This window comes from Lolium perenne, chromosome 1 (genome assembly GCF_019359855.2).
Source record: "Lolium perenne isolate Kyuss_39 chromosome 1, Kyuss_2.0, whole genome shotgun sequence".
Classification (NCBI taxonomy): Eukaryota; Viridiplantae; Streptophyta; class Magnoliopsida; order Poales; family Poaceae; genus Lolium; species Lolium perenne.
The window spans coordinates 7,513,717-7,584,516 of NC_067244.2; the positions used below are offsets into that span (position 1 = coordinate 7,513,717).

General features: G+C 47.4%; 5 protein-coding genes across 5 annotated transcripts; 1 reads left to right on the top strand and 4 right to left on the bottom strand.

The window, feature by feature from the left end:
* Window positions 1–405: 405 nt before the first annotated feature.
* LOC127328527 (uncharacterized) lies at window positions 406–2,295 on the bottom strand. Its single transcript, XM_051355123.1, has 5 exons — window positions 2,130–2,295; window positions 1,696–1,796; window positions 1,570–1,611; window positions 576–746; window positions 406–492 (listed from the first exon to the last, which is right to left on the bottom strand). The coding sequence occupies exons 1-5, from the start codon at window positions 2,293–2,295 to the stop codon at window positions 406–408; spliced, it is 567 nt and encodes a 188-aa protein (XP_051211083.1).
* Window positions 2,296–2,952: 657 nt separating this feature from the next.
* LOC127342261 (cytochrome b5) lies at window positions 2,953–5,227 on the bottom strand. The gene is made up of 3 exons (XM_051368201.2): window positions 4,954–5,227; window positions 3,452–3,518; window positions 2,953–3,358 (listed from the first exon to the last, which is right to left on the bottom strand). Exons 1-3 carry the CDS (start codon window positions 5,032–5,034, stop codon window positions 3,102–3,104), a joined length of 405 nt encoding a protein of 134 aa, XP_051224161.1. The 5' UTR covers window positions 5,035–5,227; the 3' UTR covers window positions 2,953–3,101.
* Window positions 5,228–7,696: 2,469 nt separating this feature from the next.
* On the bottom strand, window positions 7,697–9,184 carry LOC127342269 (cysteine protease XCP1). The gene is made up of 2 exons (XM_051368209.2): window positions 8,301–9,184; window positions 7,697–8,100 (listed from the first exon to the last, which is right to left on the bottom strand). Exons 1-2 carry the CDS (start codon window positions 9,141–9,143, stop codon window positions 7,879–7,881), a joined length of 1,065 nt encoding a protein of 354 aa, XP_051224169.1. The 5' UTR covers window positions 9,144–9,184; the 3' UTR covers window positions 7,697–7,878.
* Window positions 9,185–10,093: 909 nt separating this feature from the next.
* On the bottom strand, window positions 10,094–11,964 carry LOC127342278 (general transcription and DNA repair factor IIH subunit TFB5-like). The gene is made up of 3 exons (XM_051368213.2): window positions 11,764–11,964; window positions 10,696–10,761; window positions 10,094–10,598 (listed from the first exon to the last, which is right to left on the bottom strand). Exons 2-3 carry the CDS (start codon window positions 10,728–10,730, stop codon window positions 10,421–10,423), a joined length of 213 nt encoding a protein of 70 aa, XP_051224173.1. The 5' UTR covers window positions 10,731–10,761; window positions 11,764–11,964; the 3' UTR covers window positions 10,094–10,420.
* Window positions 11,965–13,924: 1,960 nt separating this feature from the next.
* Window positions 13,925–41,119, top strand: LOC127342283 (uncharacterized). Its single transcript, XM_051368221.2, has 3 exons — window positions 13,925–14,240; window positions 38,067–40,158; window positions 40,325–41,119. Exons 1-3 carry the CDS (start codon window positions 14,029–14,031, stop codon window positions 40,931–40,933), a joined length of 2,913 nt encoding a protein of 970 aa, XP_051224181.1. The 5' UTR covers window positions 13,925–14,028; the 3' UTR covers window positions 40,934–41,119.
* The last annotated feature ends 29,681 nt before the right edge of the window (window positions 41,120–70,800 follow it).

Consider the following 70,800-nt stretch of genomic DNA (forward strand, 5'->3'; position numbering starts at 1 on the left):
GAAGAAATGCTGCCCAAGTCATGGGATTTAGCCCATACCAAAAAAATTCTGCCGCCATGAGGGTTATTGCATACGGTATACCAGCAGATTATCCCCGTTATTTGTTTAATTCTTCCATTAGAACATTTATTGTAATAATTATGACGATTATTGTGTGATGTAAAACATTTATTTTATGTCAATGTTGTGTTGGTTTTAATATCCAAATTGTCAAAACACCCTGTTTTGAGGGGCCGAAAACTCGGACGAGCTAGCAGAGCCCGTATCCCCACCCCGTAAAACAGAATATTCTGTTTTACGGGGTGGGGATACGGGCTCTGCTAGCTCGTCCGAGTTTTTGGCCGGCGAAAACCGGATACAGGGCCCTTTACTCGAGTTATATGGGGCGAAAAAATACGGGGCCTGTTAGACATGCTCTAAGCTATGCATGAGATTCTCCAAGCCCCACATCACCTCCTTCACAGTTTCATTGAACAGGCAAGGCACATCCCGCTGAAACAAGTGGCGCGGCAATAAAATAGATATTCAAAGTTCTCCATAATCATAAGCAAACAAAGTGGGGGCTTTACACTAACCAGGCTTGTTTCGATGAATCTTTTATATTCAGGTTTTCCAACAGCCAATGCCTGACCAGGGCGGTGATGGCGCGCTATCATCTCAGCAAGCTCCTTACTGACACCACCAGTACCAGGATTAAACGCACTGGACTTGTCCTTGAACGTTTGAAACTCTTTCAGGAACACATGCTGATAAAGAAATGAACAACGACAAGCATGTTAAGGGGCAAGGAAGAAAAGTAATCAAATATCTCACCATGTCTCCCAATTATGATGGCAGGCAATTCAGTATGTACATCGCAATCAATGTTACAAAAAGGCACTAAGTGGTAAGCAATCCGCTCTGTCAAGCATCCAAGGGTACTAAATAGAGGAAATTTCAGTAATAGATAAGAGAAAATGATAACCATGTAACATCTCCATCTCCATTTTTCTCCACATCCCTACATATACCAAGCCTAACTGACACGTTGCTACTCTGCCAAGTTACTGGTTAGCCTGGTTCACAGTGACTGCGTCTCTTTTCAAAATGTCCTGCCTAACACAGCTTTTTGAAACACTAGCAAGAAACTCTAATAACAATAGTAAACGATATAGCCTTGTTTATGTCCTCGAGTTCTTGTAATGCAGTTCAGAATAAGTTACAGCTCAATCATCCATCGCAAAGCAGGTAAAGAGAGATTGTAAATATCATATGTTTCAGCCTGCACCCATCCATTCTTTAAAATTTTCTTCACCAGTGTTGGATCAAAATAGTTTTTGAAGGTGCGCGCATACACGGAATAACATCGCGCTACATGATCTCTGCACATCATGCATTAAGGATAAAACTGTGTACTGAGTCCGTTAATTGACAAAAGCAGTGAAGAATGAGCTTATGCTCATATTATTATTATTCCCTGAAAAGAACTGAGATGAGCATGAAGATCATGAATAAGACAAGAACAGTAGTTTAAATTTGCAACAAACAACCTAACAATAAGAAGGAAAGAATAAAGAGGAGGGGGCTAACCTTTGTTGACCTATAATCCTTGACAAAGATTGTCCAGAGTTTCTGGAGATGCAAAAATCAGCAATGCCGGCCACAAATTAAGCGATGAACAAACAAGCACATGACTAACGGAGCAGGAAGATGTACCTTCATAACGTCCGGTTGGTTGAGGTCGTACTTCAAAGAGAAAATTGCGAAGCCAGAGGGCGTCTCAAACAGTACCAAGATCTCGTTGGCCAAGGTAGGATCTGCAAACATGTAAGCAAATTTAACACTAGAAGAAATAACGTACCTAGCCCTAGCCTAGATCGTTCTCTAATTCAGATAGCAAGCATGACGCCAGCTATGGAATATCCGACACAGGATGAAGGCCCATTCTGTAGGCTAGGCACGTTATTTCTTCTATCCAAATCGAAAATCGCGTCGCCAGATCCATCTATCCACAATGTCATGGCATGGATGTGCCTGCCTCTACAACCGCTCTAGAATCTTGCCGAAAAAGGTTTGATATCTCATCGTTTATCCCGCTGATGTTGGAGGGATTGATAGAGAAGGATAATGGCGGGAGGCGAGTGGCTCACCTATGTGGCGTATTGGTCCTGCCGGAGTAGGAGGATTCTCCGAGGAATCGGTCCTGCGTCGCCGCTTCCTCGAGGTCACCGTGGATGATCCTGGGCTCGAAGCATGACGACCGACGGCTGACTCAGCACCGGCAATCGCCGCCGCCGCCTTCGCCTTACGCCCCATCAAGGTGGAGGATGAGTTTTCGACGGGAGTTGCGGCCGTGGTGTGGTGGGATTTCCCTATATTTTCTGTCAGGGTAAACACAACCTATCGGGTCCGATTGCATTCCAAACGTCGGAACTCTCCGACGCCGTCGATCGCGCGCGTTCTGAATGGAACGTTTGGCTTTGCACGGTTGCACCCAGCATAATTTTCTCATTAAATTTCGCGAGGTCGGCTCCATTAATCGAGCGACGCGCCTGAAACGCCTCCCCAAATCCAGCGATACGCCTCGTTCTACTTTCTCATTCTTCTCAAAGTCTGACAACCTGCAATCTATGACACACACTATTCAAAAAACTGAAGCACTCTTTGTTGCCTGGCAAGTTAAGGAGAAGTTTGCTCAAATATTTTCTGTTGGTGGCCATCGCCATGCCAAGTACTGCTTTATTGGTGACATTACTGACCATGGCATAACTTTGTTCATGAAAATGAAAGACCACTTCATTCGGTTCCAATGATAATACAATAATCTATGCAAAAAAGCACAGAATGAGACTGCAAAACTATTCATCAAAATTAATTTCATTGGTGAGCTTGAATTTTTAGTACCAAATTTGAAGTTGCTTAGCAGAGCCGCCAACAACAAATATATAGAACTACTTGTTTGAGTCCAATCAATTTAACTTTCACCACAAAACTCTCGTCAAGGTTCAACCCAACTCATGACAGCCACAGTTTACATCGCAACAAATTCATCACGCAGTATACTACTAACTTATTCCAACACCTTCAGTTTAGCTTTCCCGATAACAACAGCACCTGGCCAATTAAGAAGACTCAGACTTGGTGTACATCCTGACGGCTACAGCCAGGCCGAGGATGGCCAGGGGGACGAGGAACTGGAGGATTTTGATGATGAACTCGGGGGTCTTGTCCTGGTTGTAGTGTGGCTGCTTCGGCGCAGTGTACTTCGTCGTGGCGGGGATCGTGGCCGCATCGATGTCACCGATGTAGTACTCGTCCAGCATGGCACGAGCGGTCGTGCTGTGTCCGACATCCTCAAAGTCATCAGTTGCATCCTTTGCTGTAAAAACAAGGGTCGTGCCAGTTTACATTATTAGACCAAATCAAGATTTCAAAGCATCAGTAAAATCATGGTGAGGCAAGCATGACATACCAGTTGAGGACAACAGGACATCATCACCTCCTGGGTGGTCCTCCAAAAACTTCGTCACATCATATACCTGACAATAGAACAAGATATTGGTCAATACCAGGTATTAAATTTCTGAGCATTCTAGCATTAGTGGAAGAGCATTGCCACATTGCTCCTGCAATGTACATCATGTTCAGAAGAAAGCAGCCTTCAAAGTGAATAAAAGTGAAATGATCTCTACCTTTGTGAATTGATGTCATCTGAACCAAACAATCAGGTCTTTAAAAGAAAAACATAAATATTTTACAAGGTTTATATCAAATACGAAAATATGTGGAATTTACCTTACACTACACCGCTTCCTATGGTTTGAATAAAAAAATGATTCTTTTTTGCTACAACAAATGTTATGGAACTTGCTTTTCACAGATGCACATGGACAAAGGGTAATTAAAAAATCTTTTGTATCCTCTTCTGAAAAGGCACACTGTTTGTAGAGAGGATACAAAAGATCCTCATGGATAAAGGGCACTTGATAAACATTGATAGTATCTGAAGCCAAGACACCTAGATGGTTCTTGTCGCAAGGCAGAGAGCTTTTGGATGCATAGAACAACAACCACAAAGACTGTTGATTCAACATAGATTAATATGATATTTAGCGAACGATTACAATGCTGACCCAACAGCGGACGTATAAACCAACATGTGACTTCAAAACCTATGTGACTGTACCGTCCTGTTGGTACGCCGTCAAGCAGATGGACACTAATGTACTAGGCCAGGCAACAGGTTCGAGTCATTCAAATCAGCCTGGCCTGGGCTTTAGTTTTTCTAACCACTTGCTGATTAATATGGTTCCCCCTGTTTTTTTCAACAACGATTACTACTTGTTGAATAGAACATCAATTTATGCCCAGAAGAATTGCATGTTGGAAGCTGGAACCAAGGTCGACAAATGCAGTTACTCTTGAGAAAAGATAATGTCTTCAGTTGGAGTAGTCAGGCAAGGTTGGATATGATGCAGTACTAGTAACCACTTGTGAGTAGCCTCTTTTTTCGTCTACAAAGGGGCATTCTATCACTTGAGAACCAAACAGGCAAATTCTTTCAGTAAAAGGCAGTAAACTAGCGAATCTGAAGACAGCCGGAACCAAAAAGACGAACTTTTTTTGTGTGTGCGTCTCCGAGGTATGGCAGGATCAAGTAGTAACAAGTCTGCAAAGGTAATGGGCACGCGATTCATCCCATCACAGCAGCTACCTACAAGCCACAACTAAACTAGCCAGAGAGCGCAATCCGCCGGACCAAGTAGTGCGAAACCTGATCTGGCTTTGTACCCCCAGGAATCACTCGACGAAGCCGCGTGTTCAGCGGACTAGCAAGCATCGGGGGGCGATCCGTGAGCGGGCGGCGGAACAGGCGGGATTGAGCCCGTGGCCCGGCCAGATCTGCCGGCACGAGATCGGAGAGAGAGAAAGAGGGGGCGTGCGGGGAGAGGGGACGCGTGCGTGCGTGCGTACCTTGCCGGCGATGACGAGCCAGCAGTCGTCCTTGGTGTTGTGCTTGGAGACCTCCGCCAGGGTGAGCGCCTCCTTGGCCATCTTCTTGCTCGGGTTCGAGATCCCAAGCTGATGCTGCTGCTGCTACCTGAGGCTGAGGTGCGCGATGTGAATCTGGCAGGCAGGGTTGTGGGGATCCGGGGATCCGATCCGATCGCGTTTAAATCGCGGGGACGGAGGCGCTCGGCGACGGAAGTCTCTTGGCAGGCACCAACCACAGATTGAGTCCAACCAAGGACAGACTTTCTTCTTCTTCTCCGGGTTCCGTTCCGTCTCCACCACCTACCCCACCCACCAGGACTCCTCCTGGGAGGTGTGGGACCGGCCTGTCATACAAAGAGTAAGTCAACGATGTTATGTGTTAAAAAAAAGAGAAACTTTTGCTACACGATATTTTTTTTAAAAAAATTTCATGCGTTTGCAAGTTAATTGTGTCTTTGGCAGATAACAATACTACAATTTTGTGCCACATTTGCTAAAATACATCTCATGGCTAGAGACGGAAAGATTGGCATTTTTGTATGGGATGACAATGTGCCAACTTTTTCAGTTTTGGCCATGTTGTGTGTTCACGGTACCTACCAAAGACATGTCAAGCAGTGTGTTTTGACAAACCCCAGAAAAGAAAATACAATGTCCTCCATCAAAATTTCGCTAAAAAGATAGAGAATAGAGAGACGGGGGGCAAACTTCAGAACGTACAACGGAGCGGACTTGGAACAGAATTAATTGGATGCGTACGCGCATAAATAGGTCCATAAAACCAAAAATAATCGATAAAACGAGTTCAACAAAACACTTATATTCAATAGATTGAATATAGTATGCTCTAATACCTTCGACGTTTCAGATGAAAATCGGATAAAATCCATCAGATGATACTAAATAATTTTCGGGTACGGATATCCGGGTGCTATTTGGCATGCCGTGTTCGGTGTCAAGTTTGGAATCGGATATCATTATCCGTCGAATTTGTTCAAGACGGTTATGGATTCTCTAAAATAGATACAGAAACTAATTCGGTGCAAAAATTATCCTATATATCCGTTAACCACTACCCACACCACACAAGACGTCTAGCCAAAACCGGAGCCTCTACATCTACTATGATGAAATCACCGTGGGCGCACACACACCCGCGCAGCTGAGAGAACGCAACAAATGGGTGCCCTGACTTTGAAGGGGCCAAACAATGTATCAGTACAAAGTGGAAACTCTGAAATTTCATTGCCCGTAGGATTGGTCGTCATCATCTGATAAAGTGCCTCATTTAAGCTTCATTGATGTGTGGAAAGGTATGGGAGGTTTGGCCCTTAACTATTTGGAATGCAAAGTACACCTACCCGAGCGCCGACATGTTAGACTACAAGAGCATGAATATGGTCCGGTGCATGAATGTACTTTGGAGGAGTAGCAAGTTGTACATGATGGATGGTCCATGAGGAGAAAATGGTTAAATGTGTCAAAGTACATCGCAGACTCGTCCCGGGCATGCTGACTCTGCAGCTGTTAATGAGGTCACAAAAAAATTCTTGTTAATTAAGAGCAGTGCCAATGGTAAGAAAATTGCATTGTGCAATTTCATGTTGACATATCTCCATGAATTTGTTTCAGTTTTGATTGTGCTAGTGATGAAGGATGGGGATGGATCGAGCAGTACAGGTACAGTAGGTTGGCGGTGGTAGGTCGTTCTTTTAATGAGGCTTGCTCCAGTACAACCCCCTCCCTCAAACTCAACTAAGCCCAACCGGTACTTTTTAGGCCCATGTCCAAACCCGAATCCAAAACTACGTATGTCTACGTGTAGGCATACTGTCACCGCAAGACAGTCCGACGCGGGAAGCAAGACAGTCCGGCGCGGGGTCCGCAAGACAGTCCGGCGCAGGGTCCGCAAGACAGTCCGGCGCCACAAGATAGTCCGGTGAGGGCATCGCAAGGCAGTCCGACGGGGAACAACAAGACAGTTCAGCGCCACAAGATAGTCGGCGAGGGCACCACAAGGTAGTCCGGCGCCGCAAGACGATCCGGTGTAGGTGGCGCAAGACGGCCGATAGGTCTCGTTCCTAACACGACGGACATCCCGCCCAAATTGCCTCGAGTACATGCGGGGCGGACTGTCCGGATCTCGCCGTTGCGCCGCCGTCTAGCCTACACGCCGCCCCACCCGTGTCAGCACGCACCTATGAGGCATTGCCGAGGCTCGTGTCCTCTAGATCGTGGCCGGCCAGCCCCGCCATGACGTTCCTCCTGCCCGGCGGCCACAACCGCCACCATGTGGAAGAGTTGCCACCAATGATCGGCTACGTATGTAATCATATATATACGTATGCAACATATTCGTATAATTTAGTTGGACCATACGGGTTTTATACAGGGCTACATATACCTGTTTAATATTAATAACGAAGGGGTATCAAGCGATCTCAGCCGTTCTTGTGTTTAAATTTGCTACGAGTCTAGGGGAGGGGGTTGTACTGGAGGAAACGCCTCTTTTAATACTACAACAAAATCTTCTAAACCAACTACTTCCCGTAAAGTTAGTTCAACACTTTTTTCATGCAGCATTGTGTCTGGTCTTTGCCGAAACGAGATGTTGAATTATGACTTGGGTTCCAGTTTTCACACTAACACTTGTCTCTGAAGTTTCAGACATACGACACACAACATAATCACGCAGACAAGAAGCCCAGCAATCTGAACAATCTGAACAGGAACTTGAAAGGAAATTTTTATTATTTCATCCACCCAGCCGTCATTTCAACCGAAAGAAAACCGTTGAGGGAAACACAAAGTAAAAGGAAGGGAAATGCAGAGTAGGAACAACTCTGAAGGCCGGCTGAGACTTTCAGTCCTCTGGATGCAGCATATTTGAGCTTGTGTAGTCGATCAGTTGTCCTTGGTCGGGTAGGAGGCCATCTTGTTGATGCCGCAGAGGCCCTCGCCCTTGCCGGTGCCCCTCTTCATCCTGATGTACCCCTTCTCGCCCCACTTGTCGCCCCACGAGTTCTTCACCACGATGTAGTCGTGGCCCTTCCCCTTGTCCGACCCGTACCCGACCGCCGCCACACCATGGTCCAGCTGCGCGCCGCAAGGACCGTCGTAAACTCCCTATGTCAGCAAAGAAAATGTTTCAGATTAGAAGTCAGCTCAGACAGACTTCAGACTAAATGTTAGTCCAAATACTATCACAAACAATAAAAGGGTGAAAATTCAAAATGTAATCTGACATGCGTATGACACCTGGGGCCAGATGACAGAAGTGACTAGTGACAGATGAGTTGGATGGTGTTTTTCAAATAGATGCTTACCCCACTGTAGAACTGGAAGTGCCTGCCGGAGGCCTCGATGGCGACGGAGATGGGCTGGTGGGCGAGTGCCTTGATGAGGGACTGCTCGTCGTTGGCGGGCACATCCTCGTAGCCGCTGATCGCCACCGCCTCAGACTCGCTCTTCTTGCCGTCGCCGCAGCTGCCTTCCTCCATGAGGTAAGGGTAGGCCTCCTCGGTGTGGAGCCCGCCGCTGGAGGCGATGTAGGAGAATGCGTAGTCCATCATGCCACCGTTGCAGCCATTGTTGCCGTCGACGCTGCAGTCGATGAGCTCCTGCTCCGACAGCGCCGTCAGGTTGCCGGTCACAATGGCGTTGATCCCTTCCACCGCCGCCACGGTCGAGAAGGCCCAGCAGCTGCCGCACTGCCCCTGGTTCTTCACGTCCGTCACCGCGCCCTTCTTCCTCCAGTCCACCGACTTGGGAAGGTCGCCGGCGTTGATGTCCTCGTACCTGAAGCTTCGGGTGCTGCTGCTCCGGCGAGCCGGAGGAGGGCTGAGGCCGAGGTAGGAGGCCTTGAACTCCTCGTGGGTGAGGTCAGCGAACTCGTTGAGGCCCAGCCAGTAGCTGGTCACCTCCCGGTTGATCTCGTCGATGTGCTTCAGGTTGTCCTTGAACACCTCGAACCGGTGCAGCTTCTCCTCGAAGCTGGCGTACGCCTTCTGGTGCTTGGCTAGCCACCTCTCGAACAGCTCGACGATCCTGTCGTGGGAGGACAGGTCCTCCTCCGAGTACCCGACGATGGAGAACTCGCTGTTGCGGGCCATGCAGGCACCGACAACGCAGAGGAGAAGAGCAAGGGAGAGCTTCATTGGGTGAGCCATGGCTGATTGATACCAGGAATGGAAGTGTTGGTTGCAAGATGGAGGAGAGGATGCAGTGTATTTGTAGCCTCAGTCTCGGCATGGGATTGAATTGCTTCGAAGCAAAGACAATGGAGAAAAGATAGAGGCAGTGTCTGCCATTGCCATTGAGTGTTTTGATAAATCATGCCAAGGCTTCAAGCTTTGATCTCTGACGGCTAGACTTTGCTTCCAAGCATGTTGTATGCTGGGTGCAGCGTGAGCATCTCTTTCTGTTTGTGGTGCCTGCAAAAAGTTCAAAGATCTTAGTGCCTGTGAACCTCACTGAAAGCAAAAATCTAGGTTGCATATATCTGAAGTCTCAACTGGAGAAGGAAACTGTACATGCTACCTGATGGATGAACTATCAGTGTCAAGAGATTTTCATGTGTCATTGCCATGTTAAGGCTTGTTGCCTCAGCTAGCTGCACATAGCAAGGTACAATGTCTCCTGTATCAGGAAAATACAGTAGTTTCTGCGTTTGTTGACCAGATAGTTTCAGAACAGTAGCTGTGTGCCTTTTCTTTCAAAAGAACGTTGTACTTTTAACAAAAGTTGTAAGGAATGTTATCTCCTGGTGACCACACTTGCTACTTGGAGTAAAAGAGGGGCATCAAGTTCATCATGCTGTGTCATGTGCATAGATCATTCAGTGACATATTCATTTCACTTTGCAGACCATATGAAAAAGGTCAAAACAAGATAGATGCAAGGAAAATATCAAAGATAATTTTGTGCTGGCTGCTTTTAGCTCTTTAAGAACATATTTCTTTGGTGAAGGGAGTACATACATTCAGATAAAGACATAAACTGGAACAACAGATAGCAAAAGAGGCTCCAATCTCAGCAACTGGAAACATCATTTTAAGAATTCTAACACAATTATACTCTTCCTAATTCATGTTATTAGTTTTTAATACAGCATTGAAAATTTTGGTACATACAGTTTCAACAAAGCTTCTCCTTGGTGTACTCAGTTTAGAGCACTTACAACATCTTGAGGAAAGGAATACATAAAAAGTGGCACTGAATTCTCCGCACATCATCAATAATCAGCACCATCAAATATATTATCTCGTAAAGGCTCACTAAGACAAAATATACGCAAGACACTGATACTACAGAATTATCATTCCAGAACATCACGAGAGAACCATGATGTTCAGCTTGTAATCATTCCACAAAGCTATATAACCTATGAGTGTAGGTATATCTTGATGGAGTTTGAACATCACAGTGGGGTTATATGATGGGCCCTTCAAGTTGGCTTCTCGTAGCTATTCTGGTCTCTGAACTCCGCTATCTTACTTCTGATGTACTCTCCCATATGAGGCTGGATAAACATGTGTGTAGGGTCAAGAATGTGCACAATGAACCTCTCCGATGCGGGCATTGAAGCATTCAAATTAACAATGAACTGTGCCATCGGCACATCGCTGCAAAAAAAGGTGATAAACCAGTGGATCATGTGGAACTGCAAAGAGATGGTAACAGGAACAAAATGGTGGTTTCTTTTGGGATTGATGAGCTTACCAGGAGATGAACAAACCCTTGATTGCGTTAACCATCTTATGTGTGCTCGGGACAGTTGAATATTACCTGTATGGCAAACATCACAACTATGTCATCTGGAGTAATAATGTCACAGGAACATTTACCAACAATCGGAGAGCTATTATGTAAACAAATGTCTGTCTTCTTTTTAGGTCTCTGAACAATAAACTGGACTTCCCTAAAAAGAAGAACAATAAACTGGGCTCATACTTGGAACTTCAGTGACCAAAGTACTCATCCTACAGGTCTATTTGGTAAGGCGATAACCGATAAGACACACAATTATAACGAGCCAGTTTTGCAAATTCACGGGCTTACAAAATAAAGAGTTCCACTGGCAATATCATTCACAGATGAAAAATTCCCAGAGAGAATTTATGAACCAGGAACAGATTGTAAAGAAACTGACATCAAAGGCAGCTTACAAGTGCCAACTACATTACCAAAGGATAGGGTGGTGCTACTAGTTTCTATGATGTAAATGGATATTTATATTTTCAGAGGCAGCGATGTTTACAGAGGGAATTAAAAGATCTATTTTACTCTTATGGTTTGTGGCTATTTAATCTCTCTCTTTTTATCAGTCTGACTTAATTATTTACCCCTGCCGTATTTTGGCCTGTCGCCTTCATCCCCTCAAACCCATCTTTCCCCTAAAGCCTAGCACGTATACACCTCGATTTACACACACAAAAATCAGAGTAATACAGCTAAATGAACTCTGTGAAAATTTTAAAATTCTGTTGCTCCAAAGAATATATTGGTAGAATTAGTCTATCGGAGTAGCTTAGACATGATAAGTAGCAAGATCACAACTTCCTACTTCATCGCGCACAGGAAAGTTTATTCATGTGCGTTGATTTCACTCCACTGATGCTACCGATTTGTGTAGGCGAAACAGGATACGCAGCAAGCATTACGCAAATCAATACCTTAAGATTCCAGCACAACCACGAGCATAAGCGAAATAGAATTGCGTGGACGGCGTGCCTCCGTGACCTACCGAAACTAGAACGAATCGGATAAACATCGGGAAAGGGGAGGCACCTCAAGAGGAGGAGGCGGATGCGGCGGCCTCGACGAAGGGGAGGGGAGCGCCTGCTGCCGGAAGGTGAGCCGCGGTAGCGGCGGCGGCGTGGCGGAGGCAGCGGCCGTCGGTTGAGGGGAGCCGCGTGCGCCGCCGTTGATGCTGATGGGCCAAGGTAGAGTTTTTCGTCCCCGAAGGTAGAAGAGGAAGAGGAGGAGGCAGCCCTAGTTTGGCCCACGAATAAGCCCAATCTGACTCGAGGCAGGACATTACTGTGGGCGTTTATTATAAAAAGTAATAGTGCGTGGTGTTTTGGAATGATAATATGTAAGATGCATATGCTCCCTCTATTTTGAAATGCATCTTACATATATTTTGAATTTCAAAAAAATTGAAACCAAATATTCGCATGTAAATCTTCTCGTGCTACACGCTTACAAAGTTGTTTCATAAAAAATCGACTTATCATGTGACGCGTGTAAAAAAGACAAAAGTTGGTGCTAAAAATAATGCTTTTCACAAGATAAGTTTTCTCTTTTTTATATAAACCACAAAAAATATTAGGTTTTCGTGAAACTTGACGAAGGAACATATATTATGAAGATGTACATGTAAAAAATTTTGTTAAAAATTTTCGACATTTCGAAATATGATTTTTTGGTAGAGGGTGCATACGCACCCAAGAGCCGAATTGAATTTCCGAGGGTAGCGTTTTGGCACCTGGGAGCATATGCTCCCGGTTTTTAAACTTCATTTTAAATGCACTTTCAAAATATTGAAAAATTTGAATATAAAATTTAGTGGATACATCTCGAAATTCTACACGTTCACAAAGTGGTTCCACAGAAAACCGACATTTTGAGTGTAATTTGTAAAAAAGACAAATTTCCTGTAAGAAAAGGTTAAGGTTGTGTACGAGACGTTTTGTTTATCTTTTTCACACAAGTCACAAAAAATGTCGGTTTTTCGCAAGACTTGATGTGCGCCCGTAACATGTTGATACGTGAGAAATTTTTTATTCGAATTTTTTGAACATTTCAAAATATTTTTCCGGTGGCAGAAGCATATGCTCTCATGTGCTGAATTGAATTTCCGCTAGAACTCTAGATACACATTTTAATTGTTGAAGTCACTTATTTCGGAAGGGAGTGCCTATAAGGCCCACTCAACCTGGGCATTCCCGGTTTCTACTGGTTTGGGAGGTTTCCTCAAACCACACCGTTGCCCCTGGTTCTTATCGGTTTGGTCCGGCCTAAACCACTAAAATATCCTGGGGTATCACGGTTTGGTTTGGCTTGGTCCCAGGTTTTATACGGTTCCAAACCGGCTGTACCGTTCGTTGAGGAGGCACGCGAATGCCGCTGAGCCTCCGCCGCTGGGAAGATAGCGTTATCTGAATTGCCCTGGCCGTCGCCACCTCGCCTCCTCCGGCGCCGAGGCGCCGAGGCCGCTCCCCTCCGCTCCGGCGCCGCCTCGCCTCCTCCGGCGCCCGCTGCCCTCCACTCCGTCGCCGCCTCGCCCTCACCGGCGTCGAGGCCGCTCCGCCGGTGGCTCCTGCTTCCGTCGAAGCCCTGGCGCCCTGAGCCTCCGCCGAACGCCGTGCCGTCGCCTCTGTCGGCCATCGCGCCAGATTTGTGAGATGCAGATGCGGCGGCGCGGCGCCTCTGTTCGGTGCGATGCGGAATACGGTGCGATGCGGGTTTGGCTGGGTGGAAACCAGTTGAAACCAGTGAGTAATATTTTTCGTATGGGTTGACTGGGTTGCTGGGCCGAACCGGATACAAACCGGAGAGACGGTGCGGTGCGGTTCGGGCTCACGGTTTGAACGGTTTTAAACCAAACCATGCCCAGATTGAAGGCCCACCCAGCGAGACCAAGACCATGTCCACACATTCATAATTCTTTTCTTTCGGGCAAGCGGATTATTGTCACCGCGCATCGCTAGCGATGAAGTCGACTCGATCGGCAGCGAGCTAGGTTCATGCTTTGGATCATTGTCAGATGTGCAAGAGCTGGACGTATACGAGCCTGGTCATGGTGTAGATGGAATTGTAGTGTTGTCCTCGATGACTTGACCCAGCACGTCAACCATAACGGTCAATGCACGCGGTGGCCGAACTTTCTCTATCGCGTTTTTTTCTCGGCGTCGTCACTGTAACCTTGCCTATCTCGAGTCGTTGCCCCGGAGTCGCCATGGCAATAAACCGGGCCTTCACCTCCCATTCTACTACCTCTGCCGTCGCAGCCACCACTCTCTTCTGGCCCGCCGGTTCTTGATGTGAAGAATGGCTCGCCGTAGATACGACTATCGATGGAAGGAAGTACAGATTATCAATGGCTACGCCGTGCTTCTGGCGTACATGATCTTCTCAATCAGAGGGATAGGCTTACTAGTGGTTACATGGACCACGGTTGTTCTTCTCGGTGGCTTCGTCTCCATGATTGATGAGCATGATTTTTGGCGTCTCACGGTGATTACACTCGTACAGATACTCTGGTTAGTACTATATATCATCTCGTCTCGTTTAATTACATGCATCTTTACTGCTTAATGCTCGGTAATCATCAGAATCAAGTTAGTGTGGTTGGTCGATCTCTATGTCCACCTTCTCTGTGAGTTTGTGTGTGTTTTTTGCTATTGAACTTCTTTAATTCTTCTTTTCATGGCCTGAATCCTGAGCCGGCTATAGCTTCATCCCTACCCACTGTTGCCTAAGAGCATCTCTAACACATATCACAAATAGGTCAGGCCCGTAAATATTTCTGGTTTTGGTCTAAACAACGGCCCGCATACGAGCCCGGCCGTAAAAAACTTTGCGGAGAACCCTAAATCCTACACCTTCACCGCTACATATTTGGTTTCCGAGGGGAAAATGCGTTGCTCCGTATCGCATTTCCCCTCTCCTTCCCGCCCGCCATTGCCATCCGCCGCTCATGATTCCGGCCGCCTCCGGCAAATTGTCGCCGAAATCGAGCGCGCCACCTCTCCACATACCTTTGTGCGCAATCGCCCAATTCAGCGTGTGGAGGGTGTATTATTTTCACCACCCGGGGCAACCACTACTAGAAAAAGGCTTATAGGCCCAGAACTACCACCGGCGCACCAAAAAAGCAGTCCGCCGACGCTATATTACCGTCGCCGCACCAAATATTGGAGCCGGTGCTGCGCAAATAACGGCGGCACAGCGAAAAATTGGTGCGCCGAGGATAAGGATCGACCAGGTCCGGGCCTAGGAAAAAATCTGAGCCCCCCTTACCGCCGGCGCACCTCTATAGTGGGACGCTGGTGGTAACAACCCCCCCCCCCCCTCCCCCCAAACGCCTTTTTGGCTTTAAAAATAAAAGAAAATAATATAAATTTCAAAAAATAAAATCCTTCGAGATGACCATATGTTATGTCATCTAATTTGAAGGAAAATTAACAAACATGAATTTCGATATATTAGGCAAAATAACGCCATCTTTCGGTAAAACGGCTTTTCTGGTTGCATACGACCTTCGATCAAAAAGTTTTTTATACGAAAATGTATCTACGGAAAGATTTACATCCGATTTCAACCGCCTATGGCCGTTTAGTGATTTTTCAGATTCCTCAAAATAAAAAAATAGGAGTTTTTTCAAGTTTCAGATTTGGATGCAAAAAATATATAAATAAAAAATTACCGCCGGTGCACGGGCATAGTGGTGCGTAGGCGGTAACCTATGCTATATATTGAAAACAGCCCGACGATCTCTTCTTCTTTCTCACTTTCTCTCCTCCTCCTCCTCCTCCACTTCACCTTCTCCCTCCTCCTCCTCTTTCCCTCCTCCTACAGAAAAATAGTGTAATAAAATTGCACAATAGTCCCTCTATTTCAAGCCTTCTTTTTCCGTGTTTTTTCTTCAGAAAATATATAACATTGTTGGTATAATAAAATTAGCATCTTTAGAAAGTGTTTTTAAATACAAATTCAACAATACTAATTACGGAAATATTTTTTTACTTACACGCATGGATGTGGGTGTTTCCGACACCGTTCATTTTGCTGTGAGATTCAGATAAAAGGAGGAGAGAGAAAGCTTCGGAAACACCGACACCCATGTGTGTGTTTGTTCAATTTTTCGGTCAAAATTCGTCTTAAAATACATGTCCGCTTTATTCATCGAAACGGAGTCCTCCATGCAACAGATTGGTCGCATAGAATATAGGAAGGCTAGGGTTTGAGTAAACTAAAAAAAAGTCTAGACTGGAACTCAGTGTATTGGGTGCGCCTCGTCACTTTATAGAGTGGACTTCCTAAGCCTGGTACATGTGCACCCTCTATCTGGTCTTCCAGATTTATATTGATACTCTTGGTTCTCACTTCATACAAAAAAAGAATCTATTTTATTTGTTTCTACCAAAAAAAATTATACAACTTGAAACTTTGGCGTTAGTAAAACATTAGAATTATAGTGTGCAAAAAAAAAATCTGATTTTTGTTGCAGCATAAGTATGTAAAATGAGATTCTCTGATTTTACACATTTTACTTGTAATGTGTTGTTGACTTAAAAGTTTTAAGTATTACACCCGCCTCTGCATAACAAAGATGCACACGGCCGCACTCCACCAAAAGTATGTAAACAAAAAAGAAAATGGAAGGCCCAATACAAGTAATTATCGTAGAAACTGCATAGGCCCCTAAGGCGATGGAGGAACAATCCACAATCCGGAGATTACGCTGCCATTCATGTTGGATAAAAATATCCCTCGCTGTGTCCTCCAACCGTGTAGACAACTCCATAAACAGGTCGCGATGCTCCACACGCTGTAGAGACGACCATGAATAGAGCGTAGTTGTGCACCAGAAGATAACCTGCATGAGAAATTCTTATCATTAAAAACCTTGTTATTTCTACATAGCCATAACGACCAAATAACAGTAAGCGCTCCCACCCTAATAAGTAATTTAAATCTCTTATCCACACCATTTAGCTAGTAATGGATGGCTAGATAGAGGTTGTAGGTGTACCGAGGTTTTTTTACCGTAAACAGGAGGAGCTCTCCTTTTGCATTATACTAGGGGGAATTCTTTACAATGGCAAAGCCAGGAAAAGCAAAAAGGAAACAAACGAAACACAAGCTAGGAGAAGGAAACTACTCGCTGAAAGCTGTGGAAAAATTGCTCATGTCTGCTCTGATCTGCACAAGAAGCCCATCCCGCGAGCAACAGCATTTTTCAAAGATTCTACGGCTCCTTTCTTTCCATGGGTGCCACGTCACATACACATCAGCAGAGGTCTGATGTATTTTTATTTTGTTTTTCCGGAATCTGTCCATCTTTTTCCACCAGGCAGCAATGGTCGTGAATCGGGAACCAATGCTAGGTGCAACGGGGTGTGTGATAGCAAAACCATGCCAAACTTGCTTCGCGAAGGGGCTGTTGAGCACAAGGTGGTCGGTAGTCTCAATCGTCTGATCACAAAGGGAGCAATTGACTTGATGCCATCCTCGGGTAGCAAGTCTCTCCACAGTCCATATGCGATTCTGAATCAGCAGCCACATGAAGAATTTTATTTTCCCTTCCACTTTCATATCCCAAACGCTTGCAAGATTTGGTATAGAGATCCTTCCAAAGAAGCATGTCGAGTAAGCCGAGGCAGCACTGTAATAGTTGCTTGAGGCTTGGTTCCAAGATATGGTGCCTTCATCCTCGGAAAGATAGATAGTTTGCAATTCATTCACATCTCGACAAACTGATCAATATGCTGCGGAGAGCTTAATCTCTGCAATCCTCCCATCCATCTACCATTAATCACAGCATCACTAACAGAGAGGTTTTTGCGCCTAGCCATGGCGAACAGCTCCAGGAAACGTTGTTGCGAAGACAAGCCATTTAGCCAAGAATCTTTCCAGAATATTGCCTTGATACCATTTCCAATATGGACAGATGTGCATCCTTCGAAGAGAGGTAAATCATCAGCACCAACTGGCAGAGGGAGGCCATGCCAAGGTCGTTCGGGGTCTTGCCAGTTGAGCCATAGCCAGCGCAAATGAAGTGCTTTGCTGACCAACTCCAAATCCTTCACTGCCAGGCCACCACAGTTCTTTGGGGAGCAAACAAGCTTCCAGTTGACCATGCATTCGGCGCCAGATGCAGATTCTTTCCCACACCACGGAAAATTGCGTCTAATTTTGTCAATTTTTTTATAAGCCACTTTGGAGGGTCAAAAAAACTGTACAGAATTCATTTTTTCGATAATGGGCACTGAGTTGGCAAGGATAAGCCACCCTGATCTGGCCATAAGTTTTCCTTTCCATGGCTTTAACTTTCGAGCAATCTTGTCGAGGTAGGGTTGACAGTTCATTCTTCTAGACTTTCTGAAGCGAAGGGGCAGGCCGAGGTAGACGCAAGGAAAAGAGCCTAAGTTTCCACCAATGTTTGCAAGCAGATCATGCAGGTCCATGTCATTCCATCTGATAGGAAAAGTTGTACATTTACTCAGGTTAATTTTGAGCCCCGAGGTATGTCCAAAGAGGTCCAGAAGCTGGAAAACCACATCAACTTCAGCTTTAACACGGTTGAGGAAGAGAACAGCATCGTCAGCATAGAAACTAGTGCACATTTGATTGGCCTGATGAGAAATAGAAGATAACAACCCATGATTAGTTGGTCCCAGAAAAAGGCATTCTAGAGGCTCGAGAGCAAGGTTGAAGAGACAAGGCGCCAGACGATTGCCCTGCCGAAGCCCACGACGATGCTGAATTAGAGCTCCAGGTTCACCATTTAACAGAACGCGAGAGGTAGTAGACGACGTCTTAAGGAAGATAATGTGTCTCCAAGCATCTGCAAAGCCAAAAGCTCACAGCACCTCAAGCAGATATTCCCAATGAACAGAATCAAACACTTCTGCAAAATCTAATTTGAGGAAAGCAGAACATTCTTCTTGGCATGGGCTTCTTTGATAAATGATAACTCCTCTGACAAAAACAAAATTGTCATGGATGGATCTCTTCTTGATGAAAGCACTCTAAACCAAATTTCCAATCACATGAGCCAGCCTAGAAGACATCAGCTTTCCAAAGATCTTGGCAAAGCTATGTGTTGTGTTTGTGTTGAATATCATGTATGAGTTGGGTTACGTTAGAACTCTGAATTGTATTAGGTGTGGATAGGTTACGTGTAGTGTTCGAGTCGGACTCTGGTAGCTTAGGTCTCCTATATAATGTGAGGGGTTCCACACAATGTAACCTATGACGATTTAATAGCAGCAGACGCGCAAGGGGACCGGCGGCTTGTGCCGGTGACCAAGACGGCTGGTGGCAGTGGTACCAATGGGGAGGAGCGCCCGTAGTCATGCCCCGTAGAGTAGGCAAGTTGCCTCGTAGAGTAGGCAAGTCATGCCCCGTAGCACCCGTAGTGGGGCCTTTTCAGAATGCAAATCAAACACAACTGATTTCAGTTCATCTAAGGGAAAAAGGCAAGTCAAGATGCTCCAAGTTTGCAGGCTAAGTCTCAAGCTCGCTTCAATTGAGATCAAAAGGATGCTGAAAGGTTGTTCCCAAGAGATTACTGCAGCGGTGGTGCAAGATGTTGGATTTGGCAGCATGATCTGTGACCTCTTCACCATTAGCAGATGTGAGCGAAGGGATGTGGTTTTTCCTATCTCACCCATTTGCACGAAGATAATTTTTTTTTTGTGTTGGCGTCTGTTATGGTCGGTCTGACCTATACACGTAGGAAGCCCACTAGTGGCTAGTTATGGGCTTAGCCCAAGTAAATTAGGGGCTTAGCCCAAGTAAATTAGGGTTTCGAGGAAGCCGTCCTCCTATATAAACACTTGTATCCCTTCAAGATTAATCAGACAATAATTCAAGATATCATTCTCGTCTCGTCTCCTGAAGGGAGACGGGAGAACCCTAGCCCCCGCCGCACCAACCCTAGCCGCCTCCTTCTTCCTCCGCGACGGCGCCCAGCCGCCGGCGCCGAGCTCCCCAACCTCTCCGCCCTCACTTCCACCCTTACAACCTCCGCCCTAAACCCGGTAGAACCCTAGTCTCTACCACTTTGGTATCAGATTGCCTAGGTCTCATGGGTTCCAACAGCCCCCCCGTCGACACCATCGCCGCCACGTCCACCGCCGCCACCAACATCACTCCCGCCGCCATGACCGGCGCCCACGCGCTGCAGGGGGCCGCCGCCGCCAACGGAGACCAGGCCGCCGCCGTCCCCACGGGCCTCGACCTCCTGCCCGCTACTTTGGCGGACCTCGCCGACAGCCTCCGCGCCATCCGCTTCGAGCTCGCGGAGATCAGGGCCGGCCAGCACCCGCCGCCCCCACCGTCCGCCGTTCCGCCGCCGCCCCACCGACCGCGGTTCCGCCGCCGCCGCCACCGGCCGCCGCTACGCCGCTGCCCCCACCGACCGCCGCTACGCCGCCGCCCCCACCGCCCGCCTCCGCGCCAGGCCGGGCCGGCCCGCGTGGTGGCCGCCGTCGCCCTCGCCGATTCCCACGTGGACCGACGCGGCGCCCGTCTACACCCATATCGCGCCGCGACGACGGTCCAGCCGCCCGCCCATCGCTCGCGGTCTGGCGGGTTTGCGGGGCCCTTCGCCGCAAGCACGTCCGTCAACCCAAGCCGCCGGCGGACACCCCCGAGGTCCCGCCCGTGGCACCGCAGCCGCCCGCTTCACGAAGCCGGAGTTCGCCACCTACGACGGCGCCACCGACCCCCGAATCGGCTGAACCGGTGAGCAGTTTTTCGGGGGCAGCAGACGCTCAGCACCGACCGCACATGGATCGCCTCCTATCACCTACGGGCGCCGCGCAGATTGGTAGTACGCCCTCGAGCAGGATGAGGGCGGGATGCCGCCTTGGGAGCGTTTCCGCGACCTGTGCCTCCAGCGGTTTGGGCCGACCCTCCGTGGCAGCCGCCTCGCCGAGCTAGGACGCCTCGCCTTCACCACCACGGTCCAGGACTTCGCCGACCGCTTTCAGGCGCTCGCGTGCCATGCCCCGGGCGTCTCGGCACGCCAGCGCGCCGATCTCTTCGTCGGCGGCCTCCCCGACTACATCCGCGTCGACGTCGAGATGCGCGAGCCAGCGGACCTGCAGACGGCCATGTACTACGCACGAGCCTACGAGCAGCGCGCCCTCGCCATGCAGCAGGTCTACGCGCAGCGTGGCAGCGCTCGTCCCGCGCCCCGCCCCGCTCCGACGCCCACCGCCCCGCCACGCCCCGCACCGGCCGCTGCGCCCGCAGGCCTCCTGCGCCAACTCGCCCCTTCAAACGGCCGACGGCTGCGGAGCAGCTGAGCGGCGCCGCCGGGGGCTGTGCTTCAACCGCGACGAAGTACGCGCCGGGCCACACGTGCGCCCGCCTCTTCTACTTGGAGACCGTCGACGACGCCGACGTTGAGGCCCTCACCGCCGAGCTCGCGGCCGCCACCGTCACTGAGGCCGGTGTCACGACCTACGCGCCAGTCGACGCGTCCGCCTTCGTCGTGTCTCTCCATGCTATGGCGGGCATCAAAACGGCAAAGACGATGCTGCTTCCGGTGACGATCAAGGGGGAGCGTCTCATTGCGCTGGTGGACACGGGCTCCGCGCACAACTTCCTGTCCAACACCGCCATGCGCCGCCTCGCTCTCCAGCCGGCGGGATCGGAGAAGTACAGCGTCACCGTCGCCAACGGGGATCGTCTTACGTGCCAGGGCGTGGCGCGACAGGTTCCCGTGCTCGTAGGCGACAAGCCGTTCTCCATCGACTGCGTCGGCATCGACTTGGGCTGCTACGACTTCATCCTCGGCCTCGACTTCCTGAGCACCTTAGGCCCCATCCTGTGGGACCTCGACGTGCTGTCCCTCATCTTCTGGCGCGAGGGCGGCCGCCGTGTTCACTGGACGGGCGTGGGCAGCACTGGCACATCCCCGCAGCTACACCTGATGGCCGCCGCGCTAGACGAGGCGCATCCGCTCCTGGCCGCCCTACTGCAGCAGCACGGCGACCTCTTCGACGAGCCGCAGGGCCTCCCTCCCTCGCGACCCTGTGACCACCGCATCCACCTGCTGCCGAACACGGCACCCGTAGCTGTGCGGCCGTACCGGTACCCCCAGCTGCAGAAGGACGAGCTCGAGCGCCAGGTGGCGGTCATGCTAGCACAGGGCATCATACGGATCTCGACGTCACCATTCTGCGCCCCCGTGCTCTTGGTGCGCAAGACCGACGGCACGTGGCGTTTCTGCATCGACTTCCGCGCCCTCAACACCGTCACGTCCAAGGACAAGTTCCCCATCCCCGTCGTGGATGAGCTCCTGGATGAGCTGCATGGCGCGCGCTTTTTCACCAAGCTCGACTTGCGCTCGGGCTATCATCAGGTGCGCATGCACCCGGACGACATCGCCAAGACGGCGTTCCGCACTCACCATGGCCACTACGAGTTTTTGGTGATGCCGTTCGGCCTCTCCAATGCGCCGGCGACCTTCCAGGCTCTGATGAATGACGTGCTCAGCCCCTACTTACGCCGCTTTGTGCTTGTTTTCTTTGATGATATTTTGATCTACAGCGCATCCTGGGCGGAGCACCTGCAGCTCGTGGCCATCATCTTCAACGAGCTTCGAGCGCATCGTCTTCACCTCAAGCGCTCGAAGTGCTCGTTTGGCACGACCTCCGTCGCATACTTGGGCCACGTCATCTCCGCCGACGGTGTCGCGATGGACGCGGACAAGGTCGCTGCCGTCGCCGCCTGGCCAACGCCCCAGTCGCCACGAGCTCTTCGCGGATTTTTGGGCCTCGCCGGATACTACCGGCGCTACATCCAGGACTTCGGTCTCATCGCCGCACCCCTCACGCGCCTGCTTCGCCGCGGTCACGTCTGGAGGGGCCTTTTTGGGTTGGCGGGCGTGAAGCTCCGCATGAGTACGGCGTTTCATCCTCAGACGGACGGCCAGTCCGAGGTCGTCAACAAGATCATCGCCATGTACCTGCGCTGCATCACCGGGGATCGTCCACGAGCTTGGGTGGACTGGCTGGCGTGGGCCGAGTACTGCTACAACACGTCCTACCACTCCGCGCTGCACGCTACTCCCTTTGAGGTGGTCTACGGGAGGCCACCACCGGCGATGCTTCCCTATACGGCTGGCACGGCCCGTACTGAGACGGCGGATGTCCTGCTGCGTACCCGCGACGAGATACTGGCTGAGGCGCGCCAGCGACTTCTTCAGGCTCAGCAGCTGGCCAGGAAATACTATGATGCACACCATCGCGAGGCGGAGTTCGCGGTGGGCGATTGGGTCTGGCTACACCTTCTTCACCGGACGACCCAGTCCTTGGACCCACGCTCCAGGCGCAAGTTGGGACCTCGTTACGCTGGTCCTTTCCGTGTGCTGGAGCGCATCGGCACGCTCGCCTACTGCCTTGAGTTGCCTGCAGGCTCGCGCCTCCACGACGTCTTCAACGTCGGCCTCCTGAAGGCCTACTGGGGCGACCCTCCTTCTGCACCACCAGCTCTTCCACCTACTTCGGATGGGCGTCTAGAGCCTGCCCCGGCGAGTGTGGCTCGCGTGTTGAAGGCCCAGCAGCGCCGTGGTGTTTGGCACGTTTTGGTGCATTGGACCGGCCTGCCCGAGGACGAGGCGACTTGGGAGAAGCTTGAAGATCTCCGCCAGCAGTTTCCAGAAGTTCAGCTCGAGGACGAGCTGTTTGAGAAGGCGGGGAGAGATGTTATGGTCGGTCTGACCTATACACGTAGGAAGCCCACTAGTGGCTAGTTATGGGCTTAGCCCAAGTAAATTAGGGGCTTAGCCCAAGTAAATTAGGGTTTCGAGGAAGCCGTCCTCCTATATAAACACTTGTATCCCTTCAAGATTAATCAGACAATAATTCAGTATCATTACTGTCTCGTCTCCTGAAGGGAGACGGGAGAACCCTAGCCCCCGCCGCACCAACCCTAGCCGCCTCCTTCTTCCTCCGCGACGGCGCCCAGCCGCCGGCGCCGAGCTCCCCAACCTCTCCGCCCTCACTTCCACCCTTACAACCTCCGCCCTAAACCCGGTAGAACCCTAGTCTCTACCAGCGTCACCAGATTTGATCCAAGAGATTCGATCCTGCTGCATCCATTTCATGCAACCAATGGCAGCAATTCCCAGCAGCCTAGCCTGTATAAATTCTCTAAGCAATCTCTCGTCTGTTGAGAGCTGTCTCTCTTCTTGAGCCAGATCAAGTTGGAAAATGACTTCATTGGCGATGTTGTCTTGCAGTATGGCCTCCATTTGAAGTTGCCTTACCACTTTTTGAGGGCTGTAGCTGTCCTAGAGAGCTTGGTACGAGATCTTGTAATTGCATCATTGGATTTTACAGGTTTTTCCTAGGCAGATTTCACAATGTCAACAAAACCCTCATGATTGATCCAGCATTGTTCAAACCTGAATCCAGGTAGTGTCTGGTCTGCATCTTCTTGAGCATGACAGTGATCAGAAATTGAGGTAGAAGCAGTGACCAGCTGGTAAGACAAATGCGATTCTTCCCAATCCTTGGTAATCAGCACACGGTCGATCTTAGTATGAACTGTGTTTTCTCTTTCATTGCACCACGTAAATCTTCTACCATTGATGTGAACTTCTCTCAGCTCTCGGTCTTCAATTGTTGTCCTGAAGCGCCCCCATGATGCGCAGATTCAGATTACCATTACTTTTTTTATCAGCACTTTATCAGATTAAAATCTCCTAAAATGACCCATTCTGGCAGCACAAAAGGCTTGGTTCTTTTAATATCTTGCAGAAAACTGATTTTGTCTTGGTCTTCTTGAGGTTCATAAAAAGCAGTCATCGGCCAAACGGCATTGTTAGATTTATCTGTAACTGTCCCTATGATGCAGAAGTCAGAGGAGGCCACCGCATCCATCTGTAATTTTTCTTGTTGTAGGGATTCGTAGCATAGAAAACAAAAAATTTCGTACCGCAAGAACGAATAATAAGCCAAGATCTAATCTAGTAGATGGTAGCAACGAGGTAAAGATCAACATACCCTCGAAGATCACTAAGCGTTAACGAGACAAATCTCGTGGTGGATGTAGTCGATCACTTGCCGCTTTCAAAAGCGCGTAGAAGATCTTGACGGTGCCACAATCGGGCAGCACCCCCGCACTCGGTCACACGTACGGTGTTGATGACGACGTCCTTCTCCCCGTTCCAGCGGGCAGCGGATGTATTAGATCCTCCTCGGAATCCCGCCAGCATGACGGCGTGGTGACGGTGGTGGTGGAGATCTCCGGCAGGACTTCGCCGTAAGCACCGCAGGAGAAATAGGAGGAGGGAGTAGCTAGGGTTCGGGAGAGAGGGGGGTGCTTGTCAACACCCGGGTTTTTAAGTCCAGATGCCTATTATGCCATACATCGCAATCCCAGGAATATTGTTTTTGCGAGACATAATAGATTGATATCACAGAACATCATTCATTACAAATCATAATTGTCTTACAACAAAGGATCACATGATCCAGTCTTACAACAAGGGTTGATCTAATGATCAATTACAAAACACACACATCGGAAGAAACGTAGTAGCGGTCCATCTGTTGCACAGGCAACTGTTGACGTCAGGAGTAGTCCTAGTTATCATAGACGTCCTGCTGTCCATCTTCACGGTACTGGTGCTCCTCTTCATAGTCTGGCCATTTGAATAGCCAGGGTCACAGCCATGAGTACTTTAAAGTACTCGCAAACTAATACTAGTGTAAGCACTATCAACAATGGTAAAGGGGTGCTAAGCTCTAGGTTTATTTGCATAAAGCCAGTTTTATTTCATAAGCACTTAGTAATAAAGGACTCTTCATTTGCCTAACTTAACTCAAGTGGGAACATTAGTGTCATTCCCACAACTCTGTTGTGATTCAAAACAAAGTCACCTTTCAAATTCATTTCACAAGTCACCATTTGGAAAAGTTCTGATGACGGAACAGTATGGCCTTTCCAACCGTCCATAACCGTGGACGCGGCTATTCGAATAGGTTTACACTCTGCAGAGGTTGTACACTTGTGCCACAACTTTTGATTACATCCGTCAGGGATAGCCCTGAATAATCATACTCAGTATGCGGATCATCAACCATAACCTTTCACTTACATACCCTAGTATAGGCACCTCTCCCCATGAGCTTGGCCTCCCAGTGATGTCACACTGCCATCCTGGGAACTGCACAGGGCTTGGGCCGGACAGTCACCTCATTTTCACGTCATTTCTTTGGTGGTGGAGGCAGCCCTCGGCATAACCCCTATGACGCTTGTTTAGAGGGAACCCATACTAAAGTACATAAACTTCCAGTTAAGCCCTACCCATAATCAGGTATTGTGGGGGTACTCAAAAATTGGAATGGTATCGCATCCGAACCCAACCATCAGTTTTTGTCAAATTCACCATGTCATTCAAGTCATATTCACCTTCAAAATCTTTCAATAGAATGACTCATCATTCCAAGGTTTTTCAAAGTCATTTGATTCACAAGTTCCCATCTAGAGTAGTCAATTTTAGTTTTAGCACTCCAACTAGTCATGAGGGGTGCTAACTAGCTTGTAGCTCTTTAAGCTAACTTTGATGTTCTTGTACTACTCCTTATCTAGACTCAAGTTAACTATCAAAGTAAACCTTAATAATCAAAGTAAAAGCTTTGTAAGATAAAAACTGGGACTTGGAAAGTAAAACACAAAGTAGTATGGTAGGGGTGCCTTGCTCAAGTAGAGCTTGCACTGGGGTAACTTGCAAGAGTATAGCTTGCCTTGATTGGTACAGTGGTCAAAGTTCTCTTCTTCTTCCTCGAAGTAGACCTCCTCCTCCTGGTACTCCTCGGTACTAGCGTCTATAAACGGATACGAGGTAACAATCACCAAACAAGTCTTAAGGCTATGCTAAGCACTCAATTGGTTTACATCAACTATTCTAACATCACATCATTAATCACAAAGGAGGTTGGCTTGTGTGTTAAGAAAACTTGTAGGAGAGAAATAATTTCCTCTCATTGAATCTTCTTAAGATTTAATCTCCTCCAATAATAGGGTATGATCACATGTTGACCAAGGTCAACACTTCACATCTATTATTTGGGGAAAATGATTTAAATGAGGTACTAACCTCATGCATTTTAAATATTACTACTACAACCATTTAATGTCTCTAAGTAATTCACTATGAGATGCTATAGACCAAAGTCAACACCTCATCTTGAATAGCTTAGGACCATGATTTAAATGAGAGGGAACCTCTCATACTAGTTAAGAAATAAATTTGGATAATTTAAATGGACTAGAAATGGCCACATAGCCATTATTTTGCTCTAGTCCATGATCATGTGAAACAACTAGGTTATATTTTTACATAAACAAAAAGAGTATATGAAATGTGATTTTTGAGAGTTGGAATCAACTCAAAATCATTTATGGTTGATTTTTAATAAATGTTTGAAGTTTGAAAAGGCCCTGCCTGGTTATTTTTGTTACATTAATTCTACAAAGAAAAATGGGATGAGACCAGTGGGGTTGGATAGAGCTTTTCACAAGCTTTCCATCAATACCAAAATCATCAAATTTGGTTGGGTAGATTTGATTCTATTTAAATTTGAAAATGGCATCTGTAAGCATATTTGAAATAAACAAAAATTCGGATTTGAATTAATTGGGCTGGCGGGAAAAGAAGTGGGCTGCACAGAGGGAAAAATAAACGGGCCGGCCCAGCTAGCGTGTCTCGCACGCCGCGGGCCGCCTGACAGTGGGAGCCACATGTCAGTGGCGTTTAAACGCCGAACCGTTACGCTCCTATCTGTGCCGCAGGATTAGAAGTGAATCCAACGGACCACGTCCATCGTTGACGGCGACGAGAGGCGGAGCTACTGGCGGCGACGGTGGGGGGTGGGAGGCTCACCGGCGGCGCGGCGATGGTCGGCGACGTTCTGCGGCGGCGTTGTCGACGACGGGGAAGCAGCTGGTAGCAGTGGCGTCTCCAACGGTGGCCGAAATCGTCGGCGAGCTTCTCAGCACCTCCGCGGGCTCCGGCGACCAAATTGGATGTCTATGGTGGCTAATCGAGCAAGAGAGGTGGTCGAGGAGGCTGAGAAGAGAGAGGGGAAGCTGGTTGTGTGAAGAGTTGAGCGCGGGGATGGCTCCTTTTATAGCGGCGGATGGTGGCCGTGGTCTGGCGGTGAGGTCAGCTGTGGCGTCGTCGCTACAGGGGCGGAGAGGCACTGGCGCTGACGCTCGTCGCTTGGCGACGTCACGGCGGTGACGCTGGGCGTGATTGCGGTGAAAACGAGGCCAGGGCGAGGACGGGCGCATGACGCAAGCTCGCAGTACCGCGGCGGAGGGCGTCGTTGATGCCGTCGTCTACAGGCGCGGCGCGAGCCAATGGGCGTGTCCTGGCGGTTGCTGGTGACGTAGGGGAGCAGGTGATGCGAGGAGAGCGCAGGGGTCAACGGAGCTGGCCGGGCGACGTCGTGTCTGGGCGTGCCCGTGGCGCTCTCCGTGCACGCTCTGGCGTGCGCGTGCACGTCTGGGCACGTCTGGGCGTCGCGTGTTCTGGCGCGTGCGGTGCGCCGTTTGCTCGAGCAACGGGTCTGGCACGTTCAGGAGAGTTAGGGGAACACGTTGGACAAGGTTGTGCACATTGGATTCGGCCAGAGAGGGGAAGCATGTGCATGTGCATGTCCATGCCATGCCACGGCATGGATGGTTTGGTCAATGTTGGTGATGATCAAGGGTACCACTTGTTGTCTCTAGTGTTTGGCATGGTTCAGAGAGTACAAGGGAGTGGTTTTGATGAGCAAAGCATGATGGTTTAGGCCATGGTCTGATGGTTATTAGAGTGTGTTGGTTTGGCAGAATTGGGTCTGCAAGGTGTTTGACACAATGCCCGCAAGAACTCAAGTTTTGAATTTTGGCACCAAATTTGCTGGGTGTGATTCATATAAAGATTGTGATGTAGTGGTGGTGTTGGTTGGTCAAGGAGAGCTAGTTTGCAAAAATCCAAATTGCATATGATCTTAATTCTGCTTCAAAGTCTCCACTTTGATTGATCATATCTTTGAATCCATGAGGAGTTTGCAGGGGTGTGTTTGAGTAAAGTTGTTTTCCTTGATGTTGTCTTGGATGAGGTGCAAAGAGTTGGCTTTGTTTAGTTTAGAAATCTCTAAATAATAGGGCTCAAAGTAGGCATCAGGTTATAAATGTCACATGTGACCATTAGTGCATGTGAGCTCATTTTGAATTCAATTTCGATTTGATTTGAGTTTCTTTGATTCACAAAGTGTTATTAGGTGTTTATTATCATTTTACAAGCAATGGCACAAGCTAATTTGGCCTAGATCAAAGTTTTGCAATTTGGCCTTAAGCACATGTGTGTGTTGAATTGGATTTTTCTTATTTTTCTATTTTGGTTTCACTTGAGCCAAATGGGCATGGGTTAGGGTCTATTTAGGGTTAGATTGAGTTTGCTAAAGATTTCAAACCATTTGGGTAAGGTATGAGGGCATAGGGCAAGATTTGCCATTATGGCTATGTGCCACATATGCCTCCATGTCTAATTTTATTTTCTTTTTGTTTCACCAAGTGTTTGGTTGATAAGCACTAGGTTAGGTTTGTGGAGGTCTTTCAAACCATCCACACAAGGTAGACATGGCAAAGTTTAGTATTTGCAAGAATAGCCATATGCTTACCTAGGCCTCTCTTCTTAATTTAAAATTCTTTTTATTTTGGTTTTCTCTTGGAGGATGAAAAAGAAGGGTGAGGTTTAGGTTTTAGGAACATTTCAAAGTAGTTCACATAAGAATTTTGGCAACAACACAATTATCAAGCAAGCACTATGCATAGCACCTTATTTAATAAAAGTTTTTGTTGGTTCTCATTTTTGGAAAAAGGGAAATTCATTTTCTCTTTGTTTTAAAATTTGGGATGTTACAGTGCTGGGGCGCCGGCCTTGGTGCCCCTTGGGTGGTGCGGCTGCTGTGGTGTCCTGCCCCCTCCCTCTCCCCCTCTTTATATAGGTGGAACCCCCTAGGGTTTGCCCAAAATCCGAATAAGAGTCCAACTCAAAACCTTCCATATGGGTGAAACCTAGGGGAAGTGGGATTGCTCCCTTTCCTTCTCCCTTGGCCGGCCAAGGTGGTGGAGTCCACCATGGACTCCACCTTCCCCTTTGGTTGGCCGGCTAGGGTTGGTGGAGTCCATCTGGGACTCCACCTTCCATGGTGATTTCTTCCGGAAGGTTCTAGAATATTCTAGCGCCTTCCATAAATGCACCGGATCATTTCCAAACTTGGAAAGTGACTTCCTATATATGAATCTTATTCTCCGGACCATTCCGGAACTCCTCGTGATGTCCTGGATCCCATCCGAGACTCCGAACAACATTCGAACTCCATTCCATATTCCATATCTACTTAAAACGACATCAAACGTTAAGTGTGTCACCCTACGGTTCGAGAATTATGTGGACATGATCGAGACCCCTCTCCGATCAATAACTAATAGCGGGACCTGGAGATCCATAATAGCTCCCACATATTCAACGATGACTTCGTGATCGAAGGAACCATTCACATAAAATAACAATTCCCTTTGTCTCGCGATATTGAACCATTCACATGCTTGCAAGCTAATTGGATATCATTCCACCGAGAGGGCCCAGAGTATATCTATCCGTCATTAGGATGGACAAATCCCACTATTGATACAAGTGCCTCAACTCTATACTTTCCGAACACTTAATGCCACCTTTATAACAACCCATTTACGCAGTAGTGTTTGGTGTCATCAAAGCATCCATCCGGTGTAGGTGATTAACATGATCTCATGGTCAAAGGATAAGTTACTATGCATATTAAAGCTTGAAGCACAAAGAACTAAATGACTTGATCATATGCTACGCTTACTATGGGTGTATGTCCATCACATCATTCACCTAATGATATGACCTTGTTATTAATAACATCCAATGTTCATGATCAGGAAACCATGATCATCTATTAATCAACAAGCTAGTTTAACAAGAGGCTTACTAGGGACTCCTTTATGTTTACAAAATACACAAGTATTAATGTTTCCGGTTAATACAATTATAGCATGGGATGTAAACTTTTATCATGAACACTAAGATATAACAATAAACACTTTTATTATTGCCTCTTGGGCATATCACCAACAGTCTCCCACTTGCACTAGAGTCAGTAATCTAGTTTACATTTGTAAAGATATAACACCTTGGCCTTCTGGTGCTTATCATGTTTGCTTATGGGAGAGGTTTCAGTCAACAAATCTGATATTCTCAGAAACGTATGTATTTTGTAATTCATTTGCGTCTCTACGCATCACTCATTTTTTCAAATGAGTCAGCATTAATCGTATATGTTTGGTCTTCTGGTGGAACCTTAATTCCGCGGTCTGAAATATGTTACCAATATTGTCACATACAATATAGCTTCATAGTTCTGACACTACCGGAACTACACCAAGTTCTTAAAGAACTCTTCGACTCAAACACCCTTGGTCATTGTCAAAACAATGAGATACTCTGCCTTCGTTTGTAGAATCCGTCACAATATTTAGAGCATAGACTCTTTCTAGCCCATTGTGCTACCTTTTAATGAACACATTTAGCCTAATTGAGATTGAAATTTATTTTATATGTGACAAAACTAATATCGGTGTAACACCTTACAATGATTTGTTTGTCATTACCCCATATAAAAATATATATATATATCCTCGGCTCTGACAAAGCACTTAGGGATATTCTTACTGTTGTCCAATGATCATCATATGAATCATTCTGATATATGCTCGTAACACCTTAGAGCATAGGACATATGATTGTGTATATATTATTCGTGATCTAAAATCACTCATGTGTTTTTACTCATTGAGTGTCAAATACACTCAAGTTTTGTTTAAACCTCCACATGGAAAAGAACACCTTCTTAACGTTTTCATATTGAACTATTTCAATATTCATTCTATGTACTTTGACTTAAACTTATTATGCGTTTCAATCTATCTTCATAGATCTTGACGCTAAATATGTTTTTAGTCCATATCCTTCCATTGAAGTTGATTTTCAATGAAACCTTCTAATCATATCAAGTACAAGATTACATTATTTATAATCAACGATATGTCATCTACATAAAGTATTATAAATATGTCTTAGCGCTCCCACTTAATTTCTTGCAAATGCAAGCTTCTTCATTGTTTCTGATGAAATCATAACTCTTTGATTATTTCATCCGGTGAAGATTCCAACTCCGTGATACTCACTTCATCCAGTGAAGTTTGTATACCTTTCTAGTATTGTACGGACTAGCAAAACTCTCAGTAGTATCTTGTATACACCTTTAATACACACTTCTGTCAAGGAATGTATTTTGCCATCCTACTAACATATCTCATAAAAGAAATATGTAGCGATTACTAGAATAATCCACATAGACTATAAGCATCGCTGCTGAAGATCTAATCTTATCGCAGTCAACTCTTTGAACTTTGTCGTAAACAATATTTTGACAAGTCGAGCTTCTTCAAGGATATTATATCGAAGTCTATTAATTTTATAGATCCATTTACTTTCAAAAAGTATTTATTCCTTCAAAAGGTTTACCAAGCTCCAAGCTTGATTTTAGATACTATCATGGATTTCATGGCTCTTAGCCATTTTAATGGAGTTAGAGCCCATCATAGCTTCTTTGTATGTAGTTGGTTTATCATTGTTCAAAATCAATCTTTTGTCCACAAATCATTTATTTGATCACAAAGTAAACCATACCTACAAGGTTCAATAGGTACTTCGATCTTCATGACTATAACACTTTGTAGACATGGGAGCCATGATCATCGTGGCTGCTTCCGGAACCATTTCCGATGCTGCGCTACTCTGATCATCATGCTCAGGTTCATCAACCTTATCAAGTTCCATTGTTTTCCCACTTAAATACTTCGCTAGAAACAATTTCTCGGAAATAAGCAAGTACCATCGACAAACACTTTTGTCTTTGACTTCATAGTGGAAAGAATTCCCATTTTGTTCTCTGGGATAACCAACAAAGACATTCATCCGATTTTGGTTGTAAACTCATTTACTTATGCTATGCATACCAAAACTTAAGAAAGGACTATTAGGGTTTATACCCATGCCATAACTCATATGGTGTCATTTCAACGGAATATGATGACGCTCTATTTAGTGTAAAAGCGGTAGTCTCTAAAGCATAGTCCACAAAATATAATGGCATTATTTTATTTTATCTCATCATTAATTCAACAAGGTTTGGATACGTCTTTCGAATACTCCATCATAACTATGGTATTCCAAGAAACGTGAGTTGTGGAACAATTTCGTAACTCTCTTAGATGTTCGCTAAAACTCGTAATTCAAATATTTCCACCATGATCCAATCATAGATATTTGACTTTTCTATTACGATGATTTCCACTTCATGCTGAAATTTATTTGAATCTATTCAAATGTTTCAAACTTCTTCCTCATCGAATAAATATATATATACTCAATTCATTGTTGGAAGTTTTCATGAAGTAGAAGAATCTTCCGCACACAACTATGCCCAATGAACCATATACATCATCATGTATGTTTCCACTAAGTTTAGTTGCCTGTTCAACTCTTGGCCTATGAACGTTATTTCAGTCATTTTCTTTAGAAAAGATTTGCAAGTGCCAAACGATTCAAAAATCAAATGACTCCAAAAATCCATTTGCATGGAGTTTCTTCATGCGTTCCTTTCTAACATGACCTAAATGGCGGTTCCACAAATAAGTGGAATTCAAATCATTTGCCTTATGGCATTTTAGCGTCAGTGTTATGCATGTGTGTTTCACCATTAAGATTTATAATAACTTATCCATCGTACATGGAGTATTGTCATAATTTGAACAACTTATTGTTTTCATTTGACCAGAGCAAAATAACAATTATTAAGTTCTTTATTATAAATCTGAAGGGCTAGGTAGAATGCCAACGACGAACATAATAACACTTTATTTTGTTCCAGACGTGCATTATTACCACATTCCTTATCAGTCAATTAGGTCATTGTATTCTTGTATTGTGTTGTGTTGTATGACATCTCATACCAACCAATATGGTACAAATACTCAAGAACTTCATTGTGTGACCAATCAAAGAATATATTCATAACATGTATATCATCTATATACACCTGAGCTAGACTTTCTAGTCTTTTCTTTCTTTGTGCCAAAATCCTTTTTGTAGTTTCTCTTTCGACTTTCCTCATATTTCAGAAAACACTTCAACATCAATAACTTCTAGGCTTGTTGGTCAAATACCAATAACCTTGAGGTTTGCACTTTGAAGTTGATCATCACATGATAAGTGTTCCGGATTTCACTATTAGTAACTTTTAATGTGATGAACAATTTCACTCATAATTTTATCCATCAAATCATGACAACTTCATGATGAAGCTACTATGGCTTACATGGATATGCGAATAACGTTAGTGCCCAACTAGTTGGAGGATCGAGACGCCTAGCGTCTTCAACCTTCGTACATTCCCATAAAACTTATGAGTTTATGTAGTCTCACTAAATTATATTCTATTATCTTGTACTAAGGTCTTAGATATCACACATATCTCACACCTTGCTTATTTCTGAAAACAAACTTTTCAGCTCCTTACTTTTCAAACATATTTGAACATCAAGTTTCACGGAGACAAGATAATTTTTAGATACTAATTGAAACCATTGCTTTTGAATCAGCAATTTGAGGATTACCAAAAGTTTGCTATAGGACTTAATCATTTCTTGATTCTTTAACAATACGGTACCAGTCCGTAAAGTTACTTGTCAGATTTAACAGTATTTCTATCTCAATTACAAGCCTAGCATAAAGAAGAAAACGGATGTCAATTCTACAAAATTTAATTCAAATACAATTTAGACTTTGTTCAGGATAAATTTGAGTTTACTATTAATTCTTAAATTAATTAGGTGAACTCCCACTCAAAACAACATCCCTCACGTTGCCTTAGTGATTACACGAACCAAATTCACTACACCAAGTCCGATCATCACGAGAGATAATGTAGCTTCAATGGCGAACAACAACATGTTCATCATATCATCTATATGATTCATGCTTAACCTTTCGGTCTTCCGTGTTCCGAGGCCATGTCTGTACATGCTAGGCTCGTCAAGTTAAACCCTAGTTTCCGCATGTGCAAATCTGGCTTGCACCCGTTGTATGCACACGTTGAGTCTATCACACCCGATCATCACGTGATGCTTCGAAACAATGAGTCTTAGCAACGGTGCTAACTAAGGACGAACACTTTATTATCTTGAGTTTTAGTGAGAGGGATCATCTTATAATGCTACCGTCGTGATCTAAGCAATATAAGATGCATAAAAAGGATTAACATCACATGCAATTTATAATGTGATATGATATGGCCCTTTTGTCTTTGCGCCTTTGATCTTCATCTCCAAAGCACGGACATGATCTCCATCATTAACGGGCATGATCTCCATCATCGTCGGTGGGGCGTCAAGGTCCATGGCACCGTCTTCATGGTTGTTCACCACATGTAGCAACTATTACAACTATTTTGAAATAATACTACTACATGAAATATAAAGGCAACCATAAGGCTCCTGCCGGTTGCCACAATACAATAATGATCATCTCATACATATTCATCATCACATCATGGCCATATCACATCACCAAACCCTGCAAAAACAAGTTAGACGCCTCTAATTTGGTTTGCATATTTTACGTGGTTTAGGGTTTTCGAGTAAGATCCGATCTACCTACGAACATGAACCACAACGCTGATACAAGTGTTGTCAATTGAAAATTGTAAATTGGATCTTAACTTTGGTGAGAGAAACTGACACCCGCAAAGCCACTTTTGCAATACAAGTTGCATGTCAAGCGTGGAGCAAGTATCATGAACGCGGTCATGTAAGGTTAGCCCGGGCCGCTTCATCCCACCATGCCGCAAGATGCAAAATACACGATAAACAAGAGACAACAAAAGCATCAACGCCCACAAATTCATTGTGTTCTACTCGTACAACCAATCTATGCATAGACACGGCTCTGATACCACTGTAGGGATTCGTAGCATAGAAAACAAAAAATTTCCTACCGCAAAAACGAATAACAAGCCAAGATCTAATCTAGTAGATGGTAGCAACGAGGTGAAGATCAACATACCCTCGAAGATCACTAAGCGTTAACGAGACAAATCTCGTGGTGGATGTAGTCGATCACTTGCCGCTTTCAAAAGCGCGTAGAAGATCTTGACGGTGCCACAATCGGGCAGCACCTCCGCACTCGGTCACACATACGGTGTTGATGACGACGTCCTTCTCCCCGTTCTAGCGGGCAGCGGATGTATTAGATCCTCCTCAGAATCCCGCCAGCACGACGGCGTGGTGACGGTGGTGGTGGAGATCTCCGGCAGGGCTTCGCCGTAAGCACCGCAGGAGAAATAGGAGGAGGGAGTAGCTAGGGTTTGGGAGAGAGGGGGCTGCTGGGGCGCCGGCCTTGGTGCCCCTTGGGTGGTGCGGCTGTTGTGGTGTCCTGTCCCCTACCTCTCCCCCTCTTTATATAGGTGGAACCCCCTAGGGTTTGCCCAAAATCCGAATAAGAGTCCAACTCAAAACCTTCCATATGGGTGAAACCTAGGGGAAGTGGGATTGCTCCCTTTCCTTCTCCCTTGGCCGGCCAAGGTGGTGGAGTCCACCATGGACTCCACCTTCCCCTTTGGCTGGCCGGCTAGGGTTGGTGGAGTCCATCCGGGACTCCACCTTCCATGGTGATTTCTTCCAGAAGGTTCTAGAATATTCTAGCGCCTTCCATAAATGCACCGGATCATTTCCAAACTTGGAAAGTGACTTCCTATATATGAATCTTATTCTCCGGACCATTCCGGAACTCCTCGTGATGTCCTGGATCCCATCCGAGACTCCGAACAACATTCGAACTCCATTCCATATATTCCATATCTACTTCATACGACATCAAACCTTAAGTGTGTCACCCTACGGTTCGAGAACTATGTGGACATGATCGAGATCCCTCTCCGATCAATAACTAATAGCGGGACCTGGAGATCCATAATAGCTCCCACATATTCAACGATGACTTCGTGATCGAAAGAACCATTCACATAAAATAACAATTCCCTTTGTCTCGCGATATTTTACTTATCCGAAGTTTGATCGTTTGTATCTCCATACCTAGTTCAACCTCGTTACCGATAAGTACTCTTTACTCGTACCATGATATGATATCCCTTGTGAAGCATTCACATGCTTGCAAGCTAATTGGATATCATTCCACCGAGAGGGCCCAGAGTATATCTATCCGTCATTAGGATGGACAAATCCCACTATTGATACAAGTGCCTCAACCCTATACTTTCCGAACACTTAATGCCACCTTTATAACAACCCATTTACGCAGTAGTGTTTGGTGTCATCAAAGCATCCATCCGGTGTAGGTGAGTAACATGATCTCATGGTCAAACGATAAGTTACTATGCATATTAAAGCTTGAAGCACAAAGAACTAAATGACTTGATCATATGCTACGCTTACTATGGGTGTATGTCCATCACATCATTCACCTAATGATATGACCTTGTTATTAATAACATCCAATGTTCATGATCAGGAAACCATGATCATCTATTAATCAACAAGCTAGTTTAACAAGAGGCTTACTAGGGACTCCTTTATGTTTACAAAACACACAAGTATTAATGTTTCCGGTTAATACAATTATAGCATGTGATGTAGACTTTTATCATGAACACTAAGATATAACAATAAACACTTTTATTATTGCCTCTTGGGCATATCTCCAACACTTGTGTACCCAGGCTCATCCACACATTTTCCCAATTTATAACCCACACCCGTGAAGTAGAATTCGAAATTGCGCTAGCGAAAGCTTCCACCAGTTCAAAATCGTCCTTTGGGCCATTAGCGAGCTTAGGGGTTACTCCGTGTCCTCAGCCTTAGGGGGACGGACATGAAACACGGTGGCTAAATGAAAGCGAGCTGTCGAAAGTGGGACAGCAATGCCGCCGCCAACAGGTGGCATGGTGATCAACCACCGTCCACCAGTTTGGGCAAAGACAAATGGGCAGGCAGGTCACTGCTTGGGGGAGCATAATGACGCAAGTGCAGAGAAAAGGTAGAAAAGGCACGAGTTACTAATGCAACACTGCAAGTGAAAAGAGGAGGGCATATAATGATATATAATATATTTTTCTGTTAATAGCTAATTTTGTTCCTCGTCACTCACGTGTATCTAACTAGGAACATACATATAACAGGATAAATGCGTCTTTCTTGGAAAGGATGACTTCTGTTTGGGATATGGATTCGAGCTCAAAGACGGTGAAAAATCTAATGACTCGCAAGTGGCAGCTGGCTAATAAGGCACGCGGAGGACATCCAAAATTGGCAGTCATTCAACGAGTTGTTGCGGCAGTACGTGTGGTCGTAGGATGGGTTCTGGCGGTAATTCACAATGTGCTGTTGAACTTATGTATTCTATCTGCGGCATCTCTATTTGCGTTTGGGCTGTTAGTTACCACTTCAATTTCGATCTACGGTTTAGTGAAACACGACTATTACGGCGAGGATGGGGACAGAAGAAACATGTATCCGGCGCATAATGTCTTGTACGTCCTCTGTGTGGCCCAAGGTGCCGTTTTCCTATATATATTCGTCTTGTTCCGATGGGAGAAGACGATAGTGAACCAAGTGAGCCAAGCATACGGCTTCCAAGATGGAGATCGTGTAGTTATGAACTATTGTGAGGAAACCAGGTGGGAATGCAATACCAAGCCATCCTCCGCTGACAAAAGGAACCTCATCACTTATGCGATCGAACTTGTGGAGTCCAAGTCATCTAGTAGCTGCCTTTCTGGGACATTGATACTTGACAGACTACTCACACGGCAATATTCGGACAAGATTAAAGCTCCTACTTTGATGGAACAAGAAGAAGAAAAACAGCGGCAGCGACAACAGCAGCTACAGAAGCAGAAGCGATTAGATTTAGAGGGCAAAGCTGAAGCTCAGTTGATTGAAAAGGAGGAGGCGAAGGAGGAGGGGAGGAAGAGTATGGAAGAGAGGAAGAAGAGAGAGGAGAGGAGAAAAAAGCGTCAGCAAAGGGAGGAGGCGATCATTGCGCAGCAGCGAACAGTGATAAAGCGCCTGATTGGGTCTGCATCCTCTACCCATATTCTCCAGAAACTGCTTCGGACGCTTGATTCAAGACGCTCATACGATAAAAAGATAAGGGAGGCTGCTGCCAGAATAGTGGAGCACGTCGCCAGTGGGATCCGTTTGGAGCAGTTCCCGGGAGGGATCAACAACATATCTTCACTCATCGACAACTTCGAAGAATACCGTCGACTCCAGCCAGACGAATCAGCATCATTAACATCAAACACAGATGAAGCCACTACAGCAACTGTGCCGCCGTCATCAAACACAGATGAAAACAATGGTGATGAGGAGGAACAAGGGAGTTATTCATCATCTGAGTCTGAGTCAGAGCCAGAGCCAGAGCCAGAGTCAGAGTCAGAACCAGCGTCTGAGTATTCGGAGTCTGAACCAGAATCAGAGTCATACAACGGCATCAGTCGGCCATTATCATCTAATAAGCCGCTCAATGGATACAAAGATCTGGTGCTTACTGGTCTAAGTATCCTCTGGAGGCTCGCAGGCAGTGAGGACAACTGCATAATCATAAACAACACCAAACATCTTGTCTCCAAAATCATGGCGCCTGTTAGCTATGACCTAGTGCACCGGACCCATCATAGTGCATGGTCCACTAGTGTAGTAGAGGCCTCAATGAAGGTGATGCTTCGGCTCATCGCGACTGCCAAGAATACCAATGGAGACACTGCGGCTGATCTGTGTCGACAGACCTCGAACAAGGGAGCAATCACTACCATGGAAAAAATTGTTACCTGTGAGGAATGTAAAGGCGGAGAGCTGCAGATGACCGCCATGCAGATCCTGGTGCAACTAGGAAGATGTAGTTTCACCAAGATGCTCGTAGATCTCTTCATTAAAGGTAACTGCAGTGACGTTTCTATCAGAAAGACTGCAGGTAAAGAATTGGTGCTGCTGTTTCTCGACAGCAAAAGCGTCGCCGCCCTCCTCCCCAAGGAGGAAAACGATGAGTTTGTTGATGGTCTCGCTGAATTAGTTTCACAAGTTGGGAACGACAACGAATGCAGAAAAAGTGCAGCGGAAATTCTGGAGCATATGTGTATTCATTACACTGAGAATGACAAATATCTTCGGTGCCAGAAAGAAGAGAATGCCGAAAAACTTCGCGAAAGAAAAGAGAATGATGATTATCTCAGTACAATCAAGAATGCCATGGCCAGTGCGATGCCAAAGGTACGAGCATATAATAGTAACTTTCTATATTCCTTTCTTTTATTTCTTTATTCAGCGTATATACACATGCAAGGCGAATCCTCAAGTCAGTCTCTCAAACATTACCATTTCATAACCAGGTAGGTTTCATGTATGCTAAGATGTAAACGTGTTATTACCGCTGCAGGTTCTCAGAGAAATAATATTTGATCATGGGTTAACTGGAGAAGAAGGAAAGCCTGGATACATCAGACCAGATACTGACATCGAAAGCCAAGTCGCCACCGACGGCAAAATTGACGAGAATAAGAACAACAATGTTTCCTCATCTCATTGGCAAAACCAATACAACAAGTTGTATGTTGCCCTGATGTCCCTGTATGTCACAGCATGTGAGAAGTTAGAACTTGATATTGACGCAATTTCACCGGGAGAAGGAGACGAAGGAGAAGGTGTCGCGTTCAGGTTTGCGATGCAGATGGTGCAGTTAAGCAGAGATCGTGTCAGTGCCGACAGCTTGACAGTGATAAAGCTTAGCACAAGGATTGTCATAGCAACGATGATGAAACTCCAGGGGACTGACTGCCGTGCCGTCAAATCAGCTGAACTGGAGAGACTCATTGACTCGCTCACCAGCGTTTCAGATGCCATGCTGGATCTCGAGGGCAGCATGATTTTCACCAACGGGATGATGGCGATACCTGCCACTGACGGCACCCTCGATTCCCTTGTGAAAGAAGCACAGAAACTCCACCACAAAATAAAGAGCCAAGACTCAGGAAATAATGTCAGCTAGCTAGCTATCATAGGGAAAACAAGCTAGATTATTTGCTACGCATTTGCGCCAGACTACTATATTGAGATATGGATTTCGTTTATTTATTCAACTGTGCTGTTGCTTGTAATATTTCCTCTGTTTATTCAACTGTACTGTACTTGTAATAAACCGTGCTGTACTACCATGTTCCACGCTTGTCATGCATGGGGACAGTAACATTTCCATGTTTGCTACGATTTTGAAGCTAGGGAAATTACTCCATCAAACCGCACTGCTACATGTACTCCTTGCACGCAGTGCAGTTGCGAGATACCCAACACATACATAATCCAGATGTCTTAGACCACATTGCAGGGGCTGAGTTAACTACCATTGATAATAGATTCGGTGTTACAGTTTCAGTAGTACTATGAAGTAGGGTCGGATTTTAACAAAATGACACCACGGGCAGCATACAAGTACCAAACACAAAACATGATCAGGCACTACTGTGATCGGGTGAAGTGAACTGAGAGTTTCAGAGCAATATCTAAGTGAACTCCAAAACGAATAAATTTCACTGCTCCTCCGAAATATATACTGGTGGAATTACTCAGTCGGAGTAGCATTCCAATAAACACAGTACCATAGTTTATTGAAAAGAAACGGGATGGATTATGGATGTACTGTGCAAATCCATGTTTTCGACCTAATCACAAAATCTAATTTGGTCAAGGTGTTGAACGTATAGCCAGAAATGCACGTGAAATGCACGGCGTGCCTCCCTGACCTCTGCCGAACTAGAACAAATCTCTAAGACAGAGTGGGGAGGGATTGCAGGATAAACGTGAAGAAGAGGTTGCACCTGCGTGTAGGAGGCGGCGGATTCGTGAATGGACAGGGGAGCGCCTTCTGCCGGAAGGAGAGCCGCGGCGGCGCCTGGGTGGAGGCAGCGACCGCCGCCGTGAGAGGAACAATGTACAAACTTTATCTCCGATTTTTTCTCTGGGTGGCCGAAGGTAGAAGAACACAGGAGAGGCGAGAGAGGCGAGAGAGGCGCGCTCCCCCCCACCGAGACGGCGGCCACCGGTACGGCGGCGGGGCGCAGGTAAGGTTTAGGTAGGTTCTCTTCGCGGGCATGGTGAGTCCCTTCTCCGCGGGCTCGGGCAGCAGGCGTGCTAGCGGCGGCGGAGGCCTGCGCTGGCAGCCGGTGAGCCCGGGTTCGGCGGCGTCGGGGAGTGGTAGCCTCCGCCCGGTGGTATCTGGGTTGGGGCTGTCGTCGGCGTCCGTCTCCTCTTGCTCGGTGTCCCCAGGACAGCAGAGGATGGGAGAGAGGGATGTGGCGGCGGTGGTGCCGGCGGATCTGGTGGCTGGTGTGGAGGGCGGCCAGATCTGGCAGGAGGCTGGTCCTTCGCGGAAGACGCTCTGGCGGCGGCGCAAAGCTGCGCAACGGGAGGCGGAGAGGCGTGCTGCTGCAGCGGCGGCTGCGGGGCGCTCGATCTCGCCGGAGTGGCAAGGACGTTGCTTTAAGTGTGGCCGCCCGGGGCACAAGAAGTGGGAGTGCACGTTTGACATGCTATGTTTGCGCTGCAGCCAACCAGGACACCCGGCGGCGGATTGCAAGAGGCCTAGAAGCCCCAGCCATGAGGAGGAGGAGCTCAGGCGTGAGGCGCTAGCTAAGCTGGCGCGTCGCACCAGCTTGGGCAGGGAGGAAGAGGATCTCAGGCGGGAGGCGCTAGCAAGGCTGGCGCCTGGCGAGCCTGAGGTGAACCTTCTGTCCACGCCTCCGGGACCGAGGCGGCGTGATGTCCGCTTCCCTGCTGAGTGTTCCATGGTAGGTGATCTGGAGGAGGAGGTTTCTGCGCCGCTGTGTGTGGTGCGTCGCTCGCCGGTGATCCAAGAGCTGGAGAGACGCCTCCGCTTTGCCATGGTTGCGTCTGTTGGTGGGGGCAGGCCAGTGGTGTCCTGCGCGTTTGTCCATGAGGCGCTGGTGTCTCAATTGGGGATCCCAAGGAATGGATTCTCTGTTCATTCGTTCCGGCCGGAGGATTTCCTGATTGTTTTTGCGACGGCGGAGTTCCGGGACCGAGCGGCGGCGAGTTCGGCAGTGCTGCATCGAAGCGTACATCTGATTCTCAGGAAGTGGACGAGGCAGGCCCAGGCGGCGTTGGAGACTTGGAGGTCCAAAGTGCACCTGGTGATTGAGGGTATCCCACCCCATGCTTGGGACAAGGAGGTGGTGCAGGAGCTCTTGGGAACTTCCTGCGCCATTGATGAAGTGGCGTCGGAAACGGCGTCTCGTGCTAACCTGTCTGCATTCAAGGTTGCTGCTTGGACAGGGAATCTGGATGGGATACCGCCAGCCAGGGTGTTGGCGGTACCGGAGCCTTGGGAGGCAGGAGATGAGACTCCCTCCCCGGCGAGAGAAAACTCTGGTGATTCTAGATGCTCGACGCCAGTCTCTAGGATTACTAACAAGAAGCTGCTACGGTACAAGGTCCTCATTCATATTGACAGTGTGGAGGAGGATGAAGAGAGGGAGGACTTTGAGCTCCAGATGAGGCCGCCGTCGCCGATCAGTGATCAAAACCTTCCGAGCCCGCCAGGGGGTTGGGGTGGTTCCCGGGGTGATGGTGGTCGTGTGCTCCGGAGGCTTCCTTGGACACCTGGTGTGCCGGACCGACGCGGCGGAGGCCATAACCACGGCTACCGGAGCCAGAAGAGAAGCTATTGCCAGGTGGCGGCATCGGGTGTAGACAGCTGGAGGCTGCCACCGATGGAGGGTCACGATGGTGCGGCCAAAGGAGTTTTGGATTCTTCCACAAGTGGGACGCAAAGTAGTCAAAAGGCCTCTGACCCAATGGTGGCGAAACCCGATGATGCGGTCAATGCTGGTTTGGAGGCTAGCATGGCTGAGCTGCAGCAGTGTGGACCTAAAGTTACGGTAGTGGAGGCAGACCAGTATCGTCTGAGTGGGGAGACAGCTGTGGCTGATCCCAAAGTGGATGCGGGGCCTGCTGGTGCGCAGCTAATGCAGGTTTCCGTTGCTGAGACGAGGGACAAAGTGAGGCGACAAGTCTTGGAGGGGGTTGATAGGGTTGCATCCCTGTCTGGACCGGAGGCGGACTGCCACGTGCTGGCGGAGCAATGTCTGGAGGGTTCTAGTAGTGTGGAATGTAGCTCCGCGGAAGACAGCAGTACGGAGATTGGTGGCAACGAGGGTGCTGTGGACCCTGATGATCGCCCTAGCCAGGAATGGCTACCACGTCAGGAGGAGTACATTTGTATCTCCCTATCTAACCTGGGGGATGCAGCTGCCGCACAGCCCGGCCCAGCTAACTCTTGCAGCCCAGAGGATACAGCTGCCTCTCAGTCCGGCCCAGTTAACTCTGGCAGTCCAGAAGAACCGGTGGGATCGCTGGCTGGGCTCACCCCGCAGGATTCGTTGGTGGGCCTAATTAGCCAGCCTTCCATGCAGGCTCCGGCGGAAGAGACGATGAAGGCGGAGGAGGTGATCGCTCTGGGAAGGATGAAGGCGTTCTGTGCCAAGATTCTGAAGACGCTGGCGCCGCCGTTGCTCAGGGAGGTCCAGGCGACGTCTGCACTTCGCCCTGAGGCGGAGCCTTTCACACCTCGAAGAAGCACCAGATCCAACCCGGCGCCGGTGATGTCAGCCCTGGGGAAGCAGCCAAGGAAGGCGACTGCAGCGGAGGCCGTGCTCTTGAAAGCTCTTGGCATTACTCCGGCTGAGATGGAAGTGGATGAGGATGCACTGCAAGAATTTAAGAGATTCTTCGACTCGCCAGTGCGTGAGCAGCACATCAGGGTGCTTGCCTCGGTGTTCGGCAAAACCATGCCATGTCGCTCTGAGTTGAGACGACAGGGTATGGAGGAGGTTTGGATGTGCGTTTAAGCGCGCACCCTCGGAGCTCTTCCTGTTGTATCTATGGTTTGTCTGCCGGAAGTGTTGTGCTGGAATCCGCGAGGACTCAATGATCCAGCTAAACGTGACGCGGTTAGGGTAGTGGTTGACTCGCTTCGAGTAAACCTTGTTTGCTTTCAGGAGACCAAATTGGCTGTAATCGATCCGTTCATTATCAATCAATGTCTTGGCCCATCTTTTGATGGGTTCGACTACCTGTCGGCGGAGGATACTCGTGGTGGTATTCTGCTAGCCTGGAACACTAGTGCTTTGTCCATCTCGTCGATCTCCCATGATAGGCATGCGATTACGGGGGAAGTTAGTAGTAAGGAAGCTGGGCCGTGGTGGATAACTGTGGTTTATGGGCCGCAAAGCGTGGCGGAGAAGGAGGCCTTTCTGGCGGATCTTGCGATCAGGAGAACCTTATGTCCAGGGCCCTGGATGATCATCGGTGATTTCAACATGATCTTACATGCGTCGGAGAAGAACAATGAGAACCTTAATAGAAGAGTGATGGCGATGTTTCGGAATTTTGTATGTGAGCAGGAGCTCAAGGAGATGTATATGCATGGACGCAAATATACTTGGAGCAATGAAAGGCGTGTCCCCACCATGTCTAGAATCGACAGAGCGCTAGTTTCGATTGACTGGGAGTTGTCCTTCCCCAACTCGGTGCTGCAGGCCATTTCCTCCTCGGTATCGGACCACACGCCGCTCCATTTGTCAATGAACACGAAGCACTGCTCGCGAAGGAGGTTTCAGTTTGAGTTGTTTTGGCTAAAGCGTGATGGTTTCGACGAGGCTGTCCAACAAGGGTGGAAGTGTCCGGACTCCATCACGGATCCTTTTAGGAGGGTGGATGAATGTTCCAGGAATCTGGCAGCGCACTTACAAGCGTGGGGTGATGCCAAAGTTGGGAACTTAAAACTACAGATTGCAATGGTGAATTTGCTGATCCACCGGCTTGAGGCGGCACAGGATAGGAGAGCTTTGACGGATGAGGAATGGTGGCTAAGGAAAACTCTGAAGCATACGCTACTTGGATTATCATCTCTGGAGCGAACGATGGCAAGGCAGAGGTCTAGGATGCGCTGGATGAAAGAAGGAGACGCCAACACCAAGCTCTTCCATGCCGTGGCGAATGGAAGAAGGACTAGGAATTTTATTCCCTACATCAAGCACAATGGAGAAGTCATTACTGACCAAAGCAGAAAGGAGGAGGTGTTTTTCGATGTCTATCAGCAGATGTTGGGTCAGATCCACACTAGGGAGGCTGGTCTTGATTTGGAGGAGCTGGGACTGCCAACTCAAAGGGAGCTACTTCGAGACTTGGGTGCGGTTTTCACCGAGGAGGAGGTCTGGAAGGTTGTTAAGGAACTGCCAGCTGATCGTGCACCGGGCCCGGATGGGTTTGTCGGTGCTTTCTACCATCGTGCGTGGGGGACTATCAAGCATGAGATCATGGCTGCAGTTTTGAAGCTGTATGTGGGTGATGGCCGAAATTTTGGCAAGATAAATTGCGCCTACATAACTCTGGTGCCAAAGAAATCGGACGCTGAGGAAGTCGGCGACTATCGACCTATCAGTTTGGTTCATAGTTTTGCCAAGCTTTTCTCTAAGCTGCTAGCGAATAGGCTAAGGCCAAAGATGGAGAAGCTAGTAAGCTGCAACCAATCGGCATTCGTAAAGGGCAGGAATCTCCATGACAACTTCCTTCTAGTTCGCCAGTTAGCGAGGAAAATCCACACCTCCAAAGAGCAAGGGGTACTGCTGAAACTTGACATATCTAGAGCCTTTGACTCCCTGTCTTGGTCTTTTCTGCTGGAGATTCTTGCGAGGATGGGATTCCCGGATTGTTGGATGCAATGGATTCAGATTGCTCTGCGCACGACAAGCACAAAGATTCTGGTTAATGGTGTCCCGGGCAGAAAAATACGGCATGCCAGGGGGGCTAGGCAAGGTGACCCGCTATCTCCCCAACTCTTTGTTCTGGCCATGGAGGTGGTGACGCTGATGTTCTGCCAAGCTGCGGCTCGGGAGCTCTTATCCCCAATTGGCAGATGTTCCCAGGTGCAAAGACTCTCGATCTTTGCGGATGATGTGGTGGTTTTTGTGAAACCTACAGTGCGGGATCTTGTGACAGTAATAGAACTGTTAAGGATCTTTGGTGATGCCTCTGGTTTGCGTGTTAACTACAGCAAGACGGCAGCGACGATGATCAGGGGTGCTGAGCTGGAGAGGGAGAGGGTGTCCGCAATCCTAACTTGCCAGATAGCCGACTTCCCCATCAGATATCTTGGGCTTCAACTGGCATTAAAACCCCTAACTAGGACGCAATGGCAACCCATGATTGACGCGGCGGTGAAGATTGTTCCACCGTGGCAAAGAGGTTTGATCACCAAGGCGGGTAGGGTCGTCTTGGTACAGGCAGTGATGACAGCGAGGCCCATACACCACCTGCTGGTTGCGGAAGCTCCGGTGTGGGTTCTAGAGGAAATTGAGAAGGGACTGAGAGGCTTTTTGTGGGCTGCCAAGGATAAGGCTAATGGCGGACAATGCCTAGTTGCTTGGGACCAAATCTGTAGACCCAAGGAGTTTGGAGGACTTGGCATAAGGAATCTTCGCCTTCAAGGGTTGGCGTTAAGGATGAGATGGGAGTGGCTCCGGAGAACTGACCATACTAGGCCATGGCAGGGGTTGACGATGCTCAAAGATGATAAAGCAAGAGAGGCTTTTGACAGTTTGGTCAAGATTGACACGGGCTCCGGAAGATCGGTTCTCTTCTGGAGAGACAGATGGATTCATGGATGCGCGGCGGAGGACTTTGCACCAGGGATCACGCAACATGTCAAGACGAGGATTAGGAACTCTAGAACGGTGGAGCAAGCGATGCGTGGGAATGCCTGGATGTTGGATATACAAGGTTGTGTGGCAACGCTTGGGGCAAGGGAGTGTGTCAGGCTCTGGCTGGCGATATCCTCTACTCGGCGTGATCCTAGTGCTGACGATGTATACAGATGGCCGTGGAGTAGCTCAGGTATGTATACGGCGAGTTCGGCGTACGAGATGATGACCCAGGGCGGTGTCAGATTTGAGTTGGCTGACGCAATTTGGAGGAGCCATGCAACGCCCAAAAGCAAGCTCTTCGTCTGGCTGGCGGCCCAGCATCGCATATGGACGTCCGATCGACGTGCGAGGCATGGTTTGCAGGATGCGCCATCACTTTGCTATGTCTGTCTGCAGGAGGAGGACACGGCTGAGCATATCCTCGTCACGTGTGTTTATGCCAGGGAGGTTTGGTGGCGGTGTGGTCAGAGATTAGGGATGCACTTCCAAATTCCCGAGGAGAACAGCTCCCTGACGGAGTGGTGGACCAAGGAGAGGGGTAGGTTTAGGGCAAAGGAGAAAAGATGGTTTGATGGTTTGGTCTGCACTGTTGGCCACGCATTATGGAAGCTAAGGAATGCTTGGTGCTTTGGCAATGTCCGTAGCCAGCACCCGGTGGAGGTTTTGGTCACACGCATTCTAGAGGAGTTCAGGATGTATCGAGTAACGCATGATCAGGGAGTAGGAGTATTAGACAATGGTTAGAGAGAGTAGTCCTTGTTAGTCTTGGGGAGTCTAAATCCTTACATGGTTCCATGTAAGGTATTCTTGTAAATGTTATTCTGCCTTCTATAAAAGTATGGTACGCTTTCGCGTACTCTCAAAAAAAAAAAAGAAGAACACAGGACGAGGCAGCCTTAGTTGGGCTTGGTCCATGAATAGGAACAAGTGCTTGGAAGGGATACACAATTCACGGCCCGGTCCCCCGGTGTGAGGTGGACTCGGCTGACTGCATCAATGATCTCAAATACTGGTTTCTTTTTCTGTAAGGAAACATGTTATCGTTGCAGGCACACAAACAATCACATAAGGATGAAAGCACGGCACCAAGATTTACCGACGAGGTTTAGCAATCTTGTCTATACTCCATAGTCCATAGTGTATGCTTACGAACTGCCACTAGTAGAAATATGGCCTTTTGCACCGGTTGGTAATGGCCATATGCACCGGATGGCCAACCGGTGCAAACCATCCGGTGCAAAAGCTCCCTCTTTTGCACCGGTTCGCTTACGAACCGGTGCTAAAGGGGTCTCCACGTGGCCGGCTATGAGGCGCTCGGCGGGGGAGCTTTTGCACCGGTTCGTAATACGAACCAGTGCTAAAGGGTCTGCCGCGGCAGAAAAACGTCCCAAAACGCTGCCGCGGCAGAAAAACACTTTTTTCAAATTATTTTCTACTCCCTTTTTTTTTCTTTTTTCGGAATTTCTAATATTTTAGTTATTTCACAAGTTTAGTCTCTAACTACCCTTATCTCTAATCCAATTACTTACTCATGCTCAAACTTCCCGCTCGGTCACCCATCCTCCCACTACTCTAGCACTAGCACGCTTAACTTCCAAGTTCCTTTCCATCCCGCATCCAAGTGCTTCGCGCGCATGTATGTGATAGTAGTATCATATCAATCCTATTAACATGTCGATCGATGTCATATTTCTTTATTGTTCGAATTTCAAATAATTATTTTAATAAACCAAAGTAATGTTGTAATAATAATCTTGAATAAATAAATAAACATTAACTTTATAATTTGTATTATTTTTAATTATTTTCATTTTTTAATTTTTTTTTGCCAAACCTAAAACCTAAAAATTTGAAAATCTTATAATTTGCTAAAAGTAATAGCAATTTTTATGCAGGATGCAATTATTAATTTTAATTTTAAAAAATAAAAAAATATGAAATCCTAAATTTCTGGAAAAAACTAAAATCTTCCTGCTTTCATATTTTCATTTGGAATTTTCAAAATCTAAAAATTAGCTAACCGGGTAAACCCAGGTGAATTCGGATGTAATTTTTTCCCACGATGATTTTGATATATTATACGTTTTTTTTCGACGTCGTATGCAAAAGTTAATGCGGTTTTACCATTTTTCAAACATTTTTTGCAATAAATGTGAAAATTCAAATTTGTTAATTTTCCCTAATAGTAGGTTGCATAACATACATGAATCTCAAAAGATTTTATTTTTTGAATAATCTATCATTTTCTTTTCTATTTTACAGTGTTAAAAAAGGCGATCCACTGGGGGGTGGAGGTGCGTGGGGAGCAGAAAACTCTTTTGCACCGGTTCGTGTTACGAACCGGTGCAAAAGGGTAGACCTTTTGCACCGGTTCGTAACACGAACCGGTGCAAAAGAGTTTGTGGCTGACGCCAACCCTTTTGCACCGGTTCGTGTTCGCACGAACCGGTGTTAATGCCCCCTGGACGTGCAGACCGCACGAACCGGTGCTAATGACCCCTTTAGCACCGGTTCGTGCCAAATCCGGTGCAAAAGCACTTTCGAGGACAGGATAAAAGCCCTTGTTTCTACTAGTGTGCTTCTACTCCCTCCGTTTAAGTCGCGGAAATAAATTCCAGCATCCCTCAAAATAGTGGGAAATGACAATTGTACACCTGATGGATCCATCGTGCTTCGACTTGGTTGTCAGGCAACTCTTTGTTTAACAGAATTCTAAGTATGGCTGCATCCATGTAACTTCCACTGCCATAACGTCCTTTGTTACTTTGGTTGTGTCTATTTCATTTCATCGGGTTCGGCCGTAGCCCCCCCGAGTTCTTTTTCCCTTTTGCTTTTTCACCTATAGAATTCTCTGCCTCTGACGGTTTCTTTTCCTTGATAGAGCGCTCCTTGATCTCTTGCCAAAATACTCCAGGTGAAATTTGTAAACACTGCGATTCGATGTTTGCAAGCATATCGGCTTCCTCGTTGCTTGATCTGCTAATGTGTGAGACTTCGCAGTCATCAAACAATCCTTCGAGATTGTTGTACATATCTCGGTATGCTATTATATTGTTGCTTATGGCATCGCATTGATTCATGACTTGCTTGAGTGCGAGATTGGAGTCGGCGAAACTTTTGAGACGAGTAGCACCGCACGCTTTTGCCATACGCATGTCGTGTAACAAGGCCTCATATTCTGCTTCATTGTTAGATGTGTTTGCAAAGCTCATCTGTAAAACGTATAGCATCTTGTCCCCTTGCGGTGATATGAACACCACACCAGCTCCTGCGTCTTCCAAACGTTTGGATCCATCGAACTACATTGTCCAAGCACTCGATAAATCTGGTGGTCCTATGCTTTGGAGTTCCATCCACTCTGCCGTGAAGTCTGGTAGCACTTGTGTGGAGCGCTCGAATCATGCCAATTGTCACCTCTACCATGCCTTAATCCCGTCTCCTAGCCACTGGCTTCCACATGTTCAAATACATTGACATTTTATATGAAGTGTCAGCTGGCTGAGCAGGAAAAGTCACCTCGATCTTGAACTTATTCCTAATGTTCCAGAGCGACCAATACATGACAGCGTAGCAATCCAGAACACCCGCTTGGTCTGGACAACATCACTATGGAGAATCCTATAGATGCCGGCAAAGCAGGAAGGATTCCAGGAGCAACCCAACAGTTTTCTAACTACGCTCTAAAAAAACTTAGCAAGGGGACACCGAAAGAATATATGTTCCGTGTCATTGTGCTCCTCACACAAAGCACATCGACCATTGGAACTACCATGACGGTGGCGTATATTTCTGTTTTTGGGCAGCCGCTTCACAGAAGCTGCCATAGGAACACACAAACTTTTAGTGGCACCAAAATTCTCCACAGTCCGTGATAATGTTTCCTTTTAGTTCCCTGACACAACATTCGGTACGACGATTTGACCATGAAAGAACCCGATGGCTTTAGAGACAAGGAGATGCTATCCGGGGCCGGATCAAGGGAGGTCCCCTCTAGTGCTCTCTGAAGATTAATAAGCCCCACTCGGTCCCCTAAGCCGAGAGTGCGGCAGAAGAGGATGTGCCACCCCTCCGCGGTCAGGCTCTAGGCCACCACCGACGCCTCAGGCCTATCAGAGATGTCAAAGAGGGAGGGGAATCTAACCATGAGCTTCCCGCTACCTTGCCACCAGTCCTTCCAAAACCTCGTGTAAGAACCAGTATGCACCTGATGTTTGGCCCCCAAGCCAAAGACCCACTTAATCTTCTGTAGAGAATTCCATAATTGTGATACAGGACGGTCGATGCTCATCCGCAAGCAAGTCCTTATCTCACGGATACTTGCCTCTCAGGAGATCCGCCCATGGACTTTGCTCTTCAGAGTAGAGACACCGAATGCTTTTTGTCAGCAGGCATACATTCATGATCTTGCTGTCCATAATGTCAACAAGTTCCCCTATGGACTTTGGCTTACACATGGCATCCCACCGGACGCAGTGAAATTTGCGCTTGGGACCATTGGCCCCCCAAAAGAAGTGTGAGTGATGCTTGTTCATCGTTTATGAACCCCATTCTCCAAGCTCGCACACCCCCATGGCATGGAAGGGAAGGTTGGAGAGACAAGTATTGATCAACGTCTGGTTGCGGAAGACATAAGTTTCCCTAGCCACGGATCAGTGCGTTTTGCCATCTTACACGAGACCGGTCCCCAGTCCAGTGCCGTGATTGCCAAGTCCCTAATGGGGAGAACGAGGTAGGTGAAGGGGGATTTCCCTTGCTTACAATTGAGCTTGTTAGCAATCCGCTGCTGGCCCAAGTCCAAGTATGTCAACACCCGGATTTTTAAGTCCAGATGCCTATTATGCCATTCATCGCAATCCCAGGAATATTGTTTTTGTGAGACATAATAGATTGATATCACAACACATCATTCGTTACAATACATAATCGTCTTACAAATAGAGGATCACATGATCCAGTCTTACAACATAGTGGATCCAGAGATCCTATTACAAAACATATAGCGGAAGCGAAGTAGTGGTCGTGGTCCATCTTTTTCACAGGCAACTGTTGACGTCAGGAGTGGTCCTAGTTGTCGTAGACGTCCTGCTGTCCATCTTCCTCGTACTGCTGTTCCTCATCATAGTCTGGCCATTTGAATAGCCAGGGACAAAGCCATGAGTACTTTAAAGTACTCGCAAACTAATACTAATGTAAGTACTGTCAACTATAGTAAGGGGGTGCTAAGCTCTAAGTTTATTTGCATAAAGCCAATTTTAGTTCACAAATATTTAGTAAAAGCCTCTTCATTTGCTAACTAACTCAAGTGGGAACATTAGTGTCATCCCCATAACTTTGTTGTAATTCAAGTCAAATTCACCATTCACCTTTCAAGTTCAAGTCACAATTCATATGTCACATTTTTAAAAAGTTCTGATGACGGAACAGTATGTCCTTTCCAACCGTCCTTAACCGTGGACGCGGCTATTCGAATAGTTTTACACTCTGCAGAGGTTGCACACTTGTACCACAACATTTGATTACATCCGTTAGGGATAACCCTGAATAATCGTAACTCAGTACGCGGATCATCAACCATAACCTTTCACTTACATATCCTAGTATAGGCACCTCTCCCCAGGAGCTTGGCCTCCCAGTGAAGACAGACAGTCAGCCTGGGAACTGCACAGGGCTTGGGCCGGACATTCACCTCATTTCACATCATTTCACATCATTTCTTTTGTTGTAGAGGCAGCTTTCGGCATAACCCCGATGACGCTTGTTTAGAGGGAACCCATACTAAGATACATAAACTTCCAGTTAAGCCCTACCCATAATCAGGTATTGTGGGGTAATTGTAAATTGGAATGGTATCACATCTGAACCCAACCATCAGTTTTTGTAAAATTCACCATGTCATTCACAAGTCATATTCACCTTCAAAATCTTTCAGTAGAATGACTCATCATTCCAAGGTTTTCAAAGTCATTTCATTTCACATGTTCCCATCTAGAGTAGTCAATTTTATTTGTTAGCACTAGCAACTAGTCATGAGGGGTGCTAACTAGCTTTTATTGCCATAGGCTAACTTTGATGATCTTGTTCTACTCTAGACCAAGTGAATCATGAATCAAAAAGTAACTTTGATAAATCAAAACCAATAAAGCTTGTAAAGTAAAAACTTGGGATAGGACAATTAAGCATAAAGTGAAATGTGGTGATGCCTTGCTCTTGTAGAGCTTTGCACTTTGCAAGAATATTAGCTTGCAAGAGTAGAGCTTGCATTGGTGTTAGCTTGCCTTGGTTGGTGTAGTGATCAAAGTTCTCTTCTTCTTCCTCTTGGTAGAAAACCTCCTCCTCTTGATAGTCTCCGGTACTAGCTTCTATAAACGAATACGAGGATACAATCACCAAACAAAACTTAAACACTAGACTAAGTACACACATGAGTCACACAAGCTAGGCTAGCATCACAACATGATCTTTATGTGAGTTGACTTCGTTTTGTTCTTAAGAAAAATAATTTCCTCTCATTACAAATATTATTTATTGTTGTTATTTAATTCTTGAGAGAGATAATTTCCTCTCATTGAATCTTGTTAAGATTTAATCTCCCCAACTAATAATATATGACCTAGGTTGACCAAAGTCAACCTCTTCATAGTTATCATTTGGGAAAATAATTTAAATGAGGTGATGCGCCTCTTGCTATTTAATAACATAACACATAGTAATGATTTAATATCATCAAATAATTCAATATGAGGTTTAATTGACCATGGTCTCTACCTCATGTTGGATTAGTTGAGACAAGATTTAAATGAGGGAGAAGCTCTCATACTATTTAATAAATAATTTTTCCCACTTTTAAATGAACTAGAAATAGCCATAGGGCCATTTTTTTAAACTAGGCCTTGATCATACAAACAACTATGTCATATTTTTATGTATTCTGATAGACAATGTGAAATATGATTTTTGAGAGTTGGAATCAACTCAAAAGCATTTTTAGTTAATTTTTAATAACTGTTTGAAGTTACCAAAGTCCCTGCCTTGTTATTTTTGTCACTTTAATTCTACAAACAATTTAAGGGTGAGACCAGTGGGGTTGTGTAAATAATTTGCTCAGCTTTCTAAATATATAAAATTTGTTAAATTTGTCCAAGTAGATTTGTCCCTAGTTAGTTTTGAATATGGCATCAGTTTGCAATTTGATTTAAACTGGAAATCAAAATTCAAACGAACTGGGCTGGCGGGAAACTAGATGGGCTGCTCAGAGGGAAAATGAAACGGGCCAGCCCAGCTGCACGTCTCGCATGAGCGGGCCGCCTGACAGCATGGGGGCCACACGTCAGTGGCTTTTTAATCAGCGAAACGGTACGTGAGAGGTGAGCCGCACGATTAGAAGTGGATCGAGCGGCCCAGAGACATCGTCGTCTCCGGCGAGAAGGGGCTTACTGGCGGCGACGGTGGATGGTTGGCGAGCCCGACGGAGCTCCGGCGGTCGACGGCGATGTGTGCAGCGACGTTGTCGAGGACGGCGAACCTCCTGGTAGCAGTGGTGTCTCCGGGGGTGGCGTCTAGCTCCGGCGAGCTTCTACGGCGGAGCGCGGCAGCGAGAGTGCAATTAGTGGCCTATGGTGGACAATGTCGAGCGGCGAGGTGTCTAGGAGACTCAGAGAGAAGAGGGGAAGTGATGGGTGTGGTCGATTTGGAGCGGGGAGTGCCCCTTTTATAGCAGCAAGGAGAGGCCGTGGGGCGGCGATGAAGTCATCAGCGGCGATGCGTCTACAGGGGCGCTTGAGCACTGGCGATGACGCGCGCGTGTAGGCGAGGCTCTGACGGTGACGCAGGGCCTGATTGCGTTGAAAACGATGCAAGGACGAGTGCGTGCGCGTGACGGGAGCGGCCAGTACTGCGGCGGACGTCGGCGAAGTGGGCGTCATCTACGGCGTTCCCGCGGGCCAATGGCGGTGTCTGGGCGGTGCGCAGTGACGTCGTGAAGCAGGTGGCGCAGAGAGCAAGGGCAGGGGTCAACGGAGCTGGTGGCGCGACGACATGGCCGGGCGCGTCTGCGACGCTCGCCGTGCGCGCTCTGTCGTGCACGGGCACGTCTGGGCGTGTCTGGGCGTGCATGGCCTGGTGCGTCTGGTGCACAAAATCATCGAGGCTGGTGTCTGGCACGATTAGGGGAGTGTGGAGAGCAAGTGTGACAAGGTGGTGCATGCTGGGGAGGTCCAGAGAGAGAGAGAGGTGGCATGTCCATGCCATGCCATGCCACGACATGGTTGGGTTGAGTCAATTTTGTGATGATTTCAAGTACCAAACCTTGTCTATTCTGCTTGGCACTGAGAAGAAGGGTCAGATAGGTACTAGTGGTGACCTAGGGCTGAAGAGGGAGGCTAAGAACTGCTGGACAATTCAATGTATGAGGTTGGCAGATTGTTGCTCACAAGGTGTTTGAGAAAATGGCCGCAAGAACTCCACTTTGGAATTTTTGGATGAATTTTGGTGGGTTTGAATCATATATTATTTGCAGTAGATTGGTAGTGGTGGTGGTCAAATTTGAAGTGGTTTGCAAAAATCCAAATTGCATATGATCTTACATATGCTTCAAGGTCTCCACTTTGCTTAATCACCATTTGAATTTGGGAAAGAGTTTGTGGTGATGGTTTTGGGCAAAGTTGTTCATCTTGATGTTGTCTTGGATGAGGTGCAAAGAGTGGGCAAAGCTTGGTTTAGAAATCTTCCAAAACAGGGGTTCAAAGAGGGCATCAGGCTAAGATTTGCCATTTTGACCATAATTGTATGTGAGCTCAATTTGATTTCAAATTTGATTTGATTTGAGTTTCTTTGATTCCAAAAGTGTTAATAAGTGTCTAGTAACCATTTACAACCAATGGTGCAAGCCAAAAGGGTCTAGGTTAAAGATTTGCAAAGTTGGCCATAGCCACATATATGTGATGAAGTGCATTTTTCTTAATTTCTTATTTTCCTTTTCTTTGCTTTTCTTAGGCATGTTCTAGGGTCCATTTAGGATTAGATGAGGTTTAGTGTTGGTTTCAAACCATTTGGGCAAGGTAGAGGTGCTTAGGCCAAGTTTTGGTAATATGGTTATGTGCCACATATGCCTCTATGCATATGTTTATTTTATTTTTTTCTCACTTGATTTGGTTGGTAAGTACTAAGTTAGGTTTGTTGATGTTTACAAAACCTCTGAACAAGGTAGAGAAGCCTAGGTAAAAGTTTTACCAAAAATAGCCATAGGCACATAGGCCCTTTTTTATTTAATTTAATTTCTATTTATTTTGTTTATAATGGATGGTGAGAAGAGGGGTGATGTTTAGGGTTTAGGGTTTTGGAAATATGTTCAATGCAATAAACAAACAATCATGGCAATGACACAAGTATCAAGCATAAGTATTATGCATAGCACCTCATTCAGAATTTTTTTTGTTGGTTCTCATTTTTGGAAAAATGGAAATTCATTTTCTCTTTGTTTTACAAATTGGGATGTTACAAACCCTTCCCCCTTAAACAAATATCGTCCCGAGATTTTAAGAAAAGTTAGGTTCCTAAGAGAGATTGAGCAATTGGATTAACATGAGACATACTTGGCATGGCCCGAGGTGCTTCCTGTGCTTCTGCTGCATTCATGTGGTAGAGGCGTCCGTTGCGGTTGTTCTGGTTCCTTCGGGTTGTGAAGCGGCGCTGTTGCTGAGCAGGTGCAGCGGTATTGGCGGCAATCTTGGCAAGCTTCTTGGGGCACTCATTGGAGTAGTGAACCACAACTCCACATTCATAGCAGTTGATGGTGGACTTGTCCTATGGGTTGACGGGAACAGCGTTGCTTCCTGTCATTGGGGCAGTATCGGGGTTGTTGTTGTGTTGTCGTCAGAAACCCACCGGCGGGCAGCGACGGGCAACACAGTAGAGCCGGGAACAACCTAGAGCTGCGGCTGGCTGAGGTCCCTCCGAGCGACGGCCCGCAAAGCCTTTCTGGTCACACGTCCGATGCTAATACAAGGGCGTGCCACCTGACCTATACCTGGTCAGGAAGGTGATGGAGATGCCTCGCTTAGTTTCCTGCATGGCATACACGTAAACATTAAATACGAGCCTCGATCGGCTCTCAGGTTATCCTGTGAATCGGCTCAAGGAGCCGATCCACCCATGATTCGTACGGGGTGCACGAATATATGGTGGTCCTGCTTGATCAAGATAAAGCTAATGAGATCTACGACGATTTAGGGTTTTCACCGCATAATCGGATCATCCTACTCCAGATTGGGCCTCGCGGCCACGCACGGTGATCGTAAGCCGATCCTAGACAAGGCCTAAAAACCAACACGAGGTTGATCCCCGGAACATCCTGTCTAGGACTAGCAAACGACACCCTACGTGCCGCTGGATCCTCCCCTCCTTTGTAAGGCCTAACTATTGCAGATATTAAACTAATCCTTGTAGAACAAGGAGCAATCGTAACGGATCAGATCTACTAAATAATGATCAAGCGGGGTGCCGCCCCCACACCTAAGATAGATGTGAGGGCGGCTAGACATGCAAGGGTTGCACTACGATAGCATGTTACGCGAAGAACTATGCTAACCCTAACACATCTATGATAACTACGTTGCTCGCCATCAACAAGGCTTCAGTACGAGCAACGCATGAACAACGTGGAGCTTGTGCTGCCTAGATCGCAAGATGCGATCTAGGCAGCATGTCGCTTACCGGTAGAAACCCTCGAGACGAAGGAGTTGGCGACGAGATTGATTTGTTGGTTGAACGTTGGTTGTTGTTTATTCCATAAACCCTAGATACATATTTATAGTCCAGGGGACTTTCTAACGTGGGAATAATCCCCACCGTGCACGATACAAACTCTAACTTTTAATCTAAGATACAGTCTACCATAATTAAAGATACACGGGCAATTCAGCCCAAACTCCTCGTGCAAGGCCACTTCAGAGATCTTCCACGTGTAATCTTCCAAGCCCATCTCTCTTACGGCCCACCTCCTGATTTGACCAAAATCTGGTGATAACACATGCCCCCCTGGTTTTGGCAATGATAATTTCAAAACCACTCTGTTTTTCCTTCGAAGGGTCATGTCATGACAGAGCAGACCTGTCGCAGTATTCCTCATCATGATGCCTTGTCTTTCGAGCTTCTCTGCAAAATTTGATAACTTTGGCATCACTTCCTCAAAAACTGCAATGGCATTAAATTTCCACCAGGCTTCCCATTATTTAACTGTGCTGATTAATTAGCTCTCTTCATCCCCTTCCTCTGTTCCAACCATCGGCACCCAAAAAACCCTCTTCTCCCTCAGCCATGTCTTCTTCTTCCTCCTCTTTCGTCTCTCTCCAATCCTTCTCTTCAAGCGAGCCGGAGTGGAACTCCGATCACGCGCCAGAGAGCAACCTGCCTCTGACCGATGGGGAAGAGGACCTCAAGTTCCTCATCGATGGGGAGCTGATGAGCGAAAGTGAAGACGACCTCCACCCTTGGGCGAAACCCACCTCCCCCAACGGGAAGGGGGAAGAAGTAGAGGAAGAAGAAGAAAAAGAGGAGGGCGGCCCCTCTTCCCCTGCTAAGCTTCTGCCGGCCAAGCGATTCCGCGCTTGGGCGGACAGCGAAGACGATGATGATGACGAGGAGGAAGAAGAGGAGGATGAATCCTCCTCCTCCATCGGGTATCCGCCGACCAAGCGCTTCCGCTCCTGGGCGGACAGCGAGGATGATGATGATGACGAGGAGGACGAGGCTCCGGCCAAGGGCTGGGGCAGCAGCGACGAGGAGCTTCCTGGGAGCAGCGCCGACGACATCGACGGTGGTGATGACGAGGACAACGACGACTAGTAGAATAGGACTAGTAGTAGCGGTGCACTAGGCACCAGATCCCTCTTTTGAGAGCCATCGGCTCTTTCTTGTAAAGCCGCTCCTTTGAATTAATGAAATTGTTCTTTCAATTCATCCTTCAATTAATCCAATTTCATTCCTTCCGCCTGTCATGCCAAGACCGATAGCAACGTATCGGATTTCTTTTCTTTTGGACGCCCGTGAAGCCGGACTCACATGCCGATTAGCACTTCTCAATTTCAGACTGCGATTTGATATCTGACCATAATTTTTCGCAATCCCTTAGCCGATGACTACTCATCGGCTATTTTGAGAATCCAGTCCCTTTCCTTCTCTTGCAGCGACAGGACGGTCCAAAACCTGTAAAAGCCAACGGCCTCATTTCCCGATTCCTCTCCATAGCTTCAGTAGTCTTCTTTTGCAACACCTTACTACTTCAGAGAAGATCACAATGCAGGGCCAGTCGATGTGACTCCAATCGGCTCCCAAAACAGAACATCTACCAAGTTAGCTGCCCCCCGAGCCTTAATCAAGGCGAGAATGCCGGCGAGGATGCGCAGATCATTGATCAGCCACTGAACGTTGATGTTGATGTGAAACTTGAGCACATAGGGTCTTGGTCTTGTGTAACTGTACTAGAGTCGATGGCTGCGCATCGGCTTCGCGTAAATTTTTTTTTATTTGGCCGATTTTTTCTAATCGGCCCCAGGATGTTTCACTGCACGCATGTTTACACATGTTTATCTGCACATGTTCATCTGACTATATGCCCCCCGAGCCGAATCTGCCAGATGACTGCAGATATCGGCTTTTATGGTTAGCCAGGGCACTGCACTTGCACGTCGGCTCCGCAAGGATTCGTGCTGACTTTCATCCGCCGACGTGGCCGCTGCCCAATAGCTTGACGTTGAGCACAAGCAGCAATATGTGGTGAAGATAATTTTGGCCGATTGCTGGAATCGGCCTCCATATCAATTGAAGCGCTGACTGAAGGTTCTGCAATGCTCCTTCATAATTTTTTTGGGCCGATCACAAAGATCAGCCTCGCCCCGTTTGCTCATCGGTTTGTTCTTGCTACTCGGCCAGGCTGGTGGATAAAACCAGCCCAACCTCTGACTTGATGCGCCTGCTGTCATCCACCTTGAGTGCATCGTAGAATCGTGGAGCACTAAGCTCCGTCGGAAGGACTAGCACCATGTTTGTACCAGCCGATGTTTCATCATCGGCTTTCCTTTGCTTGGGGCGCCACTCCATTTTCCGTGGACGACCCTCTTCTTCCAGGGTTCGCTGAACTTTCGCGGCCAGATCAGGTCGTGCCTTCCTTAGCGTATGCAAGTACAACCTTTCGGCTTCCTCCAGGCCGCGCAATCGCTGAACCCTGCGCTTTTGGGAACGGCTGAGTCCATCAGGGCACCACCTTGGCCGGTGGTACCTGTCTTCTTCTTCTTCTTGTCCCTCGTCTTCTGAATCCTCGAGATCTGCCCAACGAGGGGACTCAGCGCGTTTGCTTTGTGGCGGGAGAGGCCCTAAGCGCCTGAACACAGACACGTTGGCTGCCTCCTTCTTTTTCTGGTTGCATTCTGGGCAATTGCCGATTGTGGGCAATCGGCTCATTCCTGAATCCCAGCAGTGTCTGAAGAAGGGGCAGTCCCAGTGCCTGTCGTTGTCATCTTGCTCCCTTGATTTTTCTGTGGCACGGCGCTCGTGCTCCTCCTCATCGCGATCGTGCCGACGATGTCTTCTGGCTTCTCTAGCCAGACGATCTCCTTCATCATCATAGCTGGACCGTCGGCGTTGGTCATACTGACTTACATACTTGTTGAGGAGGTGATCAGAGAGGGGTCGCTGATATCTTATGTTCTTCACTTCTCCCTCCGTGACGTAGCGCTTGCCATCATGACGGAGCCGATCGCGTGGAGCGGCCTCCTCTGTGTCCTTGCTACGAGAGCAGCTGCCCTCGTCTCCATCTTTGCCAGAGTGGTGCCCAGGTCCTACCATGTTGATGCTGAACAAGGATCCTGGCTGGCAACCTTCAGGGTAAGTGCATTCCACCATGTTAACGGCGGGGAAGGGCTGGGTGTCGACCTTCATGGCGTACTGGTTGAAAATTAGACGCCCTTTTTCTATCGCCGCTTGGATGTGCTGACGCCATACCCTGCAGTCGTTGGTGGCATGGGAGAGCGAGTTATGCCATTTGCAGTATGGCTTTCCGTTCAGCTCTTGCACCGTGGGGAATTTGAGACCTTCAGGAATCGTCAATTGCTTCTCCTTGAGCAGGAGGTCGAAGATTTGCTCAGTCTTGGTCACGTCAAAATCAAACCCCCGGGGCGGGCCTGGTGGCTTTACCCATTTGCAGGACACGGGGGTTCCTCCCCGAGTCCATTCAGCCACTGCTACCTCTTGGTCTCCCGCAGGAACTTCGTCTTCCTCTGCATCGACCAGGACTACTGCACGCTTGAACTTGTCTTGGTACAGGTCCGGGTGGCGCTGTTCATATGCCGATAGTTTCTGAACCATGTGCGCCAGTGAGGGATAATCTGCTTGGGAGGCCATGTCCTTGAGCTGTGTTGCAAGGCCTGCTACTGCCAACTCGACTGCTTCTTTTTCAGTTATACAAACCGAATAACATCGGTTCCTAAGATTCCTGAAGCGCTGGATGTATTCTGTCACAGTTTCTCCGCGCTTCTGACGTAGTTGTGCTAGATCGGCAATGCCAGACTCGGAAGCCTCTGAATGGTACTGCATATGGAACTGCTCTTCCAACTGCTTCCAAGTCCGGATGGAGTCTGGTGGTAAAGAGGTGTACCATCCGAAAGCCGATCCCGTGAGGGACTGTGAAAAGAGCCTCACGCGTAGTTGATCCGACACTGAAGCCGGTCCTAGTTGCGCCAAATATCGGCCCACGTGCTCGATGGAGCTGGAACCATCTGATCCACTGAATTTGGAGAAATCAGGGAGCCGATATTTAGGTGGTAGCAGGATCATCTCGTAGTCGTCGGGGTACGGCTTGGAATAGCCGATTGCCCTCCTCTTCGGCACCATGCCGAACTGGTCTCCCAGTATGGTACTGATCTGATCCGCTGTGCTGGCTGCAGGAGTTGAATTCTGAAGATTCGCCGGGGTGGCGTACTTAGCCAGCCATGTTTGCTTTTCCAGCTCTGAGCCAACTGCAGGAGCTGAGCTCTGGAGGTTCGTCGGGGTGGCGTACTTAGTTAGCCACGTCTGCTTCTCAAGCTCTGTCGCTGACGTCCCTCCTGTTTTCCCAGAAGTCCCTGATGTTGTGGCCTGGTTTGTGAGTGCCCAGTTGCCACAATCTGGCACATACGTGCACGTGTACCCGTGAGGGATCTCCTTAGGCGCCTCGGGCAAGAACTGGTAGTCACTAGGGTCACCACCGATCTTGTAGACGACGAATGCCGGTGAAGCCGGCACCTCTGGTGCTGCCAACGCAAATGGCAGCGGTGGACGGGACTGGAGTGTCAACTCTCCTTGATGCGTCCCGAGAGCTGGTCCTGACGGCGAGTACTGGTGCCTCATGATCTCCTGGATCACGCGAAGAGCGACGCGCTCCAACGTGTTGACCAGGTTCTCAGAGTGACGGTGTAGCGAGTGAGCCACCAAGTAGTTGATCTCCTGCCGCAGGGACCTGGTGCGTTCCTCCGACGGGGCAGAGAGGTCTATCCCATCGAGTGCACCTTGCGGTGAGAACCCCTTCCATCTGATGCCATGTGAACGGGTTCTCTGAAAAGAGCCGATGAGGTCGGCTTCGAGGGTGACTTTGATCTCATCATACCTCTTCTTAAGCTCGTCGGGCAGCTCCTCGTAGGTGACTGGCGTGCCGTCCGCCATCTCAGATGTAGATGGCGATGTGGTTGATGTAGAAGCTTGTCCCACCGGGCGTGCCAGAATGTGTTGTCGTCAGAAACCCACCGGCGGGCAGCGACGGGCAACACAGTAGAGCCGGGAACAACCTAGAGCTGCGGCTGGCTGAGGTCCCTCCGAGCGACGGCCCGCAAAGCCTTTCTGGTCACACGTCCGATGCTAATGCAAGGGCGTGCCACCTGACCTATACCTGGTCAGGAAGGTGATGGAGATGCCTCGCTTAGTTTCCTGCATGGCATACACGTAAACATTAAATACGAGCCTCGATTGGCTCTCAGGTTATCCTGTGAATCGGCTCAAGGAGCCGATCCGCCCATGATTAAATGCGGGGTGCACGAATATATGGTGGTCCTGCTTGATCAAGATAAAGCTAATGAGATCTACGACGATTTAGGGTTTTCACCGCATAATCGGATCATCCTACTCCAGATTGGGCCTCGCGGCCACGCACGGTGATCGTAAGCCGATCCTAGACAAGGCCTAAAAACCAACACGAGGTTGATCCCCGGAACATCCTGTCTAGGACTAGCAAACGACACCCTACGTGCCGCTGGATCCTCCCCTCCTTTGTAAGGCCTAACTATTGCAGATATTAAACTAATCCTTGTAGAACAAGGAGCAATCGTAACGGATCAGATCTACTAAATAATGATCAAGCGGGGTGCCGCCCCCACACCTAAGATAGATGTGAGGGCGGCTAGACATGCAAGGGTTGCACTACGATAGCATGTTACGCGAAGAACTATGCTAACCCTAACACATCTATGATAACTACGTTGCTCGCCATCAACAAGGCTTCAGTACGAGCAACGCATGAACAACGTGGAGCTTGTGCTGCCTAGATCGCAAGATGCGATCTAGGCAGCATGTCGCTTACCGGTAGAAACCCTCGAGACGAAGGAGTTGGCGATGCGCCGAGATTGATTTGTTGGTTGAACGTTGGTTGTTGTTTATTCCATAAACCCTAGATACATATTTATAGTCCAGGGGACTTTCTAACGTGGGAATAATCCCCACCGTGCACGATACAAACTCTAACTTTTAATCTAAGATACAGTCTACCATAATTAAAGATACACGGGCAATTCAGCCCAAACTCCTCGTGCAAGGCCGCTTCAGAGATCTTCCACGTGTAATCTTCCAAGCCCATCTCTCTTACGGCCCACCTCCTAATTTGACCAAAATCTGGTGATAACATGTTGTTGCCATTGGGGTGATTGTTGTTGTTGGTGCGGTTGCCGTTGTTATTGTTGATGTTGGTGTTTTTGTTGTTGTTGTTGCGGTTGTTGTTGTTGCTTGGGCGGTATGTCTAAGCAGGGGGCTTGTTGTATCTTGAGGCAAATCCTCCAGTGGTGCTGTTGCGGTACTTCTGGGCGTTGTTGGGTCCATTCGGGTTCATCATCCGTCGCTTGCGGTTCTCGTTGGCTTGATGCAGTTTTCCTTCCATCTGTATGGCTGAGTCCACAAGGGCTTCGAGGTCAGCGAACGGAATGTTCACTAACATAGTTTGCATCTCGTCATGTAATCCATTCAGAAATCTTTCCTTCCTCTTCTCATTGGTGTCGGTCTCATCCGGGGCGTACCTTGACAGAGTGAAGAACCTGTCGCGGTATTCTACCACGGACATTCTTCCTTGCTTGAGTTCACGGAACTCGTCTCTCATCTTCTTGATCAGTCCTTGGGGCACGTGATACTTGCTAAACTTCAGCTTGAACTCTTCCCATTTCATTATTTGTCCGGCATTCATTGTGCGGGCACTTGTCCACCAGGCTCTTGCAGGTCTGATGACCCACAAGTATAGGGGATCGCAACAGTCTTCGAGGGAAGTAAAACCCAATTTATTGATTTGACACAAGGGGAGACAAAGAACACTTGGAAGCCTTAACAGCGGAGTTGTCAATTCAGCTGCACCTGGAAACAGACTTGCTCGCAAGAATTTATCAGTAGTAATAGTTTTATAGCAGTAGCAGTAGTGAAATAACAGCAGCAGAGTAACAGAGACAGCAGTAGTGATTATAGTAAACAGCAGGATTAAAATACTGTAGGCACGGGGACGGATGACGGGCGTTGCATGGATGAGAGAAACTCATGTAACAATCATAGCAGGGCATTTGCAGATGATAATAAAACGGTGTCCAAGTACAAAGCAATCAATAGGCATGTGTTCCATATATAGTCGTGCGTGCTCGCAATGAGAAACTTGCACAACATCTTTTGTCCTACCAGCCGGTGGCAGCCGGGCCTCAAGGGAAACTACTGGATATTAAGGTACTCCTTTTAATAGAGTACCGGAGCAAAGCATTAACACTCCGTGAACACATGTGATCCTCACATCACTACCATCCCCTCCGGTTGTCCCAATTCTTGTCACTTCGGGGCCATTGGTTCCGGACAGCGACATGTGTATACAACTTATAGGTAAGACCATAAACAATGATTATCTTGATGAAGCAATAACATGTTCAGATCTGAGATCATGGCACTCGGGCCCTAGTGACAAGCATTAAGCATAACAAGTTGCAACAATATCATCAAAGTACCAAATACGGACACTAGGCACTATGCCCTAACAATCTTATGCTATTACATGACCAATCTCATCCAATCCCTACCATCCCCTTCGGCCTACAGCAGGGGAATTACTCACACATGGATGGGGGAAACATGGCTGGTTGATGTAGAGGCGTTGGCGGTGATGGCGGCGATGATCTCCTCCAATTCCCCATCCCGGCGGAGTGCCAGAACGGAGACTTCTGGCTCCCGCGACGGAGTTTCGCGATGTGGCGGCGTTCTGGAGGGTTTCTGGCGACTTCGACTTCTCCCCCGTGCGTTTTTAGGTCGAGGCCGATAAATAGTCCGAAGGAGGGCGTCGGAGGCCGGCCGAGGGGGCCACACCACTGGGCCGCGCGGGCCCCCCTGGGCCGCGCCGCCCTATGGTGTGGGGCCCTCGGGCCTCCACCTTAATTGTCCTTCTGGCCCCGTCATTATTCTGGGAAAATAGGGCCTTTTGCATAAATTCCGAGGATTTTCCCGAAAGTTGGATTTCTGCACAAAAACGAGACACCAGAACAGTTCTGCTGAAAACAGCGTTAGTCCGTGTTAGTTGCATCCAAAATAAACAAATTAGAGGCAAAACAATAGCAAAAATGTTCGGGAAAGTAGATACGTTTTGGACGTATCAAGGTCCTGACAGGTAGTGAGTGGCAAACAGTACTTTTTCTGCGGCTTCAACTCCCGCAACTTCAAGGTTGTTCTCCATGGTCTGGAGCCAGTCATCAGCGTCAAGTGGCTCTTCAGTCTTGCTGAACATCGGAGGGTTGGTGTTCTAAAAATTCTTCAGCTTCGATCCAGGGTGATCATGGTTTCCATGGCCGTGATTGTTCTGAGCGATCTGCTGCAGTGCGGCAATGTTGGCTTGTCGTTCCGCTCTCTCGGCTTCGCAGTCTTCCATCATCATCTGGATCATCTTCATCATTGCGTCTTGGTTGGTGCTGCGGGTTGGTGGGGCCATCTGATCATTGGGGTAAATGATAAGATAAGAGGGAAATTTCTATGGTTTGTTTGAGTTAAAGTTCACAAAGTTTCAAAACTTGAGTAGTGTTGAGGGGGTACAATCAACAACACTTTTTCATTCATACCAAACATCACATATTACAAAGCTAACACACCGTTGGTTTTAAGAACCATTCATCGCTCTACGATACAAGGGGATCCTGATACAAACTCACACCTACACATGTGCTCAAGTGAAACTACTACTCACTATCCACATCTATCGGGGTGTGGCTATCTTCTCCGGCTTCCAGAAACTCGTAGTCTTCCATATCAGTGTTCTCATCCTCCTCGAAGTCATCGTCATCACTCATGAAGGCTTCTCCTCCCTGAAGGTCTTCACCTTCCTCTTCCATCTCATTCAGCTGGTCCTCTTGGGCCTTGACAGTTGCCTCCAAGGATACTATCTTTGCGCGGAGGCGCGCAATGGTAGCGTCCTTCTTGGCACGCTGCTTGCGGAGTGTCTTGCGCTCATGGGTAAGGACACTACTAGGAAAAGGCCTAGCCGTAAGACTGCCAGCAGTGGCGCACCATGACTGCCGTGCGCCACTACTACTTAGCAGTGGCGCACCACAAAACGGTGGGCCACTGTTACAAAAGTAGTAGTGGCGCACCTTGATCGCGGTGCGCCATAACTAAGTGCTGACAGGAGGCCAGCTCCTCCCCAACCTATTAGTGGTGCACGTCTGTGGGGTGCGCCACTGCTAAATTGCTTACCTATGGCACACGTTGTGGAGGTGCGCCACGGCTAAATTGCTTACCTATGGTACCTCCCTTTCAACCCCATGGTGCCAACGAAGATGAGGTCCTTACCCTTCAGCATTGCTTCAATTGGTCCATGGTTTGGCCAAAGAGCCAGATTCGTTTGGGGGCGAGGGACACCACCCCACAGACAGCACCCCCAACCGTGCCGACGCCAAGCCATGGCAAGATGATGGCGTATAACTCACACGTTCGTTGGGAACCCCAAGAGGAAGGTATGATGCGCACAGCAACAAGTTTTCCCTCAGAAAGAAACCAAGGTTTATCGAACCAGGAGGAGCCAAGAAGCACGTTGAAGGTTGATGGCGGCGGGATGTAGTGCGGCGCAACACCAGGGATTCCGGCGCCAACGTGGAACCTGCACAACACAACCAAAGTACTTTGCCCCAACGAAACAGTGAGGTTGTCAATCTCACCGGCTTGCTGTAACAAAGGATTAACCGTATTGTGTGGAAGATGATTGTTTGCAGAAAACAGTAGAACAAGTATTGCAGTAGATTGTATTTCAGTAAAGAGAATTGGACCGGGGTCCACAGTTCACTAGAGGTGTCTCTCCCATAAGATAAACAGCATGTTGGGTGAACAAATTACAGTTGGCCAATTGACAAATAAAGAGAGCATGACCATGCACATACATATTATGATGAGTATAGTGAGATTTAATTGGGCATTACGACAAAGTACATAGACCGCCATCCAGCATGCATCTATGCCTAAAAAGTCCACCTTCAGGTTATCATCCGAACCCCCTCCAGTATTAAGTTGCTAACAACAGACAATTGCATTAAGTATTGCGCGTAATGTAACTAGTGACTACATCCTTGAACATAGCACCAATGTTTTATCCCTAGTGGCAACAGCACATCCGTAACCTTAGAGGTTCTTGTCACCCCTCCAGATTCACGGAGACATGAACCCACTATCGAGCATAAATACTCCCTCTTGGAGTTACTAGCATCAACTTGGCCAGAGCATCTACTAATAACGGAGAGCATGCAAGATCATAAACAACACATAGACATAGCTTTGATAATCAACATAACAAGTATTCTCTATTCATCGGATCCCAACAAACGCAACATATAGAATTACAGATAGATGATCTTGATCATGTTAGGCAGCTCACAAGATCCGACAATGATAGCACAATGGGGAGAAGACAACCATCTAGCTACTGCTATGGACCCATAGTCCAGGGGTAGACTACTCAAACATCACACCGGAGGCGACCATGGCGGCGTAGAGTCCTCCGGGAGATGATTCCCCTCTCCGGCAGGGTGCCGGAGGCGATCTCCTGGATCCCCCGAGATGGGATCGGCGTTGGCGGCGTCTCTGGAAGGTTTTCCGTATCGTGGCTCTCGGTACTGGGGGTTTCGTCACGGAGGCTTTAAGTAGGCGGAAGGGCAAGTCAGGAGGGGGCACAGGGGCCCCACACCACAGGCCGGCGCGGCCAAGGGGGGGCCGCGCCGCCCTAGGGTTTGGGCACCCCGTGGCCCCACTTCTTTTCTTCTTTTGACTTCTGGAAGCTGCGTGGCAAAATAGGACCCTGTGCGTTGATTTCGTACAATTCCGAGAATATTTCCTTAATCGGATTTCTGAACCCAAAAACAGCGAGAAAACAGCAATCGGCGATTCGGCATCTTGTTAATAGGTTAGTTCCAGAAAATGCACGAATATGACATAAAGTGTGCATAAAACATGTAGATAACATCAATAATGTGGCATGGAACATAAGAAATTATCGATACGTTGGAGACGTATCAGCATCCCCAAGCTTAGTTCTGCTCGTCCCGAGCAGGTAAAACGATAACACAGATAATTTCTGGAGTGACATGCCATCATAACCTTGATCATACTATTTGTAAAGCATATGTAGTGAATGCAGCGATCAAAACAATGTATATGACATGAGTAAACAAGTGAATCATAAAGCAAAGACTTTTCATGAATAGCACTTCAAGACAAGCATCAATAAGTCTTGCATAAGAGTTAACTCATAAAGCAATAATTCAAAGTAAAGGCATTGAAGCAACACAAAAGAAGATTAAGTTTCAGCGGTTGCTTTCAACTTATAACATGTATATCTCATGGATATTGTCAACATAGAGTAATATAATAAGTGCAATAAGCAAATATGTAGGAATCAATGCACAGTTCACACAAGTGTTTGCTTCTTGAGGTGGAGAGAAATAGGTGAACTGACTCAACATTGAAAGTAAAAGAATTGTCCTCCATAGAGGAAAAGCATCGATTGCTATATTTGTGCTAGAGCTTTGATTTTGAAAACATGAAACAATTTTGTCAACGGTAGTAATAAAGCATATGTATCATGTAAATTATATCTTACAAGTTGCAAGCCTCATGCATAGTATACTAATAGTGCCCGCACCTTGTCCTAATTAGCTTGGACTACCGGATCATCACAATGCACATGTTTTAACCAAGTGTCACAAAGGGGTACCTCTATGCCGCCTGTACAAAGGTCTAAGGAGAAAGCTCGCATTGGATTTCTCGCTATTGATTATTCTTCAACTTAGACATCCTTACCGGGACAACATAGACAACAGATAATGGACTCCTCTTTTATGCATAAGCATGTAACAACAATTAATAATTTTCTCATTTGAGATTGAGGATATATGTCCAAAACTGAAACTTCCACCATGGATCATGGCTTTAGTTAGCGGCCCAATGTTCTTCTCTAACAACATGCATGCTTAACCATAAGGTGGTAGATCGCTCTTACTTCATACAAGACGAACATGCATAGCAACTCACATGAAATTCAACAATGAATAGTTGATGGCGTCCCCAGTAAACATGGTTATCGCACAACAAGCAACTTAATAAGAGATAAAGTGCATAATTACATATTCAATACCACAATAGTTTTTAAGCTATTTGTCCCATGAGCTATATATTGCAAAGGTGAATGATGGAATTTTAAAGGTAGCACTCAAGCAATTTACTTTGGAATGGCGGAAAATACCATGTAGTAGGTAGGTATGGTGGACACAAATGGCATAGTGGTTGGCTCAAGTATTTTGGATGCATGAGAAGTATTCCCTCTCGATACAAGGTTTAGGCTAGCAAGGCTTAT

Bases quoted from the DNA above. Each gene is read 5' to 3' on its own strand.
- LOC127328527 (XM_051355123.1), bottom strand. From the start codon at position 2,295: ATGGGGCGTAAGGCGAAGGCGGCGGCGGCGATTGCCGGTGCTGAGTCA. The intron at 747-1,569 runs GTTAGCCCCCTC...TTTCTTTATCAG, and splicing joins AGGATTATAGGTCAACAAAG to CATGTGTTCCTGAAAGAGTT. The intron at 493-575 runs GTTAGTGTAAAG...CACTTGTTTCAG, and splicing joins GATTCATCGAAACAAGCCTG to CGGGATGTGCCTTGCCTGTT.
- LOC127342261 (XM_051368201.2), bottom strand. From the start codon at position 5,034: ATGGCCAAGGAGGCGCTCACCCTGGCGGAGGTCTCCAAGCACAACACC. The intron at 3,519-4,953 runs GTACGCACGCAC...TTCTATTGTCAG, and splicing joins GGCTCGTCATCGCCGGCAAG to GTATATGATGTGACGAAGTT. The intron at 3,359-3,451 runs GTATGTCATGCT...TTGTTTTTACAG, and splicing joins TGTCCTGTTGTCCTCAACTG to CAAAGGATGCAACTGATGAC.
- LOC127342269 (XM_051368209.2), bottom strand. From the start codon at position 9,143: ATGGCTCACCCAATGAAGCTCTCCCTTGCTCTTCTCCTCTGCGTTGTC. The intron at 8,101-8,300 runs GTAAGCATCTAT...TTGCTGACATAG, and splicing joins ACTTCCAGTTCTACAGTGGG to GGAGTTTACGACGGTCCTTG.
- LOC127342278 (XM_051368213.2), bottom strand. From the start codon at position 10,730: ATGGTTAACGCAATCAAGGGTTTGTTCATCTCCTG. The intron at 10,599-10,695 runs GTAAGCTCATCA...CTTTTTTTGCAG, and splicing joins AAGGGTTTGTTCATCTCCTG to CGATGTGCCGATGGCACAGT.
- LOC127342283 (XM_051368221.2), top strand. From the start codon at position 14,029: ATGGCTCGCCGTAGATACGACTATCGATGGAAGGAAGTACAGATTATC. The intron at 14,241-38,066 runs GTTAGTACTATA...TACATATAACAG, and splicing joins ACACTCGTACAGATACTCTG to GATAAATGCGTCTTTCTTGG. The intron at 40,159-40,324 runs GTACGAGCATAT...TTACCGCTGCAG, and splicing joins TGGCCAGTGCGATGCCAAAG to GTTCTCAGAGAAATAATATT.